At 48.1% G+C, this 68,848-nt stretch overlaps 4 protein-coding genes across 9 annotated transcripts in view; 1 reads left to right on the top strand and 3 right to left on the bottom strand.

Annotated features, from left to right (window-relative positions):
* Positions 1–4,927, top strand: part of ODF4 (outer dense fiber of sperm tails 4) — a 6,614-nt gene extending 1,687 nt beyond the window's left edge. For 2 of the 3 annotated variants that reach the window (XM_033181925.1, XM_033181927.1), the window contains 3 exons: positions 3,744–3,917; positions 4,220–4,354; positions 4,540–4,927. In XM_033181925.1, coding sequence (XP_033037816.1) covers positions 3,744–3,917; positions 4,220–4,354; positions 4,540–4,724 — 494 coding nt within the window. In that variant the 3' untranslated portion in view covers positions 4,725–4,927. The remainder of the gene's footprint in view (positions 1–3,743; positions 3,918–4,219; positions 4,355–4,539) is intronic. The other variant, XM_033181926.1, reaches the window with a different exon arrangement.
* A 19,560-nt stretch (positions 4,928–24,487) lies between these two features.
* On the bottom strand, positions 24,488–33,362 carry KRBA2 (KRAB-A domain containing 2). 3 transcript variants are annotated; one of them, XM_033184605.1, is made up of 4 exons: positions 32,307–33,360; positions 31,912–32,116; positions 27,976–28,156; positions 25,348–26,747 (listed from the first exon to the last, which is right to left on the bottom strand). In XM_033184605.1, the coding sequence occupies exons 3-4, from the start codon at positions 28,007–28,009 to the stop codon at positions 25,495–25,497; spliced, it is 1,287 nt and encodes a 428-aa protein (XP_033040496.1). In that variant the 5' UTR covers positions 28,010–28,156; positions 31,912–32,116; positions 32,307–33,360; the 3' UTR covers positions 25,348–25,494. The 3 variants fall into 3 exon arrangements, with proteins under 3 accessions (XP_033040497.1, XP_033040496.1, XP_033040495.1); XM_033184604.1 differs by having other exon boundaries at positions 31,912–33,360; XM_033184606.1 differs by lacking the exon at positions 27,976–28,156 and having other exon boundaries at positions 24,488–26,747; positions 31,912–33,362.
* Positions 33,363–33,863: 501 nt separating this feature from the next.
* Positions 33,864–42,514, bottom strand: RPL26 (ribosomal protein L26). 2 transcript variants are annotated; one of them, XM_033184607.1, is made up of 4 exons: positions 42,397–42,514; positions 41,378–41,550; positions 38,093–38,233; positions 33,864–34,035 (listed from the first exon to the last, which is right to left on the bottom strand). In XM_033184607.1, the coding sequence occupies exons 2-4, from the start codon at positions 41,543–41,545 to the stop codon at positions 33,907–33,909; spliced, it is 438 nt and encodes a 145-aa protein (XP_033040498.1). In that variant the 5' UTR covers positions 41,546–41,550; positions 42,397–42,514; the 3' UTR covers positions 33,864–33,906. The 2 variants fall into 2 exon arrangements, with proteins under 2 accessions (XP_033040498.1, XP_033040499.1); XM_033184608.1 differs by having other exon boundaries at positions 42,016–42,404.
* Positions 42,515–50,099: 7,585 nt separating this feature from the next.
* On the bottom strand, positions 50,100–57,074 carry RNF222 (ring finger protein 222). Its single transcript, XM_033184603.1, has 3 exons — positions 56,973–57,074; positions 53,490–53,627; positions 50,100–52,864 (listed from the first exon to the last, which is right to left on the bottom strand). The coding sequence occupies exon 3, from the start codon at positions 52,837–52,839 to the stop codon at positions 52,177–52,179; it is 663 nt and encodes a 220-aa protein (XP_033040494.1). The 5' UTR covers positions 52,840–52,864; positions 53,490–53,627; positions 56,973–57,074; the 3' UTR covers positions 50,100–52,176.
* Positions 57,075–68,848: the final 11,774 nt, after the last annotated feature.

The following is a 68,848-nucleotide window of genomic DNA, read 5'->3' as shown; positions in this document are numbered from 1 at the left end:
AGGTCTCACTCTGTCACCCAGGCTGGAGTGCAGTGGTACAATCATAGCTCACTGCAGCTTCGAACTTCTGGGCTCAAGGCATCCTCCTGCTTTAACTTCCTGAGAATCTCAGACTACAGGCCCTGGCCACCAAACCTGGATCTTATTCTTGTTAGTCTCTGCTTATGCTGTTCCCTCACCCCTCAGGAATTTGGAGTTCTTTCTCAGCTGCTGGGGATAACCAGAGCTTTTGACCCTTATTTCAATTTTTTCACTTTCCTTAGCATGACAAAAATCACACAGCTATTATTTTCTGAAACTATTATGTCCTTATTATATGAATATGAAAGTATTCATATAATAAATTATGCAAGTATTATGTTCTTATTATAATAAATTTGGGGAAACAAAAGCTATCCTTTATTGTACACTTCCTCCATTTGTTTGATTTAGTCCTCAGTCAACCCTAAGGGATAGAGATAATTATGCCTATTTTAGAGATGAGAAAATTGGGACTCAGAGAGATTAAGTACCTTGCTCAGGGTCATAAAGCTGTTAGATTGAACCAAGTGACATGATAATATTTGACTGCTTTTTCACCTACAAAAGGAGCCATTTCATATGGATCAACCTAATAATGGCAGGTTTGGAATTGCAACTCAGGTGTGTCTGGCTCTGAAACTCATGTAGGCGCCTTGCTCTATGGAGCTACTCAAAGACAGCCAGGCTTTTTATTTTTATTTATTTATTAATTTAATTTAATTTTTTTTTTTTTTTTTGAGACAGAATCTTGCTCTGTTGCCCAGGCTGGAATGCAGTGGTGGTCTCAGGTCACTGCAACTTCTGCCTCCCAGGTTTAAGTGATTCTCCTGCCTCAGCCTCTCAAGTAGCTGGGATTACAGGCGCCCGCCACCATGTCCAGCTAATTTTTGTATTTTTAGTAGAGACGGGGTTTCACCATGTTGACCAGGCTGGTCTTGAACTCCTGACCTCAGGTGGTTCGCCTGCCTCGGCCTCCCAAAGTGCTGGGATTACAGGTGTGAGCCCCCGCATCCAGCCAAACATCACTGATTTTTAAAATTTATTTAATTAGGATTAGGTAGTGTATAAACAGTGAATATTCAAAGAATACAAAGGATTGTATAGTGAAGTGAGTCTGTTATCTCTTGGTTTCCAGTCTCCCTCCCCAGTTTCTTCTGTTTCTTTCCAGAGACATTCTATTCAGAGACAAGCATCTATTTTTATTTTTATTTTGAGACCGTGTCTCACTCTGTCACCCAGGATGGAATGCAGTGGTGTGATTGTAGTTTATTGCACTGCAGCCTCGAATTCCTGGGCCCAAGTGATCCTCCCACTTCAAAGCTCCCGGGTAGCTGGAACCACAGGTACATGCCACCATGCCTGGCTACTTTTTTTTTTTGTTTAATTTGTAGAGACCAGGGTCTCCCAATGCTGCCCAGGCTGGTCTCCAACTCCTGGGCTCAAGTGATCCTCCTGCCTCCACCTCCCAAAGTGTTGGAATTACTGGTGTGAGCCATTGTGCCTAGTCTATCACCTATCACCATTTTAAATGAACATACAATAACCCAATTTATGGGTATAGTATAATTTATTTTACAAATCTCTTGTAAATCAAGGAGCTTATTGGACTTATTTATTTATTTATTTTTTTGAGACAGAGTCTCACTCTGTTGCTCAGGTTGGAGTGCAGTGGCGTGATCTTGGTTCACTGCAACCCCTGCCTCCTGGGCTCAAGCGATCCGCCCACCTCAGCCTCCCCAGTAGCTGAGACTACAGACAGGTGCCACCACACCTGGCTAATTTTTGTATTTTTAGTAGAGACAGGGTTTTTACCATGTTGGCCAGGCTAGTTTCAAACTCCTGACGTCAAGTGATCCTCCCACTTCAGCCTCTCAAAGTACTGGGATTACAGGCATGAGCCAGCATGCTTGGCCGACATATTAATACCTCTGCAAAGAAGATTCTTGTACCCAGATTTTGCTGCAGATATCTGATTATTCCTTAACATAAATTCCAAGAAGAAGCATTGTATGGTAAAAGAATGTAGATTTTCTGGATCTTGTATGCCAGATCATTCACCACAAATGCTGCCCACCAGAGTGTGCGAGAGGACCTCTTTTCTCTATATACTCTCCTATACTAGGTGTTATCAATCTTATTTTGATCTTTGCTAATTTGACAGTTTATATATATATATGTATGTAGAGACGGGGTTTCACCATGTTGGCCAGGATGGTCTTGATCTCCTGACCTTGTGATCCGCCCACCTTGGCTTCCCAAAATGCTGGCACTACAGGTGTGAGCCACTGTGCCCAGCCAAATGTGTGTGTGTGTGTGTGTGTATTTATATATTCTTTTTTATTTTTTTGTGATGGAATCTTGCTCTGTCCCCCAGGCTGGGGTGCAGTGGTACGATCTCAGCTCACTGCAAACTTGGCCCCCCCGGATCAACCAATTCTCCTGTCTCAGCCTCCCAGTAGCTGGGATTACAGGCGCGTGCCACCATGCCCCGCTCATTTTTGTATTTTTAGTACAGATGGGGTTTCACCATGTTGGCCGGGCTGGTCTTGAACTCCTGATCTCAAGTGACCCGCCCACCTCAGCCTCCCAAAGGGCTAGGATTACAGGCATGAGCCTCCATACCCAGCCCCAGTTGTATATTTTCAAAGAGACAGGGCCTCCCTATGTTGTCCAGGCTGGTCTCAAACCCTTAGGCTCAAGAGATCCTCCCACCTCAGCTTCCCAAAGTGCTGGGATTACGGGTGTGAGCCACCGTGCTCGGCCTCGATGGTTTTTCACAAATCACATTTAATTAGCAATTCTTTGTGTTGAGCTTCATATGTTGATCAGACATTTGTACTCCTTCTTTGGAGAACTGCAGTTTAAGTCCTCTGTCCATTTTTTTTTCTGTTGAGGTATTCATTTGCATGCGGTTGGGATTATCAATCAATCTCCATGTCAAGGAGCCTGGTTTATTCGTGAAGTGAAAGCTGCTGGGTGCGGTGGCTCACGCCTGTAATCCCAGCACTTTGGGAGGCCGAGGCAGGCGGAACACGAGGTCAGGAGATCGAGACCATCCTGGCTAACATGGTGAAATCCCGTCTCTACTAAAAAAAATACTAAAAATTAGCCGGGCGTGGTGGCCGGCGCCTGTAGTCCCAGCTACTCAGGAGGCTGAGGCAGGAGAATGGCGTGAACCTGGGAGGTGGAGCTTGCAGTGAGCCGAGATCGCGCCATGCACTCCTGCCTGGGCGACAGAGCGAGACTCCGTCTCAAAAAAAAAAAAAAAAAAAGAAGTGAAAGCAATATTTCATTTTTACTTCAAATGTGCATTTCTCTGGTTATTAATGGACCTGTACATTTTCTTTCTGTCTTTTTTTGTTTGTTTTTGTAGGCGGAGTCTTGCTCTGTTGACCAGGCTGGAGTGCAGTGGCACACTGCAATCTCCGCCTCCCAGGTTCAAGCGATTCTCCTGCCTCAGCCTCCTGAGTAGCTGGGACTACAGGCACACACCACCATGCCCAGCTAATTTTTGTATTTTTAGTAGACACGGGGTTTCACTATGTCGGCCAGGCTGGTCTTGAACTCCTGGCCTTGTGATCCACCTGCCTCGGCCTCCCAATGTTCTGGGATTACAGGCCTGAGTCGCTGTGCCTGGCGGTATGTTTTCTTGTATTTGTTCTTTTTTATGTTTTGTCTTTTGTAAATCCTTAGTTGATCTTTTTGTTTGTCATTTTCCCCAGACAGTTTTAAGCTGTGGACAAATCAGCCCATGTTTAAGGTGGCTAAGTTAAGCTTCAACCTGACCCTGGGGTTAGGCCTCGTCCTCACCATCTGGTTGCACCTGCCCTACCTGCCCGCTGTTCAGAAATTACCCTTTGTCGGCTTGGTCGGGACCATCTTGAGCTTCTGTGAAGGTGCCTCTTAGCTCTGGAAAAGGTCCTTTGTTTTCCTAACCCACATCTTTCTAGGCACTTCTCCCTCTTCTTTGGGGGTGGTGTGGGGGTTTTGTGGGTGGTGGGAGAACAGAGCCGAGAATCGAGTTACATCATGTCCTGGTCACAGGAGAGGTAGAAATGGAGGGGTTGACTCCTGGACCCTCAGGGGCCAGTCCCTCTGTGCATGGTGATGTGGTTTGTGGCTGTAGCCCAGCAGATGAGGAAGACCCTCCTGTGGGACTCTTGCATGACAACGAGACCCTCTGCTTCCTGTCTCCTAGTGACCTTCATCTTTTCCACCCTCATGCTGTTCCCCATTAACATCTGGATCTTTGAGGTGGAGAGGAATGTATCCATCCCCATCGGATGGAGCTATTTCATTGGTTGGCTGGTGCTTATCCTATATGTCAGCTGCGGTAAGTGGCCAGAGGGCCCTGGGGGAAGGAAGGGACATGGGAAAGTTAGGTCAGGGAAAGTGTGGAGGGAAGAGGCTAGCGATCCCCAGGGTTAGATTTTTTAGGGTCTTATCTTCCCTTTGGCCTCACCCTGCTTGTCACTTTACCTCCCAGTCACAACTTTCCTCTCCCCTATCCTTTCCCAGCGATCCTTTGCTACTTCAACCATAGAAGTTTCTGGAGTCCGATTCTGAGCCACCCCAGTGGCACCGTGTCCTGCAGCAGCAGTTTCGGCTCAGTAGAAGAATCTCTAAGGGCACAGATGATCACAGACACCCCCATCACTCAGGAGGGAGTCCTGGCTCCTGAGCGGAAGGATACACACCTGTAACCTTTTCTGAACTCCTGGCACCAAGTTCTGTCCATTCCTCTGACCCCGTCTCCTCCTCCTCCCCCCAGCCCTAAAGGTTGGTCCTCATCATTGCAAGGAATGAGAAAGGGAGGATGCTGGACCAGCTTTGCACTCCTCTGCTTTCTCCCCAACTTGATTGAGCTTGAGTGATGTGGAATAAATTGTCCGTCTCTTCTTTCTCATATCTGGCTGTTGTTGAGGGAAGCTAGAGGAGGAGGGAGAGGAAGGGAGAAAGAACAAGTTTGTTTTCCAGTTCTTGCTGCCCAGGAGCCTTTTGGCACCTGCTAGTCCCTAAACCTGCCCAACCTCTACCAGAGCATACTTGTACATGGGCAAATACCTCTGGAGAGCTACGCCTCTTTTTCTTTGTTATCTCTGACCCAACATTTGCTAGTTAGTGGGTGGAGGAGGTAGCGCTGATTAGGAGAGAGATATCACCTACCATCTTGTTGGCTTAAGCATAGTGAAGGATTCAAAAGCCAAAAGACTCAAAGATAAGAGGCAGGTTGAACAATGAGCACCACAGCACAGGTGGTTCGCCCAGATGTGTGTCCTGGGCAGCAGTCCCACCCTCTGTGTCCAGCTCCGATGACAGAATGCATAGGGCCTGTGCCCTGGAAACCACCATCCACCCTGGCTGCTATAGCTTTCCACCCAAGCCTCCTACACCCTCCGCTATGTAACAGCAGGAATAAAACATGGCAACAAAGGAAAGCATTCGGGTTAGGTCCAAAAGGTAAGTTGCACATTTGGGTTTTAAAACTAGCTTGGGGAGTGCTGGCAATGCCCATCAGGCTTTGGACATGTTGCTCAGAGAGGCCAGCCTCCCAAGAGAGCATCCATAGCTGATCTGGGTCATGTCTATCCCTCCAGATGAAACCACGATACCAGGCAGCTACACGAGTGCAGGGACATGCCTGTAGTCCTAGTTACTCGGGAGGCTGAGGCAGGAGAATGGTGTGAACCTGGGAGGCGGAGCTTGCAGTGAGCTGAGATCACGCCTCTGCACTCCAGCCTGGGCAACAGAGCAAGACTCTGTCTCAAAAAAAAAAAAAAAAAGTGTTTTTGGAGATGGTGGAGGGGGGTCTCATCATGTTGCCCAGGCTGGTCTCGAACTCCCAGCATCAAGTGATCCTCCTGCCTCAGCCTCCCAAAGCACTGGGATTACAGGCATGAACCACTGTACCCAGCCTAAAATGTATTTTAATTGAATGTCTTGGTCCATCTGCGCTCTCTAACAAAGTACCTAAGACTGGATAATTTATAAAGAACAGAAATTTATTTTTCACAATTCTAGAATCTGGGAACTTTAAGACCAAGGCACCAGCAGATTCCATGCCTAGTGAGGGCTTGCTGTCTGTTTCCAAGATGGTGCCTTCTTGTTGTGTTTTCACATGGTGGAAGAGAGGGAAGGGCCAAGCAATTATTTGAAGCCTTATTTAAAAAAATTAGGGCCATGCGTGGTGGCTCACGCCTGTAATCCCAGCCCTTTGGGAGGCCAAGGCGGGCGGATCACCTGACGTCAGGAGTTCGAGAGCAGCCTGGCCAACCTGGTGAAACCCCGTCTCTACTCCAACCCAGGCTGGAGTGCGATGGCATGATCTTGGCTCACTGCAACCTCTGCCTCCTGGGTTCAAGCGATTCTCCTGCCTCAGCCTCCTGGGTAGCTGGGATTTATAGGCATGCGCCACCACGTCCAGCTAATTTTGTATTTTTAGTAGAGACAGGGTTTCTCCATGTTGGTCAGGCTGGTCTTGAACTCCCGACCCCAGGTGATCTGCCCACCTTGGCCTCCCAAAGTGCTGGGATTATAGATGTGAGCCACCGCGCCCCGCCTAGGATTGGTATTCTTTCTTCCTTACCTATTTGGTGTATTGTGTCAGCTTAGCTAAACTGCAACTATTTTTCAGAAGTCTCTTTCCTGCAGTGTTTCAGGTTAGCTTGAGCCACAGAGACATTTTGTAGGAGATTTGGAAGTGGACGTGGAACATTTAATTACTAGTGTTAATTCCCTCTGCCACAGTATCAACATTCAAAGTGGTGGCTGATCTGTCACCCTGGGTGCTGGAATGAGGAGACATGGAGCAGAGCCCACAGCAGATGCTTGATGGATAGGTAGTGCTATGGACTACATTGTTTCTCCCTGAAATTCATATGTTGAAGCCCTTACTCCCAATGTAACTATATTTGGAGGTGAGGCTTTTTAGGAGGTAATTGGGGTTAAATCACGTCATAAGGGTGGGCGCCCTATCCAATAGGATTAGTGGTTCTTTATAAGAGACACCAAAACTCTGTCTCTTTCTCTCTGCAAACATGCACTGAAGAAAGGCCGTGTGAGGCCGGGCGCGGTGGCTCAAACCTGTAATCCCAGCACTTTGGGAGGCCGAGACAGGCGGATCACGAGGTCAGGAGATGGAGACCATCCTGGCTAACACGGTGAAACCCTGTCTCTACTAAAAATACAAAAAACTGGCCGGGCGAGGTGGCGGCGCCTGTAGTCCCAGCTACTCGGGAGGCTGAGGCAGGAGAATGGCGGGAACCGGGAGGCGGAGCTTGCAGTGAGCTGAGATCACGCCACTGCACTCCAGTCTGGGCGACACAGCGAGACTCTGCTCTTAAAAAAAAAAAAAAAAAAAAAAAAAAAAGGCCGTGTGAGGACATAGCTAGATGGCAGCTGCCTTTGAACTAGGAAGGAAGCCCTCCCCAGAAACGGAATGAGCCAGAACACCTGGATCTTGAATTTATTGCCTCCAGAATTGTGAGAAAAATAATTCTGCTATTTAAGGCACCCAGTCTACGGACTTTTGCAATGGCAGCCTGAGCAGACCAAGACACATGGTGTGAGTGAGAATTTAATATTTTTGTTGTCAGCATCTAGGATTTCAGGTTGTTTATTACCTTAGCATAACTGAGACTGTGCTGATGGACACAACTTCTTTGGCTAAAGGGAGGATTAAAACAGACTGAAACTAAAATTGTTCTGCTTTACAAAGACAACTCCAATACTTACATGGCTAGGATTTGCAGACATTAATTTGAATCAGAATCAGACAGCAAGGCTTGAAGAGGCTGGTAATATTCCACCAGAGAGAACAATAAATGTATGAAGTCTGAGTAATGAAGGAAACATTTACAAATAAACTTGACAGAAGAAGGGAGGCAGGGTCGTCGTGGCTCATGCCTCGAAGCCCAGCACTTTGGGAATCCAAGACAGGCAGATTAGTTGAGCCCAGGAGTTTGAGATCAGCCTCGGGAACATGGCGAAACTCCGACTCTACAAAAAATACCAAAATTAGCCGGGCATGGTAGCACAGGCCTGTAGTCCCAGCTACAAGGGAGACTGAGGTGGGAGGATTGCCTGAGCCCAGGAGGTCAAAGCTGCAGTGAGCCGAGATCGCACCACCGCACTCCAGCCTGGGTGTCAGAGTAAGACCCTATCTGAAAAACAAATAAACAAACAAACAAACAAGAAAAAGAATGGAGAGATTTTAAGTTACAGCACAGGTATGCTTTTGATGATCGTGTCTTCGTTCCCCAATACAGATTAGAATTACAGTAGTTCCCTCACTACTGGTAGTTCCTTATTATCAGTAGTTCTCTCATTATCAAGAAATCCAAGATCAAGGTATCTGGTGGTTTTGCTTCGCTTTCCATGATGTCAGTTACCCGTGGTCAACTGGGGTCCAAAATTATTAAGCATGGCCAGGCGCGGTGGCTTACACCGATAATCCCAGCACTTGGGAGGCCGAGACAGGCGGATCACGAGGTCAGGAGATGGAGACCATCCTGGCTAACACGGTGAAACCCTGTCTCTACTAAAAATACAAAAAACTGGCCGGGCGAGGTGGCGGCGCCTGTAGTCCCAGCTACTCGGGAGGCTGAGGCAGGAGAATGGCGGGAACCCGGGAGGCGGAGCTTGCAGTGAGCTGAGATCACGCCACTGCACTCCAGTCTGGGCGACACAGCGAGACTCTGCTCTTAAAAAAAAAAAAAAAAAAAAAAAAAAAGGCCGTGTGAGGACATAGCTAGATGGCAGCTGCCTTTGAACTAGGAAGGAAGCCCTCCCCAGAAACGGAATGAGCCAGAACACCTGGATCTTGAATTTATTGCCTCCAGAATTGTGAGAAAAATAATTCTGCTATTTAAGGCACCCAGTCTACGGACTTTTGCAATGGCAGCCTGAGCAGACCAAGACACATGGTGTGAGTGAGAATTTAATATTTTTGTTGTCAGCATCTAGGATTTCAGGTTGTTTATTACCTTAGCATAACTGAGACTGTGCTGATGGACACAACTTCTTTGGCTAAAGGGAGGATTAAAACAGACTGAAACTAAAATTGTTCTGCTTTACAAAGACAACTCCAATACTTACATGGCTAGGATTTGCAGACATTAATTTGAATCAGAATCAGACAGCAAGGCTTGAAGAGGCTGGTAATATTCCACCAGAGAGAACAATAATGTATGAAGTCTGAGTAATGAAGGAAACATTTACAAATAAACTTGACAGAAGAAGGGAGGCAGGGTCGTCGTGGCTCATGCCTCGAAGCCCAGCACTTTGGGAATCCAAGACAGGCAGATTAGTTGAGCCCAGGAGTTTGAGATCAGCCTCGGGAACATGGCGAAACTCCGACTCTACAAAAAATACCAAAATTAGCCGGGCATGGTAGCACAGGCCTGTAGTCCCAGCTACAAGGGAGACTGAGGTGGGAGGATTGCCTGAGCCCAGGAGGTCAAAGCTGCAGTGAGCCGAGATCGCACCACCGCACTCCAGCCTGGGTGTCAGAGTAAGACCCTATCTGAAAAACAAATAAACAAACAAACAAACAAGAAAAAGAATGGAGAGATTTTAAGTTACAGCACAGGTATGCTTTTGATGATCGTGTCTTCGTTCCCCAATACAGATTAGAATTTACAGTAGTTCCCTCACTACTGGTAGTTCCTTATTATCAGTAGTTCTCTCATTATCAAGAAATCCAAGATCAAGGTATCTGGTGGTTTTGCTTCGCTTTCCATGATGTCAGTTACCCGTGGTCAACTGGGGTCCAAAATTATTAAGCATGGCCAGGCGCGGTGGCTTACACCGATAATCCCAGCACTTTGGGAGGCCCAGGTAAGTGGATCACTTGAGGTCAGGAGTTCAAGATCAGCCTGGCCAACATGGTGAAACCCCGTTTCTACTAAAAATACAAAAATTAGCTGGGTGTGGTGGCACATGCCTGTAGTCCCAGCTACTTGGGAGGCTGAGGCAGGAGAATCACTTGAACCAGGGAGGTGGAGGTTGCAGTGAGCTGAGATTGTGCCACTGCACTCCAGCCTGGGCAACAAAGCAAGACTCTGTCTCAAAAAAGAAAAAAAAAAAGTGGAAAATTTCAGAAATAAACAATTCATAAGTTTTTTTTTTTTTTTGAGACGGAGTCTTGCTCTGTCACCCAGGCTGGAGTGCAGTGGCCGGATCTCAGCTCACTGCAAGCTCCACCTCCCGAGTTCACGCCATTCTCCCGCCTCAGCCTCCGGAGTAGCTGGGACTACAGGCGCCCGCCACCTCGCCCGGCTAGTTTTTTGTATTTTTAGTAGAGACGGGGTTTCACCGTGTTAGCCAGGATGGTCTCGATCTCCTGATCTCGTGATCCATCCGTCTCGGCCTCCCAAAGTGCTGGGATTACAGGCTTGAGCCACCGCGCCCGGCCAAGTTTTAAATTACATATCATTCTGAGCATTATAATTTGTCTATTTTATTATTAGTTACTGTTAATCTCTTACTGTGCCTAATTTGTAAATTAAACTTTATCATGGATATGTATGTGGAAAAAACACAGTATATATAGGGTTTGGTGCTATCCACGGTTTCAAGCAACCACTGGGGCTCTTGGACTGTATCTCCTGTGGATAAGCGGGGGGCTACCATATATTCTTTATATCTTTGATCTAATGTCTGTTTTTGTTTGTTTGTTTTGTTTTGTTTTTTTTGAGACTGAGTCTTACTCCATCACCCAGCCTGGCAGTCGCGCAATCTCAGCTCACTGCAACCTCTGCCTCCCAGGGATTCAAGAGATTCTCATGCCTCAGCCTGCAGAGTAGCTGGAATTACAGGAGTGTGTCACCACACCCGGCTAATTTTTTTGTATTTTTAGTAGAGACAGGGTTTCACCATGTTGGCCATGAACTCCTGTCCTCAAGTGATCCACCCGCCTCAGCCTCCCAAAGTGCTGGGATTACAGGCGTGAACCACTGTGCTCGGCCTGATCTAATGTCTTTTTTTTTTTTTAATTTTTAGAAAATTTAAAATTTTTTCTCATGTCTTAAAAGAACACTCTTGGCTGGGTGCGGTGGCTCACTCCTGTAATCCCAGCACTTTGGGAGGCAGAGGTGTGTGGATTATGAGCTCAGGATATTGAGACCAGCCCGGCCAACATGGCGAAACCCTGTCTCTACTAAAAATACAAAAATTAGCTGGGTGTGGTGGTGGGCATCTGAAATCCCAGCTACTTGGGAGGCTGAGGCAGGAGAATCGCTTGAACCCAGGAGGCGGAGGTTGCAGTGAGCTGAGATTGCACCACTGCACTCCAGCCTGGGTGACAGAGCAAGACTCTGTCTCACAAAAAACCAAAAAAAACCAAAAAACACTCTTAGGTTTTATTAGTTTCCTAAAGTGACTGAGTGCTAAGCATCTTGATTTTGATTTTCACAGCACTGGAGTAAGTAAACTTTTATCTTGAAAACAGCTTTTTTTTTTTTTTTCTTTTAAAAATCTCTATCATTGTTACTTCAAGTTTGTAGTCTCTGGCTCCGGCCAAGATTAGCCAGCCAGCTCTGAAACAGAGAAATAGAAATAGGGTAAATAAAAACCAAGTGTTGGGCCAAGCCCAGCCATGGGGTAGGCTGAGGATGGAGGATTACTTGTGGCCAGTAGTTCAAGACCAGCCTGGACAACATTAAGTGTCTCAAGAGTATGAAAAGACAAAGCACTCACTGGGAGAAAAGATTTGTAAAAGACATATCTGAGGCCGGGCGCGGTGGCTCAAGCCTGTAATCCCAGCACTTTGAGAGGCCGAGATGGGCAGATCACGAGGTCAGGAGATCGAGACCATCCTGGCTAACATGGTGAAACCCCGTCTCTACTAAAAAATACAAAAAACTAGCCGGGCGAGGTGGCGGGCGCCTGTAGTCCCAGCTACTCGGGAGGCTGAGGCAGGAGAATGGCGTGAACCCGGGAGGTGGAGCTTGCAGTGAGCTGAGATCCGGCCACTGCACTCCAGCCTGGGCGACAGAGCGATACTCTGTCTCAAAAAAAAAAAAAAAGACATATCTGACGAAGAACTGTTTTCCACAGCAGGCAAATAATTCTTAAAACTCAACTAACCAAATACAAAATATGCAAAAGATTTAAAAATATGCAAAAGATCTACAGACATCTCACCAAAGATGATATACATATGGCAAATAAGCATATGAAAAGATGTTCAACATAGTATGTTTTCAAGGGAATTGCAAATTAAAACAATGAGATACCACTGCACCTATTAAAATAGTTAAAATCCAAAATACAACACCAAAAGCTAGCAATGATGTGGAACAACAAGAATGCTCATTCATTGTTGGTGGGAAGGCAAAATGGCCAGCGACATTGGAAGACAGTTTGGCAATTTCTTTTCTTTTCTTTCTTTTTTTTTTTTTTCTTTGGACAGTGTCTCGCTTTGTTGCCCAGGCTGGAGTGCAGTGGTGCCAGGCAATTCTCCCACCTTGGCCTCCTGAGTAGCTGGGATTACAGGGGTGTACCACCACACCCGGCTACTTTTTTTGCATTTTTAGTAGAGACGAAGTTTCACCATGTTGGCCTGGCTGGTCTCGAACTTCTGACCTCGGCCTCCCAAAGTGTTGAGATTACAGGAGTGGGCCACCACACCCGGCCTGGTTTGGCAATTTCTTAAAAAACTAAACATACTCTTAACATATGATCTCGCGATCATTGTGCTCCTGTTTATCCAAATGAACCAAAATCTGATGCTCACCCAAAAACCACACACAAATGTTTATAGCAGCTTTATTCATAATTGCCAAAAATTAGGAGCAAGCAGGATATCCTTCAGCAGGTGAATGTATAAACTGTGGTATATCCAGACAATGGAATATTACTCAGTGCAGAAAACGAAATGAACTATGAAGCCACAAAAGGCATGGAGGAATCTTAAATACACATTGCGAAGTATAAGAAGGCAGGCCGGGCGCGGTGGCTCAAGCCTGTAATCCCAGCACTTTGGGAGGCCGAGACGGGCGGATCACGAGGTCAGGAGATCGAGACCATCCTGGCTAATACGGTGAAACCCCGTCTCTACTAAAAAATACAAAAAACTAGCCGGGCGACGAGGCGGGCGCCTGTAGTCCCAGCTACTCGGGAGGCTGAGACAGGAGAATGGTGTGAACCCGGGAGGCGGAGCTTGCAGTGAGCTGAGAGCCGGCCACTGCACTCCAGCCTGGGTGGCAGAGCAAGACTCCGTCTCAAAAAAAAAAAAAAAAAAAAAAAAAAAAAAGAAGGCAGTCTGAGAAAGGAACATACTATATCATTCCAACTATATAACATTTTGGAAAAGGCAAAACTTTAGACAGTAAAAAGATCGGTGGTCTCCAGGAGTTTGGGGAGTAGGAAGGGAGGGATGAATAGCTAGCTAGAGCACAGGTGACTTTTAGGGCAGTGCAACTATTCTGTATGATACTTTAATGGTAGCTACATGTAATTTTACATTTGTCAAAACCCATAGAATGAGCCGGGCATGGTGGCACATGCTGTAGTCCCAGTTACTTGGCAGGCTGAGGTGGAAGGATCGCTTAGGCTCAGGAGCTTGAGGCTGAAGTGGACCGTGACTGCGCCACTGTACTCTGGCCTGGGCAATAGAGCGAGACCCTGTCTCTAAACAAACAAACAAACACATACACACAATAGAATGCATAGCACAAAGAGTGGACCCTAATGTAAACTACAGACTTGCAGAGGCAGGAGAATCGCTTGAACCTGGGAGGTGGAGGTCGCAGTGAGCCAAGATTGCGCCATTCCACTCCAACCTGGGCAAGAAGAGTGAAACTCTGTCTTAAAAATAAAAATAAAATAGGCCGGGCGCGGTGGCTCAAGCCTGTAATCCCAGCACTTTGGGAGGCCGAGAGGCGGATCACGAGGTCAGGAGATCGAGACCATCCTGGCTAACATGGTGAAACCCCGTCTCTACTAAAAAATACAAAAAACTAGCCGGGCGAGGTGGCGGGCGCCTGTAGTCCCAGCTACTCGGAGGCTGAGGCAGGAGAATGGCGGAAACCCGGGAGGCGGAGCTTGCAGTGAGCTGAGATCCGCCACTGCACTCCAGCCTGGGCGACAGAGCGAGACTCCGTCTCAAAAAAAAAAAAAAAAAAAAAAAAAAAAAAAAAAAAAATAAAAATAAAAATAAAAATAAAGTCCATTATTAAACAATAAAAAGCACCCCAAAAACCAAGGGCCAAGAAAGAGGGAATATTATTTATTTTTTCTTTTCTTTTTTTTTAATGGCAACAGAGTCTCGCTCTGTTGCCCAGGCTGGAGTGTAGTGGCACAATCTCTGCCTCCCAGGTTGAAGCGATTCTCTTGCCTCAGCCTCCTGAGTAGCTGGGGTTATAGATGTCCGCCACCTCACCTGGCTAAGTTTTGTATTTTTAGCAGAGACAGAGTTTCAGCATGTTGGCCAGGCTGGTCTTGAACTCCTGACCTCAAGTGATCCACTCACCTCGGCCTCCCAAAGTGCTGGGATTACGGGCATGAGCCGCCGCACCTGGCCTAATTTTCTATAATGGAGAAAACACAAGACTTTTCATTTTCTGCTTCCATAGAGCATTTGGCAGAAATAGGCCAGGAATCCCTATTTTGTAGCCAGGGGAAAGGAATAATTGTTCTCAGTAGGGGACCACTGTCTAGGGTGAAGCCTGGTCAGTGCGATAGAAACTGTCCTCGGTATCTCTGAGAATTCTGGTTCCATGCCTGGTTAGCTGAGAAACTTGTCAGACACCATATTCTAGTGAGTGCCTGGAAGATACCTGTGAGCAGAAGGGGAAAGAACACAAGGCCTGGGGGCTTTCAGGCAGCTTTTGGGATCTGCTACAAAAAATGCCAGGACTTGAAGACAAGTGACTCTCACTCACATGAATACCGCCTTTGCAGACCAAAGAACAAACTGCCAAGTTACTGTCCTGTATTTCCGTGTTCAAAGCTGTCTCTCCTCTTTGGTGGGACCTTGTCAACTCTTCTAATGTTTTTTGGATGTAATTGTAGACTTACAGAAAAGTTGCAAGAATAGTACAAAGAATTCCCACTCTTCACCCAGATTCCCCACAAGTGTTAACATTTTACTGCATTTTTTTTTTTTTTTTTTTTTTGAGAAGCAGTCTCGTGCTGTTGCCAGGCTGGAGTGCAGTGGCACGATCTCGGCTCACTGCAACCTCCACCTCCTGGGTTCAAGCAATTCTCCTGCCTCAGCTTCCTGAGTAGCTGGGATTACAGGCGTGTGCCACCATGCCCTGCTAATTTTTGTATTTTTAGTAGAGACGGGGTTTCACCATGTTGGTCAGGCTGGTCTCGAACTTCTGACCTCGTGATCTGCCCACCTCGGCTTCCCAAAGTGCTAGGATTACAGCCATGAGCCATCGCATCCAGCTGCATTTGTTTTATATCTCTCTGTCCTTCCCTTCTCTCTCCACACACACACCACACACACACACACACACACACGTTTTCCTGTACTATTTGATAAGAAGTCGCCGACATAATGCTCTTTATTTCAAGATATTTCAACATCTATTTCCTAAAAACAAGGACATTCTCTTACATAACCACAGTACCATCCTCAAGATCAGGAAATTAACTTTGATACAATATTATAATCTTCAGGCCGGGGGCGGTGGCTCAAGCCTGTAATCCCAGCACTTTGGGAGGCCGAGACGGGCGGATCACGAGGTCAGGAGATCGAGTCCATCCTGGCTAACACGGTGAAACCCCGTCTCTACTAAAAAATACAAAAAACTAGCCGGGCGAGGTGGCGGGCGCCTGTAGTCCCAGCTACTCGGGAGGCTGAGGCAGGAGAATGGCGTGAACCCAGGAGGCGGAGCTTGCAGTGAGCTGAGATCCGGCCACTGCACTCCAGCCTGGGCGACAGAGCGAGACTCCGTCTCAAAAAAAAAAAAAAAAAATTATAATCTTCAGACAATATTCACATTTTGCCAACTGTCCCAATGATGCTCATTGTAATAAAAGAATATCCTGGATCATGCACTGTGTTTGGTTCCCATGTCTCCAGCCTATTTTAACTGGAATAGCCCCTCAGTCTTCCTTTGTCTTTCTCAACATTGCCATTTTTTAAAGAGTACAGGGCAATTATTTTGCAGAATGCCCCTCAATCTGGGTTTGTCTCTTGTCTCTTCATAATTAGATGCAAGTAGTGTATCTGTGGTAGAAATGTCACAGAAATGTTCTCAGTGCGTCCTGTCGGGGCAGCAGCAGTTGCACGTATACTGACTGGGGAGGTTACCTTTCATCACCGGGTTAAGGTGGTGTCTGCCAGGTCTCTGAGTGAGGATCCTGCTGACCATACTTCCCCTGCAAGAAGTCCTCTAATACAAAGTAGGCAGGATGGAGAATGTTCAGCAGTGATCTGCAAATGGTCCTTCGAAACTTAGCTCGGCCGGGCGTGGTGGCTCACACCTGCAATCCCAGCACTTTGGGAGGCCGAGGCGGACGGATCACGAGGGCAGGAGATCGAGGCTATCCTGGCTAACACGGTGAAACCCCGTCTCTACTGAAAATACAAAAAATTAACCGGGTGTGGTGGTGGGCGCCTGTAGTCCCAGCTATTCGGGAGGCTGAGGCAGGAGAATGGCGTGAACCCGGGAGGTGGAGCTTGCAGTGAGCCAAGATCGCACCACTGCACTCCAGCCTGGGCGACACAGCGACTCCGTCTCAAAAAAAAAAAAGAAGGAAACTTAGCTTGTGTGACTTCTCACTGAGCACTCCTTTACAGACTTACAAGTCTTTACTCTGTGCCCATTTTTCTGCATTTAGCAGTCTCTTTACCTGTTGGTACCTCCAAAGGCTAGCAGGATGCCTGGTACATACTTAGTGCTTATAAATGTCCAATGAATGAGTGAAACTGACAGGCTAGAGAAGGGTTAGGTAAGGAGAGCTGGTCAAGGAAAAGCCCAGAATGACAGTGGATTTCAGAGAGGCTCTCTTCCTGATACAGAGAGCCCCTGCATCTGGAGATGAAGAAGGGTGGCAGTTTCAGGTGTCTGGACTGGTTCTCTGCACCCCTCTCAGGGCAGAAAGGCAGGGTTTCAGGACTGGGAGGCAGCTGTGTTATTACAGGTGACCTGGGTTCTGTATTGAGCGAGATCCTGATGGTCCCTACATTTAAGGCAGCCATTTCCAGCATTCTAGCCATCGCATCAGGAGAAAGAGAGGCAAAAACAGAGGGGATGTCATTCAAAGAACAGTACACTGAATTGTGGGGGTAGAGTGGGGAGGAGGAAAGAGGCAAACATCTGGCCACTGAATGACTCACCAAAGTTAGGAGTGAGCCATCTGTGTGAAACCCAGAGGAAAGGCTCACAAGCACTCATCTGCTACGTACTCACCCTGTAATGTCGCGGGAAATGCATAAAAGTGAAGAGAACTCCTACGCCAAAGTTCCAGGTGTGGAAAAGTTATTCTGAGCAAGGAGCTAGTCAACAGAAAGGATGTAGCAATTCAAATTAAATAGAACAATAAGATTGAACAAATTGAGATGTGGGGAAGCAAAAACCAAAATATCAGGACCAAATTTTAAATGGAAAAGGGAAACTCTGACTAGATCTAAACCAAATAATAATAATAATAATCAATTATACCTAAGAAAAGTAAACATATGAAAAATATGATTCTAAAAGGCAAAGTCTTATATGAAAACGGAAAAGCAATTTGCGCAGGAAGCTCACGTTTCCTGCCTACTTTGTTTGCTTGGAAAACACAGTAGAGTGGACCATCTGGGGTAATTAATTCTAGGGTAAAAATGTCAGAACCTGGGTAAACAAAGATTAGCACCATGATAAAAATAAGGCAGAACCAGGAACTAAAAGAGAAACCAAATTCACTAAGTTCAAAGGGACAGAATTCTGAAGAAAATTCTGAAGATTCCAGGGACAAACTTGTTTTGCCATCAGTCAACGTTTCGAATGAAAGTCCTGGGATAACTCTTGCTCTTTTATATTTCAAAGTATCTCAGGTTTCAGATCAATTTCTGTAAAGCTTTCACAAAACAAATGGAAGGAAGAACTGTAAATCACAAACTAAAACAAACAAAACAAAACAAAAAACTTTTCCCCCTTACAATTCAACAACCCAAAGTCACCAAATTGAAGAAGGTTAAAGTAACTGCAGAGGTAACGGGCTCATGCCGTGATTGAACCTAACCTTGGCAAACCATACTTCAATGGTCTGTTGTACTGATGTCCAGAAAGCATGCAAAATAATTTGGAAGCAAGAATGTAAGTCTGAGCTTCTCGGTTGCCTCCCCGACTGCCCTTCCTTCTCAGTGCTAATGACATTCCAATGCTTAGTCTCAAAAAACCATTGGTAATAGGGATCTCAGAAATATCAGAAGAAAATGTTCCTTCTACCCCTAGAGCTGCAGACAAACAGATTCTATTCCACAATATAAGGCCAAAGCTAGTTCTGAAAAAGTGGGTAAAGAGAGAACATTCACAGAAAGCATTCATCTCTAAGTCTCCCATCTTCTCTCCATCTCGGAAGTGGGGACACGCCCCCTGGCAGGAAGCTCAGGCTGGAGTTCTAGAAGAGGTAGGAAGTAAAAAAGTACAAGATGACAGTTTTCACACTACACAGGGCAGAACTGGAAGAGAACTTTAATACGAGTTGGTTCAATTGTCACTCACCTTAGATGAAGAAGCCAAATTCTGGAAAGAATAAGTGACTCTGGCAGTGTCTAGAGTAGCCGATGGCCTGAGTTTCTTCCTGCAACCCCACACAAAACAAGTGCAACCAGGAAATTCATGTGCCTAGACCTGATGCCTCAATTCCAAAGCCACAAAAGTAGGTGGGACCATATGATAGTCCAACTTGGATGCCAGGTTTAAGCTGTTATCCTGTGAGTAATGGGGAACCACTGCAGATTCTTTTTTTCTTTCCCCCTGAAGTGCTGTGGTGCAATTGTAGCTCACTGCAGCCTTAACCTCCTGGGCTCAAGAGATCCTTCCACCTCAGTCACCCAAGTAGCTGGGCCTACAGTGTGATTCACCATACCTGGCTAATTAATACCATGCCTCACTATGTTGCCCAGGCTGGTATCGAACCCTGTGGCTCAAGCAATCCTCCTGTCTCAGCCTCCCAAAGTGCTTGGACTACAGGCATGAGCCACCGCACCTGGCCCATTGGAGATTCTTTTTTTTTTTTTTTTGAGATGGAGTCTCGCTCTGTCGCTCAGGCTGGAGTGCAGAGGTGCGATCTTGGCTCACTGCAAGCTCTGCCTCCCAGGTTCACACCATTCTCCTGCCTCAGCCTCCCGAGTAGCTGGGACTACAGGCGCCCACCACCACATCCTGGCTAACTTTTTGTATTTTTAGTAGAGACGGGGTTTCACTGTGTTAGCCAGGATGGTCTTGATCTCCTGACTTCATGATCCGCCCGCCTCGGTCTCCCAAAGTGCTGGGATTACAGGTGTGAGCCACTGCGCCCGGCCGAGAGTCTGCTTTTAAGATGGCTCACTCATATGGTTGGCAGATTGGTTCTGTCTGTTGGCTAAGAGCTCAGCCAGGGCTGAGGGCCCAGGGCTTTGGCTCCTCTCGATGTGGCTTGGGCTTCCCCACAACATGGTGACGGGGTTTCAAGAGTAACCATTCCAAGAGAGTGAGGTAGTATTTTTATAGCAGCCTCAGAAGCCACATATTATTACTTTTTTGTACTAGACTGATCAAGGCAAGAACAAATTTCTGCCTAGGTTCAAGGAGGGATGACAAAAACTCCATCTCTTGATAGGGAAGTGCAAAGTTCTAGAAGAACACGTGTTACAGATATACTGTTGCGTTGACATTTGGAAAATATAATCTGCCACTGGTAGGGATGACATAATTTAGCAAATTAGCTAGGGGCAGTGAGGGAGAATGATACACTGATGTCTCTGGGTTGGGTGACCCCTGGTGCCATTAATAGAACTAGTAGAAAACAGAAGGAAGAATATGTTAGGGGAGATTATTGACTCTGAGAAGCCCATAGTAGTCAGAAGGCTGGAGCCTAGAAGAGGCATAAGGGAGTCTTACACAGAAAAGTCACAGCTAAAACAGACTAGAAGATATGGCCAAGGATGAGAAGGAAAATCATAACAGATTTTTAGAAAACAATTTTTTTTTTGAGAGGGAGTCTCCTCTGTTACCTAGGTTAGAGTGCAGTGGCACGATCTCAGTTCACTGCAACCTCTGCCTCCTAGATTTAAGCAATTCTCGTGCCTCAGCTTCCTGAGTAGCTAGGATTACAGGCACCTGCCACCATGCCTAATTTTTGTATTTTTAGCAGAGATGCGGTTTTGCCATTTGGGCCAGGTTGGTCTCGAACTCCTGACCTCAGGTGATCCACCCACCTTGGCCTCCTGAAGTGCTGGGATTACAGGCATGAGCCACTGCACCTAGCCTATTTTCTACTTTTTAAATGGCATTATTTTTCCATACCAGTATTTACTTTTATTAGCCAAATAATATTTTTCTCCAAGGTCACAAAATTATTTTTTCATATATATATATATATATTAGACAGATTCTCGCTCAGTTGCCCAGGCTGGAGTGCAATGGCGCAATTTTGGTTCTTCACTGCAACCTCTGCCTCCCGAGTTCAAGTGATTCTCCTGCCTCAGCCTCCCAAGTAGCTGGGATTACAGGCGCCTGCCACCACATCCAGCTAATTTTTGTATTTTTAGTAGAGATGGGGTTTCGCCAGGTTGGCCAGGCTGGTCTCAAACTCCTGACATCAGGTGATCCACCCACCTCGGCCTCCCAAAGTGCTTGGATTACAGGCATGAGTCACTGCGCCCGGCTCCCCAATATTTTTATCGTTATTTTTATATGTTTAATGTTTAGGGGTCAGACTTCATTTTTGTCAAATGGGCAGCCAATCGATCCAGCATCATTAACTGAATGATACATGCCTTCCCACTGATTGAAATGTCACTTCTATCCTAAGTTCCTAGAGATATACGGTTCTGTTGCTGGCCTTTTTTCTTTTTTTGGAAACAGGGTCTCTGTCACCCAGGCTGCAGTGCAGTGATACGATCACGGCTCACTTTAACTTTGGCCTCCCAGGTTCAAGTGATCCCCCCCACTTCAGCCTCCCAAGTAGCTGGGATTACAGGTGCATGGCACCACGCCCTGCACTGGCCTTTCTTTAGCATTGGGCCACAGAAATGCATGTGCATGTGAGTGGCTGAGGGTGGCCACCTGGAGAGTGCCACATGCACTGCGTCTCCTCATTTGCTGCCATACAGAAATTGTGGGCCCACTGTGGCCACATATGCCGAATTCTCAAGAGGTGCTAGACATCCAGGTTTTTTTTTTGTATTTTTAGTAGAGATGGGGTTTCACTGTGTTAGCCAGGAGGGTCTCGATCTCCTGACCTCGTGATCCACCCGCCTCGGCCTCCCAAAGTGCTGGGATTACAGGCTTGAGCCACCGCGCCCGGCCTGACATCCAGATTTTTATATGAACTCTCCAGTGTTTAAAGAGTTGGCTTAATAAAAAAAAAAAAATGTAAAAGGCTGGGCACCATGGCTCATGCCTGTAATCTCAGCACTTTGGGAGGCCAAGGTGGGTGGATCACCTGAGGTCAGGAGTTCGAGACCCGCCTGACCAAAATGACGAAACACCGTCTCTACTAAAAATAAAAAATTAGTCGGGCATGGTGGCGGGCGCCTGTAATCCCAGCTACTCGGGAGGCTGAGGCAGCAGAATCACTTGAACCCGGGAGATGGAGGTTGTAGTGAGCCGAGATGGCACCACTGCACTCCAGCCTGGGCGACAAGAGTGAAACTGTTTGAAAACAAACAAACAAACAAAAAATATTATGTGGACAAAATGTATTTGCAAGCTGAGACTAGCTTGTGGCACACCAGTTGGTGACCTCTATTCCAGATGCTAAAATAATGCAGGCCAGACTGGGTCCAGGAATCCACCTCTCACTCTTTCCTACTGCCAACATTAAGATGCAAAAGAGGAAGAGTGATGTGGCAGCTCCTGGAAACCTTGGTTATTTGCAGGCATCTCTGGGAAAGCAAGCAGTGTTATGGCTCATGTGTCACCTTTTACCCACGAGTTGATGATGTGGTTCCCGGTATGCCAAGTAACTAGGAGGGAGGAGGTCAGCATTGGGGAGGGGAAGGTAACATCCTCAGTCAAAGTTGGGCCTCCCAGACCTGTTGGGCTGAGTTACAAAGAAAGACAATGGGTTGGAAGGGGGATGGAAAGTAAGGTGCTGGCCAAGAACAGAGCAAGATTTTGGCCCCCCAAAACAAGCTGGGAAGTGATGTCACTTCCTATGTAATAATAATGCGGCTTCCCTGGATCCCTGCCAACTTCACACTGCTGAATCTGAGAAGAAATGGCAGTGAGCAGAGGTCTCCCACTCTCACGTGGAGGACAGGGTCTGCTTGCGGCAAAGATGAGTTGCATCGTAGAACTTCACCATTCAGAGAGAAAGCTCCTTCACATGCAGAATCTCGCTTGTCTCTCAGGACAATCCTGTGAGGTAGGCAGCACTGGCATGTTACTGCCCCTTACAGAAGAGGAAACTGGCATTAGTGACAATCAGGATGGGTCTTAGATGGCTCTGGGATATGCAGGAAGGACACCTGTATAAAGAATAAAAGACTGGCTGGGCACGGTGGCTCACACCTGTAATCCCAGCACTTTGGGAGGCTGAGGCAGGTGGATCATGAGGTCAGGCGTTCGAGACCAGCCTGGCCAACATAGTGAAACCCCGTGTCTACTAAAAATAAAAAAAATTAGCCGGGCGTGGTGGTGGGCGCCTGTAATCCCAGCTACTCGGGAGGCCGAGGCAGGAGAATCGCTTGAACCTGGAAGACGGAGGTTGCAGTGAGCCAAGATCGTGCTACTGCACTCCAGCCCAGGCGACAGTGCGAGACTCCATCTCAAAATAAAAATAAAATAAAAAGAATAAAAGACTGTAGGCCCTTTCTCCTTCCCTGTGCCCATTTTTGTAGAATCATTTATTCATTAAATTCACTGAACACCTTCCATGAGCTGGGCATGTGTCTTAGGCATAGGGAACGTAGGAGTACACAGGTCCTGAGCACTGTCTTCCCCTGTGGCTGGGTCAGTCATCCTTACTCTGAACCCTGACCCAGACTGGCCTTGCCCTACTCCTCTCTAGGTAGAGCAGTGATCTCAGGCCAACTCTTGCATTTTGTTCCAGAAACCTTGATTGTTTCCCTGACTATTGGTCACTTCCCGAAATGCACTGAACTGTGCCAGGAATAGGATATGTTTTTAAGTGCTTGAGACACAGACAAGTAGCAGACGCATACCCAAATTCCAGTCATATCTCACTTCTGACCAAATTTTAATATATGTTTCATGCAGTTACACAATTCTCTGTGCATAATGCTCTAAGGGATGGCACATACGGTTTCTCCTGAAGCGGGAAACAGCCCAGTTGGTAAGGTGGCCAGTCTCTATGGCATCTTAGATGAACCTCTGTTCTTCCCATTACTTTTCCTTCATCTACTTTTTTTCTGAGATGGAGCTGTGCTCTGTCACCCAGGCTGGAGTGCAGTGGCGTGATCTTGGCTCACTGCAACCTCTGCCTCCTGGGTTCAAGGGATCCTCTCACCTCAGCCTCCTGAGTAGTTAGGATTACAGGTGCATGCCACCGTGCCCGGCTAATATTTTGTTTTTTTGTAGAGACGGGGTTTCACCATGTTGGCCAGGCGCGTCTCGAACTCCTGACCTCAAGTGATCGGCTGCCTAAGCCTCCAAAGTGCTGGGATTACAGGCATAAGCCACCGTGCCTGGCCTTCCTTCATCTGCTTATTTTCCTGTGATGCCTCCATGTTTTAGGGTATGTGTCTGAGGGGCAGGAATATATATTAGATGTATCTAGGGCAGTCCCACCAGCTTTACATTCTTGAGACCCCATCAGTTCTTGTTTTGCAGACATATTCTTCTATTGACTATAATGAGAACTGTGTCTCTTAAAAAGGTAAGTCCAGCCGTGCACGATGGCTCACGTCTGTAATCCCAGCACTTTGGGAGGCTGAGTCGAGTGGATCACGAGGTCAGGAGTTTGAGACCAGCCTGGCCAATATGGTGAAACCCCGTCTCTACTAAAAAATACAAAAACTAGCTGGGTTTGTGGGGGTGCATGCCTGTAGTCCTGGCTACTTGGGAGGCTGAGGCAGGAGAATCGCTTGAACCTGTGAGGCGGAGGTCGCAGTGAGCCCAGATCATGCCACTGCACTACAGCCTGGGCAACAGAGTGAGACTGTCTCCAAAAAAAAAAAAAAATTAGCTGGGCATAGCAGTGCGCGCCTGTAGTCCCAGCTACTGAGGAGGCTGAGGCAGAATTGCTTAAACTGGGGAGGTGGAGGCTGCAGCGAGCCCAGATTGTGCCATTGCACTCCCGCCTGGGCAACAGAGTGAGACTCCATCTCAAAAAAAGAAAAAAAAAAAAAGTCCTGGCTGGTGTGGTGGCATGCACCTGTAATCTTAGCACTTTCGGAGGCCAATCCCTTGACCCCAGGAGTTTGAGACCAGCCTGGGCAATATAAGGAGACCCTGTCTCTAAAAAGATAAGTCCAAGTTCAAGTCCCTAGTACCTGTGAATGTCACCTTACTTGGAAAGAGTATTTGCTGATCTAATTAAGGTAAGGGTCTCGAGATGAGATCATCCTCATTAGAGTGGGCCCTAAATCCAGTGACATGGGTTTGGTGTCCAGTGATGTCTTTACAAGAGACAGGAGAGAATACACACAACACAGGGGAGAAGTCCACACGAAGATAGAAGCAGAGACTGGACTTACGCTGTCACAAGCCAGGGAATGCCAAGGATTGCCGATGGCCACTAGAGAAAGGAGAAAGGCATGGAATGGATTCTCCGCCAGAGCCTCCAGAAAGAACCTACCTTACTAACCACTTTAATTTCAGACTTTGGGCCTCCAGAACTGTGAGACTCAATTTCTGTTAAGTCACCCAGGTGGTGGTTTTTTTTTTTTGAGACAGAGTCTTGCTTTGTCACCCAGGCTGGAGTGCAGTGGCATGGTCTTGGCCCACTGCAACCTCTGCTTCCTGGGTTCAGGTGATTCTCCTGCCTCAGCCTCCCGTTTAGCTGGCATGACAGGCACACGCCTCCAAGCCTGGCTAATTTCTGTATTTCTAGTAGAGACAGGGTTTTACCATGTTGGCCAGGCTAGTCTTGAACTCCTGACCTCAAGTGATCTGCCCACCTCGGCCTCCCAAAGTGCTGCAATTACAGGCATGAGTCCTGGGCCCGGCCAGATTGTGGTAATTTTTTATGGTAAGAATAAATACACAGACCCAGACTTTTCCCTTTTTGAACAAGGACTACCATGTACAACTTGACCTGAGAGTGCAGACTTCAATCCATTCCCCCGGGGCCTCTGGCAACAGTTCTCAGATGACTATGCTGAGAGAGACACCTGTGACTGTCCACCCAGCAGCCATCTGTTCACCAGCAGCGGAGACCGGAAGCCCCTTGTGAGGTGCTGGGTTCTGTAGCTTCAGGAGTGGGATCCATGTCATCATCCATATCAGATCTGTCTGCTCCAATCTCAACTCTTTCTTCCTGCCTGATCCAAAGGCTGTTTTCTAGCTGTTCTTCAGCAATTTCTAGCTCTTCTTCTGTTTGTAAAGTAGCCACAGTTTCCCGGGGCAAGTTTGAGGAATATAGCCCAAATTTGGCTTTACAACCAAACATTGCCTCAAATGGACTTTGCTGCAAGGAAACGTCGAAAGCCTGATTCCTCACCATCTGCATGAATCGGAGGCCTCTGGCCCAGTGACATGAGTGGTTACTCTGCATCCAGGTACTTATCATGTTCTTCACATCACGGCTTGCTCCTTCCAGGGAGCCTTGGCTTTGGCCAGGGTGGTACTTACCAGACACAATCTTTAGGTCTGGCCACAGCTCATTGAGCTCCTGAACAACCTGGTCTGTGAACTCAACGCCACTGTCAGAGTCTAACACACTAGGTGTACCAAGAATTGTGAAAATATCTAACAAGACCCTGACCACCTCACGGGCCTGTTTGGTTCTTAATGGCCGTAAAATAATAAACTTGGTCAAGTGGTCCTGGTAGTATAAAACGAACTTGAACTCACCATCGGCACTTGACTGCATGTCAAGTATTTCAACTTGGCATGTGGAGTCAATGTCCTTAAAAGTCATGGGCTTGGGCGGAAGGCCTTTCTTGGGTACTGGGTTCTTCTGGTGGCACTGTTTACACAGAGTCAGATATAAGACAATAACTTCTTTGGTGACATTCCCATATTTTCCTTGCAGCTCCTTGAGCATGCGTGTCCGCCCACCATGTCCAATACTGAGATGTGTATCATGAAGAATATCAAACAACTCTTCTTTATGTACATAATACCGTATTCGATCACGTTCTCCATGAGTAGCCTCTATCAGTTTCTCTGTGCCCTGTACAGAGATCACGTCATATTTTGCTGCACGGCGATAATCACGTGATGACTTCTTCCCTTTTTCTTTAGCTTCTTTAACTTCCTTTATTGTTTGAAAGTACTTTTCTTTGGAAAATACCTTGCTGTTGTAACTTTTGCTTTCTACTAACTTTGTTACACTCATAAGAAACTTTTCTCTCATGTTACTTATCTCCATTTCCATTTCCTTCACATTTGAAACACCAGGTGGATCATTTCCAGCTCTCTGAGGCATCATGGAGAACTGTAAGAAGGATCCTAAGAAAGGAAAAAAAGAGAACAAAGTTAAATTCACTGACACTCCCACCTGGAAGACTTTCCCTCTAAAGTTCCTCATTAATTCTTTCATATAATTTTTGAAGATGATTATATGGAAGAATGATAATAGAGTAATAGTAAAAAGCAATTAGAAAGCCAACTGGCACCATCCAAAACCATAGCATAGCAATAGAATTTGACATCAGTTAAATCACAAATATGTAGAGGTTTTAGACTTTAGGCAAACAGAAAAAACAACGAAGCCATTAGCTTATAGCATGAAACCTAATCAACTGGTTTTCATTAACTGAACAGGACAGAGGATAAACAGAAGACTAAAATCTTACCGTCAGTACGCTTTAAAATAATATAAATGGGAGAACATCGCTAAAAGGTACCACATAATAACAGCAAACTCTTATATTGAAATTTGTACCAGGCATTGCTTCTGAGCCTTCCCATGATCAACAGAAACAAATTCTTGGCCAGGCGCAGTGGCTCAAGCCTGTAATCCCAGCACTCTGGGAGGCCGAGGTGGGTGGATCACTTGAGGTTAGGAGTCTGAGACCAGCCTGGCCAACATGGTGAAACCCCGTCTCTACTAAAAATACAAAAACTGGCCAGGTGTGGTGGCAGGCACCTGCAATCCCAGCTCCTCGGGAGGCTGAGGCAGGGAGAATTGCTTGAATCCGGAGGGCGGAGGCTGCAGTGAGCCGAGATTGCGCCACTGCACTCTAGCCTGGGCAACAAAGGGAGACTTTGTTCCAAAAAAAAAGAAAAAGAAAAAAATGTTTATGGTAGAAGAGTCTGTCCTAATTTTGCATGAATCAAGAAGAAAGCTGTGGGAATTTTTTTTTTTTTTTTTTGAGACGGAATCTTGCTCAGTCGCCCAGTACGGAGTGCAGTGGCGCCATCTCGGCTCACTGCAAGCTCCGCCTCCCGGGTTCCCGCCATTCTCCTGCCTCAGCCTCCCAAGTAGCTGGGACTACAGGCGCCCGCCACCACGCCCGGCTAATTTTTTGCATTTTTAGTAGAGACGGGGTTTCACCGTGTTAGCCAGGATGGTCTCCATCTCCTGACCTCATGATCCGCCCGCCTCAGCCTCCCAAAGTGCTGGAATTACAGGCGTGAGCCACCGCGCCCGGCCTACTGTGGGAATATTTTTAAATGACGGTTTCCTCTTGACAATTGTCCACAAGATTAATAAAGGAAGATTCTGAGTCCTTACCCTGTGGGACCGTGTTCTCATAACTGTCCAGCATTGTGTCTCTGTAGCAATCGAGAGGCTTCTAAATAATTCCAGTATTTGGTCATATCTTCAAATGCTGTTGCTTCCTGAGACAACACTGGCTGCTGCCACAGGGACCATACAGTCTTGGGGCCTGGGATAAGGAGCAGCCTCAGCAGGACTGCGGAAGAGACAAGAGAGGGCATCAGGAATGAAGGCATGTGGCATAGAGGACTCTGAAAGCGAGTCAGGTGAATAAATGGAAGAAATAAGAAATAGGTCTCATATCCAACAAGATGAGTACAGCTTCATGGGTGAGGGAAAGGAGTTTTGCTTTCCTGGGGGATCTGTTGGTCTGGCCAGTTTTGATGCTGCCAGAGCTGTAGCCCGTGTATTAATATTTCCAGAATAAAGCAGAGTCCAAGTGAACTTGAGCACAGGCTTGATGACTCCTAACAGGGATGGCAGGATCTGTTTCCAATGGAAATATTATGTCTGTGTACATGGAGATATGTCAGGAGATGATCCTGCAGAAAAGAGATACCCCAAATGGAGTCTACATGCCACTGTGATCAGGTAATTCCTTAAGGGGAGAACTTGATACTCAGTTGTCTAAACCGGGATTCCTTAGTTAGAACAGCCCTAAGACAGGATGGTGATGAGGCCAGGGGAGTTCATATGAGGACTGCAGGAATTCCAGCAAGCTTAGGAAAACAGGATCCCAAGATCCCAGCTGTCAGATGCGGGGCGGAGGGGCAGGGCAGAATCCTGAGAAGCAGACAAAGATGAAAATTTTTCAAAGCTGAGCAAGAGTCTCAGTTAAGCGGGGCGTACTTCCAGGTCCTGAAGGTCCTCCGCTAAAAGGGCTTCAAACTCCCTTCCTCAGCATTGCTGGTTAATCATGAATATTCCTGATTCTAAGACATTACTGACTGTAAAACCACTGACTCAATAACTTTGAGAGGAAAAAGTGTGTATTAAATGAATGTATTGATAAGACACATCCAAAATTTAAAATGTGAAAAATATGCATTTAGATTCTTTTTCTTTTTTTGTATTTTTTACAGAGATGGGGTTTTGCCATGTTGCAAAAAACCCAGGCTGGTCTCGAACTCCTGGGCTAAAGTGATTCACCTGCCTCAGCCTCCCAAAGTGCTAGGATTACAGGCCTTAGGCAGTGGGCCTGGCCAAAGCTATGCCTTGCAGAAATGAAGAAACTGCACATTTGCAAAGTGTTCTTTACTCTAAGCCTGTGTTCAAGATCTTCTGCAAACTGACATTTTAAAGGCTCTGAGGCAGAGCACAGTGGCTCACACCTGTAATCTCAGCACTTTTGGGAGGCTGAGGTGAGCAAATCACCTGAGGTCAGGAGTTCGAGACTAGCCTGGCCAACATGGTGAAACCCTGTCTCTACTAAAAATACAAAAATTAGTCAGGCATGGTGGTGCACACTTGTAGTCCTAGCTACTCAGGAAGCTGAGGCAGGAGAATCATTGGAACCCAGGAGGCAGAGGTTGCGGTGAGCCGAGATTGTGCCACTGCACTCCAGCCTGGGTGACAGAGTGACAGTCTGTTTCAAAAAACAAAAAAAGGCTCTGAGAAGTCCTGCAGTAAAGAAACCAGCTTCACTTTGTTTCATCCACCAGTACCATTCAATCATTGACATGGGACTGTTTCCCAAGGAATATCTATTACCATCCCACGGTCTTACTAGCTTTTTTTTTTTTAACACCGGGGTACACCACCACGCCTGGCTAATGTTTTGCATTTTTAGTAGAGATGAGGTTTTGCCATGTTGGCCAGGCTGGTCCTTGAACTTCTGGCCTCAAGTGATCTGCTTGTTTTGGCCTCCCAAAGTTGGAATTATAGGCATGTACAGCCAGCGCACCCGGCCGGTCCTACTAGTTCTAACAGACTTGAAACCACAAGGTATTCAATGGAGTCCAGAAAGAGCACCTTCCAGATTCCTTTCTGAAACCAGCATCTCTCAGAACTTGAGTGCTGTATTGGTTGCTGTTTGATTCCCTTCAGGGGACCGCAAAGAAAGGAAAAGTCTCATCTTCATTCTATAAAATAGCGAAGGCAACTGGGCACAGTGGCTCATGTCTGTAATCCTAACACTTTGGGAGGCCAAGGTGAGAGGACTGCTTGAGGCCAGGAGTTCAAGACTAACCTAGTCAACATAGTGAGACCCTGTCTCTAAAAATAAAAAAATTTTAAAAAAAGAAAGAAGAATGAAGGCAACAGCCTAGAAACAATTTATAACCAAAAGATGTAGAATCTCAGTCTTTTTTTTTTTTTTTTTTGAGACGGAGTCTTGCTCTTTCGCCGGGGCTGGAGTGCAGTGGCCGGATCTCAGCTCACTGCAAGCTCCGCCTCCCGGGTTTTACGCCATTCTCCTGCCTCAGCCTCCGGAGTAGCTGGGACTACAGGCGCCTGCCACCTCGCCCGGCTTTTTTTTTTTTTTGTATTTTTAGTAGAGACGGGGTTTCACCGTGTTAGCCAGGATGGTCTCGATCTCCTGACCTCGTGATCCGCCCGTCTCGGCCTCCCAAAGTGCTGGGATTACAGGCTTGAGCCACCGCGCCCGGCCGAATCTCAGTCTTTAGTAAGAGATCCAGTCCTTACTATACCATGAAATTCTACAGTAGAGTCCAAACTCCACAATTGTCTAATAGACCTATTTTGGTTGGTCCATCTAGTGATTTTTAAAAATCTGAATGATTTGTCCAGGTGTGGTGGCTCACACCTGTAATCCCAGCACTTTGGGAGGCCGAGGCGGATCACGAGGTCAGATCGAGACCATTCTGGCTAACACGGTGAAACCCCATCTCTGCTAAAAATACAAAATATTAGCTGGGTGTGGTGGCAGGAGCCTGTAGTCCCAGGAGGCTGAGGCAGGATAACGACGTGAACTCGAGAGGTGGAGCTCGCGGTGAGCTGAGATCGTGCCAATGCATGCACTCCAGCCTGGGCGACAGAGCCAGACTCCGTCTCAAAAAAAAAAAAAAAAGCAATGTTTCACCTATATTTACAGATTGGGAGATTTCACATAAAAATCTCGATTTCTGCCTTTTTTTTCCTTCGAGACAGAGTTTTGCTCTGTCGCCCAGGCTAGAGGGCAGAGGCTCGATCTCGGCTCACTGCAAGCTCCGCCTCCCGGGTTCACGCCATTCTCCTGCCTCAGCCTCCAGAGTAGCTGGGACTACAGGTGCCCGCCACCTCGCCCGGCTAGTTTTTTGTATTTTTAGTAGAGACGAGGTTTCACCGTGTTAGCCGGAATAGTCTCGGTCTCCTCACCTCGTGATCCACCCGCCTCGGCCTCCTAAAGTGCTGGGATTACAGGCGTGAGCCACCGCGCCCGGCCTCGATTTCTAGCTTTCTGGAAAAGGCGATGTTCTGGCTGCACTGGCGGCATTGCTGCCTCGCATTAACTGGCTGTAACAGGCGGCATCTTCCTTTGGATCAAGCTTGTCCAACCTGTGGCCTGTGGGCCGCATGCAGCCCAGGACGTCGGGACCTACTAACCTATTCATCTTGCCCACTCCTGCAGATTTCTAAGCTTTCAGTACCTTTTTTTTTTTTTTTTGAGAGGGGTCTCACTTCGTCACCCAGGCTGGAGTGCAGTGGCATGATCACGGCTCCCAGGCATCCTCCCACCTCGGCCTCCCGAGTAGCTGGGACTACAGGCATGCGTCACCAGGCCCGGCTAATTTTTTTCTCTTTTTTTTTTTTTTTGTAGAGACGGGGTCTCATTATGTTGCCTGAGGCTTCAGTATCTTTTCCAAAGCAACATGAAAGAAATGTGATCGTAAATCAATCAGCTTCCTGGTGTGATCTGTGCTGACGGCTAAGTGATAAACGGCTAAGTGATAAACGAGATGGTCAGAGAAAACTGGCAATATTTCCAAAGCCATGTTTACCCCCTTCACCCACCTGTGAGTCTTTGCCTCGGCTGTTTCCGACTTGGAATGTCCTCGCATTGATCTTCCCAATCCCAGCCAGCTGAAATCAGCCTCCTTCCCGACTTATTCAGTAACTTCAGCTGATTGCCATCTCGCCTTCATCTCAACAACCTGTACCACACTCACTGGAGCACTCTGATTTGCATCTGCAGTCGACCAGTTCAGATGTATGCAACCTAAAAAGTAGGGACGGAGCCCTCTGCCTGCCTGTACCCCCTCTGGAGGGCCCACGAATACAGAGCTGAGCACAAAAGGTGTTCAAAGGACATTGAGTCAAAAATGTCGCTTACAGGTAGACTGTCATTAGCAAGGCAGAGCAGCGGTATGGCCGAGTCTACGCTTGGGAACTCATTTTCTGACTCTTACCATTTACTGACTAAAGCAAAGTTACTGGAGCCTCAGTTTCCTCATCTACAATCCGGGGAGAGGACCAGTACCCATCACAATCGATTGCTATGAAGATTCAATGACAATGCAGATAAGGCACTTAGTACAGTGTCCCCGCACCGTCCACACCACCGGGCACGCCACTTATTCCTGACGACCGGGCTGGGGCGTCGTCTCCTTTGTGTTGCCTTCCTATCCTGACTTCGCAGACTGCTCCCACCGCTTGGATCCACGCCCGTCCGCCAGCCAGCTCAGGGCTGAACGGCTGAGGCGGGTGCGCCGTGGAGAAAAAAGCCGCAGGCTGTGGAAGGTCGGGAAAGAGAGATACACCAGACGCTGCGTCTGAATCCCCTCCACCCAGAAGCCGGCGAGCAGCAGCAGCGCCGCCCCACCTCCCGCCGGAAGCCGGTCAGAGCCAGCCGGAAGCCCCGCCCCCTCGAGGCGACGCGGATCGGAGGAGCCACCGCTCTTCACTCCAGGATTTGCCCGGCCACGACAGCACTGCGGGCACCCTGCAGCGCTATCCACCCAGATGACAGCTGCGACCTTGTCCAAGCCAGTGACTTAACTTGGGCCTGGAAAGTAAACTGGCTTCAGGTATCCTGTTTAGATCCTTAAAATGAGTAACGGCAGGAACACACACACTGCTGCCACCTCATACCTTTTCACTTCATCCTGACGAAGCTGCGGTTTCGTTCATATTTCAACCTAAAGATGTGTTAGGTTTTGGTCTGACGGCACTCACCCAGCACTTGTGCAGAAAACAAGGTAAAGGGGGCCCACGGGTCCCTCAGAGAACCTGAACCTGAGAGCTCTCAATCTAGACGAACAGCTTGAAGTGATCTAGATGCTATAGGAAGTCAAAGAAGCTTCTTATCCTATTGAAAGCAAGACTTCCTATCCAATGGCAATACAAACTTTTATATACAGTAAGTTAAAAAATATAGGCTGTCTATATAGCAACCTATCTATAGTAAGAAAGTTAAACAGGTTCAAGAGGAAGTATTTCCAACTAGCTTTTCTTATAGGCCTTCTTCTCAATGAGACCCCTCCAGCTACTGATATATCCTCAAATGCTGCTGCCCACTATATATATATATATATATATATATTTTTTTTTTTTTTGAGACGGAGTCTCGCTCTGCCACCCAGGCTGGAGTGCTGTGGCCAGATCTCAGCTCGCTGCAAGCTCCGCCTCCCGGGTTCACGCCATTCTCCTGTCTCAGCCTCCCGGGTAGCTGGGACTACAGGAGCCGCCACGTCGCCCGGCTAGTTTTTTGTAGTTTTTAGTAGAGACGGGGTTTCACCGTGTTAGCCAGGATGGTCTCGATCTCCTGACCTCGTGATCCGCCCGTCTCGGCCTCCCAAAGTGCTGGGATTACAGGCTTGAGCCACCGCGCCCGGCCGCTGCCCACTATAAAAAAAAATTTTTATCAGTCCTGATTTCAGAAAAATTTAGACTGACAAAACAGAGGTAAGAGACCAGTCCACTGAAAACTAGGGAGTGTCATAAATCACCACACACAAAACACAGGCTCTTTGTTTCAAGTTTTAATCAAAGCTTTTATATAAGATTACTTTATTCCTGCATCTTCTCAATAGTTTCTTCCTTGTATTTGCCCTTTTCCTTTCCTACTTGGCGAGACTTGGCTTTCCGTTCAAGGATCTTTTTGCGGTCTTTGTCCAGTTTTAGCCTAGTGATAACTACCTGCAGAAAAATAAGAAAAACACTCCCAAGCTTTAAATAATCACTAAAACACATGGGAAAGCCCAACATTCAATACCATTCTCATACCTGGGGTAGGTTGATGCCTAAATAAGATTTAACTTTTTTTTTTTTTTTTTTTTTTTTTTTTTTTTTTTGAGGCGGAGTCTCGCTCTGTCGCCCGGACTGGAGTGCAGTGGCGGATCTCAGCTCACTGCAAGCTCCACCTCCTGGGTTTACGCCATTCTCCTGCCTCAGCCTCCCGAGTAGCTGGGACTACAGGCGCCCGCCACCTCGCCCGGCTAGTTTTTTTTTGTATTTTTAGTAGAGACGGGGTTTCACCGTGTTAGCCAGGATGGTCTCGATCTCCTGACCTCGTGATCCGCCCGTCTCGGCCTCCCAAGTGCTGGGATTACAGGCTTGAGCCACCGCGCCGGCCATAAGATTTAACTTTTAAAAAATTCCAGAAATTACTCTTTAGCCATCAAACCTGGCTTATTTACTAATTTCCTACCAACAAAGGAGAAAAAGGCAAGATGGCATCAATAATTCTTATCATAGCCTCTTCTGTGCTTCATTATAAAATGTGTTTTTCATTGAGAAATAAGATTCTGCTCTTCTCACTCCAGTTTTACAAGCTGGCATATATACATTCGTTTCTAAAGTAACTTCAGGCTGGGTGCGGTGGCTCATGCCCCCAATCCCAGCACTTTGGGAAGCAGAGGCGGGTGGATCACCTGAGGTCAGGAGTTCGAGACCAGCCTGGCCAACATGGTGAAATCCCTTCTCTACTAAAAATACAAAAATTAGCTGGGCATGGTGGCACATTCCTGTAATCCCAGCTACCTGGGAGGCTGAGGCAGGAGAATCTCTGGAACCCGGGAGGCGGAGGCTGCAGTGAGCTGAGATCATCCCATTGCACTCCAGCCTGGGCGATTGAGTGAAACTCATCTCAAAAAACAAGCAAACAAAACAGTAGGTGTGGTGGCGGATGCCTGTAACCTAGCTACTCAGGAGGCTACAGCAGGAGAGTCGCTTGAACCCGGGAAGCACAGGATTGCAGTGAGCCGAGATCGCACCACTGCACCAGGTTGGGCGACAAGAGCAAAACTGTCGAAAACAAAACAAAACAAAAAAAACCCCACCCCAAAACAGAAAAATATAATAAAGTAACTTCAGAATTTTAATGTTAGAAATTAAAGGTATCCATACATAATTCCACCAGAAAAATCTTTAGTGAGAATATGACAATATAGATCTTATTCCAACAGTTCAAATCCTAAAAGACATCCAAATTATGATACACTTTAGTTTTGTGAAGGCAAGGAAAGGGTGAAGAGAGGTGCTGGAAATACAGCATGCTGACCGAACAATCTCCAGTTGCCGAGCTCATATTCTAGTACAGGGAGCCTGAAAACATGTACAAATGAATCGGCATCACTTTGACAGAGAAAGGCGGCAAGTGTGAGGAGGCCGAGGGGCTTCGAGTGATCAAGCAAGTCCTACTGATAAAGATAAAGCTACGTTTGAACAGAGACCTAAAGTGCTAAGCAATTTATCTATGGATAGTATCTGGAAGAGAACAGCAAGTTGAAAGGTTCAAAGGCAGGCAGTTACCAAGTTGCACAGGTGTGTTCCTCACATTTGAGTAAGAGTCAACTGGAGGGCTTATTAAAAACAGACACCTGGGTCAAAAGCCCTAACTTTGCCTCAGGAGGCCTGGGCTCCTAGAATTTCTAATTCTACCAAGTTGCTAGGAGGCGAGCAGACTAGAACATACAGAATGGAAAAGATGTCAGAAGGAAGGGAAGATCAGTAAGGTCTTTTTTTCCCCGAAATGGAAGTCTCGCTCTGTCACCCAGGCTGGAGTGCAATGGCACAACAGTGGCTCACTGCAACCTCCGCTTCCCAGGTTCAAGTGATTCTCCTGCCTCAACCTCCCAAGTAGCTGGGATTACAGGCGCCCGCCACCACACCTAGCTATTTTTTTTGTATTTTCAGTAGCGATGGGATTTCACCAGTTGATCAGGCTGGTCTTGAACTCCTGACCTCAGGTAATCTGCCTGCCTCCGCCTCCCAAAGTGTTGGGATTACAGGCGTGAGTCACTGCGCCCGGCCAAATCAGTTAAGGTCTTACAGGCCAATGTGATGGCAAAGGGCAGACAGAATTCTAGGTATTATAATGAGACAGATCGTATAGACTGATGTGAGGTATATAATAAATCAGTCAAAATGATATTTTTGGTTGGACAAGGCAGCTCACGACTATAATCCCAACACTTTGGGAGGCCTAGGTGGGAAGATAGCTTCTGGCTAGGAGTTCGAGACCAGTGCCTGGGTAACACTGCAAGAACCCGTATTAAAAAAAATGTTTAGGCCGGGCGCGGTGGCTCAAGCCTGTAATCCCAGCACTTTGGGAGGCCGAGACGGGCGGATCACGAGGTCAGGAGATCGAGACCATCCTGACTAACACGGTGAAACCCCGTCTCTACTAAAAAATACAAAAAAACTAGCCGGGCGAGGTGGTGGGCGCCTGTAGTCCCAGCTACTCGGGAGGCTGAGGCAGGAGAATGGCGGGAACCCGGGAGGCGGAGCTTGCAGTGAGCTGAGATCCGGCCACTGCACTCCAGCCTGGGTGACAGAGCGAGACTCCGTCTCAAAAAAAAAAAAAAAAAAAAAAATGTTTAATGACATTTTGGTCTGAGCAATTAGGAAGATAGAGAGCTGTCATACACTATGATGGTTTGAACATGCCAAGTTTGGGATACTCATTAGAAGATGATTACTGAGTTACTAAAAGATCGACTGTCACATGCTGCACTGACATGTGCAGTACAAAAAGACAATCTGCTACCAGATTGGTGACCTTTAAAACAACTTTTCTGGTGTTGGGAAGCGAAAAATATAACTGGAGTAGGTTAAGGAATGGGAAAGTCCTTGCTCTTGAGAGATACATACTGAAATAATTACAGGTAAGTGTCACGATATTTTTTTAGTAAATTCACTGGGGGCGGAGAAAATGGACATAGAATACGTGACAAAATTTTAATAGAGAATTCTAGGTCAGAAATATACAGGTGTTTTACTCTACCAGGCTTTTGACTTCTCTGAGGCTTAAAAATTACATTTATTGGCTGGGCGCGGTGGCTCATGCCTGTAATCCCAGCACTTTGGGAGGCAGAGGTGGGCGGATCACGAGGTCAGGAGATCAAAACCATCCTAGCTAAGGATAACATGGTGAAACTCCGTCTCTACTAAAAATACAAAGAATTAGCCGGGCATGGTGGCGGGCGCCTGTAGTCCCAGCTACTCCGGAGGCTGAAGCAGAATGGTGTGAACCCGGGAGGTGGAGCTTGCACGCCACTGCACTCCAGCCTGGGCCACAGAGCCAGACTCTGTCTCAAAAAAGAAAAACCAGGGCCAAAGTGCCATTTCATCTTACAAAAACCTACTTCCCAAATTTTAAGATCTATGAATTACTGATTGTTAATCAGCTTACTAATAGCCTTTGAAGAAAAAGCACATTTAATATACACGATGGGATGAGCATGGTGGCTCATGCCAATAATCCCAGCACTTTGGGAGGCTGAGGCAGGCAGATCACCTGAGGCCAGACCAGCCTTGCCAACACAGTGAAACCTTTGGCCAACATGGTGAAATTTTATAGTAAAAAGTACAAAAATTAGCCAGGTGTAGTGGTGCATGCCTGTAGTCACAGCTGCTCAGGAGGCTGAGGCAGGAGAATCACTTGCACTTGGGAGGCGGAGGCTGCAGTGAGCAGAGATTGTGCCACTGCACTCCAGCCTGGGTGACAGAGCAAGAACCTGTCTCAAAAACTAACAGAAACATAATGACCATTAAAGACACTTTGATTTCAGAAACATTTTAAATGTTACTAGAATTTTCAATAGAAGTGCAGTAGTATTTACTTCAAGATATGTTTTTTTCCAGCACATGTGAAAAAGCAAGGACTATTTCTATGGGCTTGCTCTGTAAACAATCACACGTCAACAATAATTGCCATAATTTCCTTCTCTCAAGCATTCTCAAAAACACCTACCTTGCTGGGGTGAATGCCTACGTGGACAGTTGTGCCATTAGCCTTTTCCCGCTGCACCCGTTCAATGTAGATAACGTATTTCTTCCTGTAAACCTGGACTACTTTGCCAATTTGCTGACCTTTATAGTGTCCTCGTACAACCTAAGTGCAAATTCAGAAGTAAATATTTGAAGAAAAGATGAACCTTATAAATCAAGTAAACGAACTCATGCATACACCATTCACCCTATCATTATATTAAAAGGTTAAAAAAAAGAGAGCTCACTTTGGTAACTTGTAGTTAAGTTGACGAGGAGTTTGTTACTCCATCTCAAAAGCAGCAACAGACCAAGAGTATTTAAATCTGAACCCATTAATGTGTTCAACCTAGTGCTAGTCAGAGGGCAGCAACAAATGCTTAAGGGAACAAACCAGTTCTTTCCCAAAGGTTAACGGACAGGAATCCTAGTGGTCCTCAGTTTGTCAGGACAAGTGTTTCTGAACAGATTCTTCTTCCCAGTTTATGACTTTCTTGCATTGATATGTATTGAAAACAGAGATGATTGTTTTCAAGGTCTACTGGCAAGTTTAGCACTACTACTATAGCAGGGACCAACAGCTGTTCTCAACCCACACTGTTCATTTGTGAACCCATTACATTTTATTTAAATAGCATGAAAAAACATTGATGATGTGTATGTAAATGGCTTTAGAGACTGCCTGAATTCTTTAATCACTAGCTGCACTACAGATTACACCTAAGGGTCATTTATAGAAACCTTCACCTAAGTAGATCCAACAAATTATTTACCTGTAAGCACAAACGATCACGTGAGACTACGCTTCATTACAGCTCCTGAATCTAGATTTGGAGCAATTCTGTTTACTGGTCCTCAACTGCCTCTTCAATGACCAAACACTGAAACCTCCTTTGCAAAAATTGCAACAGTGAGAAAATTACAGCAGTTAAAATCTGACCTAACTAACTCCATCTTGCTTCTAACCTCCAAGACGGCCTTGCTCATTCCTGGACATAGACTAAACTAACTCCTTTGGGAGGACCTTAGTCTACAGTTTAACTTTGAAACAAACCCCGTTCTTGCCTGGGAACCAGACTGCCTTTGTAGGACTAACAAATTGGCTGGAAGACTAGAAATTATGGTCTAGGCAGCTACAGGCCAAAAGATTCTAAATTTCCCCAACTGCTCCTAGGGATAACACATTGTAAAGCCTAAGATTTGCGTGGTATTTTTTTTTTTTTTTTTTTTTTTTTTTTTTTTTTGAGGCGGAGTCTCGCTCTGTTGCCCGGGCTGGAGTGCAGTGGCCGGATCTCAGCTCACTGCAAGCTCCTTTTTTTTTGCCTCCCGGGTTTACGCCATTCTCCTGCCTCAGCCTCCCGAGTAGCTGGGACTACAGGCGCCCGCCACCTCGCCCGGCTAGTTTTTGTATTTTTAGTAGAAACGGGGTTTCACCGTGTTAGGCAGGATGGTCTTGATCTCCTGACCTCGTGATCCGCCCGTCTCGGCCTCCCAAAGTGCTGGGATTACAGGCTTGAGCCACCGCGCCCGGCCTTTTTTTTTTTTTTTGAGACAGAGTCTTGCTCTGTCACCCAGGCTGGAGTGCAGTGGCCGGATCTCAGCTCACTGCAAGCTCCGCCTCCCGGGTTTACGCCATTCTCCTGCCTCAGCCTCCCGAGTAGCTGGGACTACAGGCGCCCGCCACCTCACCCGGCTAGTTTTTTTTTTGTATTTTTTTTTAGTAGAGACGGGGTTTCACTGTGTTAGCCAGGATGGTCTCGATCTCCTGACCTCGCGATCCGCCCATCTCGGCTTCCCAAAGTGCTGGGATTACAGGCTTGAGCCACCACGCCCGGCCCTGCGTGGTATTTTTTTCAGACCCTGCACTGATGGATCCGCTAGCAACCCAGATCACTAAACCAGCTCATCTGATCTTGTGGTCCCCATCCAGGAACCAACTCAGAGCAAGAAGACAGCTTCAACTCCCTATGCCTTCATCTCTGATGTGACCTATCAACACGCCCCACTCCCTGGCCCCCACCCGCCAAGTTATCCTTCAAAAAAACTCCAGTCTCCAAGTTTTCCGGGAGACTGATTTGAGTAATAAACTCTGGTCTCCCGTTCTGGCTCTGCATGAATTACCTCTTTCTTTTTTTTTTTTTTTTTTTTTGAGACGGAGTCTTGCTCTGCCACCCAGGCTGGAGTGCAGTGGCCGGATCTCAGCTCACTGCAAGCTCCGCCTCCCGGGTTTATGCCATTCTCCTGCCTCAGCCTCCTGAGTAGCTGGGACTACAGGCGCCCGCCTCGTCGCCCGGCTAGTTTTTGTATTTTTAAGTAGAGACAGGGTTTCACCGTATTAGCCAGGATGGTCTCGATCTCCTGACCTCGTGATCCGCCCGTCTCGGCCTCCCAAGTGCTGGGATTACAGGCTTGAGCCACCGCGCCCGGCCATGAATTACCTCTTTCTTTATTGCAATTCCTGTCTAGATAAATCAGCTCTATCTGGACAGCAGACAAAATGAGCCTGTTGGGTAGTCACAACGTATTGATAAAAGGATAATCCCAAGGCAATGTTCTGATTATATGTCACCTAATTATGGCCACATCATCTGACGTTTGGGAAAATTGATTTTCGGGCAGGATCCCCAGGAATTGGAGACAAACCTGGACAATAAAGTGAGACCCCACTCTACAAAAACAAAAAAGGTCCCACATGGGAGCATCACTTGAGCCCAAAAGTGAGCCATGACCATGCAACTGCACTCCAGTCTGGGTAAGAGACCCTGTCTCAGCTAGATGCGGTGGCTCACACCTGTAATCTCAGCACTTTGGGAGGCCGAGGTGGGCAGATCACGAGGTCAGGAGATCGAGACCATCCTGGCTAACACGGTGAAACCGTGTCTCTACTAAATATACAAAAAATTAGCCGGGCGTGGTGGCGGGCGCCTGTAGTCCCAGCTACTCAGGAGGCTGAGGTAGGAAAATGGGGTGAACCCAGGAGGTGGAGCTGGCAGTGAGCTGAGATCGCGCCACTGCACTCCAGCCTCCAGCCTGGGCGACAGAGCAAGACTCTGTCTCCAAAAAAAAAAAAGAAAAGAAAACAGAGATTTTTACCTAAGAATACAATTAAAAGCTGAACAGCGGCTTATTGTTTTTCGGTCCCTGGCTCATCTCGCCACTCTTTAGGAGGAAGAGACTTAGAAGCATCTTTCTCAGGAATGCAATCCCTCTTCTAAGCTAAGTGCGTGAAATATCCATCAAGACCACGAGAACATGTAGGGATACACACCTGAACTTCATCATCCTTTCGGATGGGCATAGATCGCACGTTGTACTTCTGTCTCAGCTCTTTGGAAAGAGGAGAAGACATAATCTTCCTGCGAATGTGGGAAGGTGCATTGAAATGCCTTTTGCGATTCTTGCTTCGGTCGGAAGTCACAAAGGGATTAAATTTCATTTTGGCTACATAAAAAGTTAAAAAGACTCTTAAATGACCAAAATATCATCCAGTTTCCAAACAACCGCAATGATTTTATCTTGATAGTCTAGAATGATCACAGGAACTGTCATGTTCTCCAACTTTAATAAAAACTGCTTGATCAGAAGGGCCCATCAACCGAAGCTCAAAACTTTTTATGTTTTATTAGGGTGTTTTCCGTATATGTTTTCGGACTAAAGACTCTTGCATCAAAAACACGTGTCCCAGTTATAAGACCTTTTACATTCTTCCCAACTCCTCAAGTAGTGCCTGAGGGAATCAAGACTGGACTTACATCTCTGAATTAGGGCAGAGCAGACCGACAACACAATTCTCTCTTAACAATAACTTCACGTTTTAAAAAGTACAATCAACGTTCATATTCTACGGGCTTAAGAGTGAATACATATTTAGCTCCTCCAAAATGAGTAAGGCCCTCCATCCCGAACCTGGAAAAGCCTGCACACGTCTCGGGTCCTAAAAGTCTCCCAGTAGGGAAGTGTGGTCTGGAAGTTCCGTGAAGACTTTACCGAGAAGTTACTTAGAGACTATTCTCTAAGAAACGACATTGCCCAGACTCGAGTCTATTTCCACAGGCTCCCTTTCCTCAACTCGTTCTCCAGTCCCCAGATCCCCGGTCCCTCCATCCCTTTCCGGTCCGGCGGCCCTTGATTTAAGCGACCAACAGGTTAAAAAAAAAAACATCCCGGCCTCCCCTTCCTGGCTGCTACTCGGCCGACGGGAGACTCTCGGGACCCCCGCGATCAGAAGCCACCATGGCCAAGAACGGATGGCTGTGGATTACACTCGCTTGCCCGCCGAATCCTTACCCGCTCCCGCTTCGGTGATGGCCGGAAAAGGGAAAAGAACTACACGCTCCTTCCGGTTCCGTAAGTTTACGAAAGAGCTCGCGAGACCTTTGTCTCTTGGAGCGAGAGGGGCGCGGAGTTTGAGGGCGAGCAGTAAACTGGGAAATAAATTTATGGCTAGTGTCACCTACTGGCTAGGAGGGGAACTGCGAGGGATTGCAAAACTCCCTCTTCCAGGTCCTAGTGTCTGTCTGCCTTCCGAGACCCGGGTGCTGTCGCTGAATCCTCTGGGAAGGGTAGTCTCCGGGCGAGTGGCGAAGGCTGCTCAGGGTCCAACTGCCCCTGGGGGTGATGAAGGAACGAACGGCCCCAGGAGACCCCCTGGTACCTTCACTCCCAGGTGCCGGGGGGGCGGGGGGGACCGGCACCCCCTTACGTTGGGAAGTGCATGCCCTGCTTCTGGCCGCCAGGAGGCGCGGGGACGCCGGCTGGCTGGCCGGTCACCTGGGTCCCTGTACTCACCGTCCCCGCCCGCCCGTGGCGTGGGCGCGGCCAGCGTGCCGGTCCTTTAACGACCTCCATCGCGACGCCGGCCATCGCCCCTGCACTTCGGCGTCTGCTGACCGCACCGCGGGGCCCGCCAGAGATTCGGTTCTGGGTGGCGGGGGGCCTTGCGAGGACCGGGGCCACCGATCGCCCCCCGCGGAAATAGGTCCAAGGCCGCGTTTCTAAGGCGCCCCCAGTGCTGCGAGAGGTGTTGGTCCAGACCACGCTTCGAAGGAGCCAGGCGGGAGGGGAAACCTGCAAATGGTTTCTTCCTTTCCTTCCTTTCTTTCTTTCTTTCCTCTCTCTTTCTCTCTTTCTCTTTCTCTCTCTTTCTCTCTCTTTCTCTCTCTCTCTCTCTCTCTCTCTTTCTCTCTCTCTCTCTCTCTCTCCTCTCTCTCTCTCTCTCTCTCTCTCTCTTTTTTGTCTTTTTCTTCTCGCTCTTGTTGCCCAGGCTGGTGTGCAATGGCACTATCTCCGCTCAGCCCCCCTAGTAGCTGGGATTACAGGCGCCCGCCACCACGCCCGGCTAATTTTTGTATTTTTAGTAGAGACGACGTTTCACCATGTTGGCCAGGCTGGTCTCGAACTCCTGACCTTAAGTGATCCGCCCGCCTCGGTCTCCCAAAGTGCTGGGATTACAGGCGTGAGCCACCGCACCCGGCCCCTGCAAATGGTTTCTGAGGCAGCCGCAGTGCGGCAGGCACCGGTGCTGAATGGCTTCTGCTGAATGAATGACGCAGGTGTCACAGTGACAGAGGACACGCGTTTCACAACAATACCGAAGATGTAGTGAGCCTGCTGGGTGTGGGGACGCTCTTCTCTACACTTTACATCATGAATTCTTTTAATCCACAAAATGGCCCTGTTGTTGCTGGTATTACTGTCCCCATTTTACAGACTGGGCAACTCAGCCACAGAGAAATGAGAGGAACTCGGTGCAAGGTTATTCAGGACCCGCAAGTCACAGGGAACCCGTGCAGGCTGGCTCCCCGGCCTCTTCTGGGAACTGTATATATAGCCCCAATTGGTGGGGGACCTCATACCCAGGACTGCCCAGAGGATGGTCAGCACGAACATATGTTTTCATGATTTAAAAATAATTGTGTTCTTAAATATGTTCTGAAGGAAGTAGCCCTAGGTTCTATTCATAACTGAAAAATTCAGCAAGAATTCCTCTGTTGCGACTCTCTTCAACAAATATTTACGAGGCCTCTTTCGTGAGCCAGCCCTGAAACTGATTTGGGTCTGGCAGTCCTAGGGAGCTGCGGAAGGTACCGGCCTTCCTATCTTGCCTGCTCTTCTGGCCTTCACATTGTCACTTCTTCTCTTTCTTCCTACTGTCCTGACTAGTTTCCCAACTCTCCTCCTGTTCGGGTATCCCCATCGTCTTCCTCTCTTCCCACCAAGGCCCTCTCTGTTTCCTCAGCCTCGTATCCTCTGCTGACACCCTACCCTCCCAAGCCTTCCTTCCTTTCTCCCTCTGTTCAATATGAGTCTCAAAATGAAACCTTCAGGCCGGGCGTGGTGGCTCACACCTGTAATCCCAGCACTTTGGGAGGCCAAGGCAGGCAGACTTGAGGTCAGAAGTTTAAGTCAGAAGTTAAGGCCAGAAGTTTTAAGACCAGCCTGGCCAGCATGGCGAAACCCCATCTCTACTGAAAAAACAAAAATTAGCCGGGCATGGCAGTGTGCACCTGTAATCCCAGCTACTTGGGAGGCTGAGGCAGAAGAATCACACGAACCTGGGAGGCGGAGGTTGCAGTGGGCAGAGATCTCGCCGTTGCACTCCAGCCTGGGTGACAGAGCAACATTCTGTCTCAAAAAAAAAAAAAAAATAATAATAATAATAAAAAAACCTTCAGCCCACCGTCCGTACAGCATGATGCTTGATACAGTGTGAAGGTTTGCAGGGTACAAATTATCCACACATGCAAATGCAAATGACCAGTAGCCTAGTTAGAACATCCCTTTCTCTGTTTTTTTTTTTTTTTTTTTGAACCGGAGTCTCGCTCTGTCGCTCAGGCTGGAGTGCAGGTGGCACAATCTTGGCTCACTGCAAGCTCTGCCTCCCAGGTTCACGCCATTCTCCTGCCTCAGCCTCCCAAGTGACTGGGACTACAGGCGCCCGCCACCACACCCGGCTAATTTTTTTGTATTTTTAGTAGAGACGGGGTTTCACCATGTTAAACAGGATGGTCTTGATCTCCACCTCAGCCTCCTAAAGTGCTGGGATTACAGGCGTAAGCCACCACGCCCAGTTGGCTAATTTTGTATTTTGAGATAGGGTTTCACCATGTTGGCCAGGGTGGTCTCGAACTCCTGACCTCAAGTGTTCTGCCCACCTCGGCCTCCCAAAGTGCTGGGATTACAGGCATGAGCCACTGCGCCTGGCCGTCCCTTTCTCTTAACACGCGTCTGTTGGGTGCCTTGCCCTCACCCTGCAGCCTAGTCTGACTGCCCTCTCTCTCCCTCGCTGCCCACATTCCTCTTCCTGGATTTGAGAAAGGTCCCTTTAGGATCATTTTGAAGCTCCAGACACAGCAAAGCAGGGGTTATAGCTAGATTCCACACCTAGAGTTCCTTGGACTCAACTTTTTTCTTGACACCAAGCTGTCAGGTTTATTCATTCATTCACTCATTCTACAGATATTTCTCCAGCTCTTACTGTTTACTAAATTCAGGCACTGGAGATACTAAGATCTGTAAGATCTAGCCTCCCCTGAAGGAGCACTTTGTTGAGGGGGAGACAGATGTGACCAGATAAGCGTAAGGAAGTGTCAGGGATGGGACGCTTTGTGGGGGATGGAGAGGCAGCGTTGGAGCCGGCAGTTCCCCTGAGCAGGGAAGTGGGCACGTCTTCAGAAGTAACCCTGGAACTCTACTGTTTCTAAAGAGCTAGGTAGGAGTTTTCCAGGTAGATGGGGGTGGAGTGGGGGTTGGGGGTGGGGGGAATATGTTTCAGGCAGAGGGAGGCTTGTAAGCAAAGGCCCAGGCCTGCACGCCACTGCGTATTGGGAACTGCAAGTGGTTTGTGCTGAGAATGAGCTGCGGAGTGAATCTGTCCTGGTAGGAGGAGGATGAAGAAAAGTGAGGAGTTGTAAGGATGAGGCAAAGTTGTTTATTGTGTGTCCCTGAAAAATGACTTTTTTTTTGAGACAGTCTCGCTCTGTCGCCCAAGTTGAAGTGCAGTGGCACGATCTCGGCTTATTGTAACGTCCACCTCCTGGGTTCAAGCGATACTCCTGTCTCTGCCTCCTGAGTAGCTGGGATTACAGGTGCACGCCACCATGCCTGGCTAATTTTTGTATTTTTAATAGAGACGGGATTTCACCATGTTGGCCAGGCTAGTCTCGAACTTCTGACCTCGTGATCTGGTCGCCTTGGCCTCCCAAAGTGCTGGGATTACAGGCGTGAGCCACTGCACCTGGCCCCAAAAAGGACATGTATACTGACAAGGAGGTCAAAAGGAGATAGCAGCTGAGTGGTCTTGTGAGTCACACAGGGTTCAGTGAGGGGAGAGGTTACGGAACTGTTTCTGAGGGGCACAGAGGTCTCTAATATGCCCGCCCAGGATCCTGGCAACCCTCGTCAGGGTCCTGCTGGCAATGCTGTGGATCTTTAAGCTTGCCTGGTAGGCTCAGACTGTGTGAGTGTGTGTTACAGTTAAAGGTTATTGGTTATTATGATGATGGGAAGTGGCTCTGTGTGTGTGTGTGTCTGTGTGTGTGTGTGTCTGTGTGTGTGTGTGTGTCTGTGCGAGTGTGTGTGTGTCTGTATCTGTGTGTGTGTGTCTGTGTGTGTGTATCTGTGTGTGTGTGTGTTTCTGTGTCTGTGTGTGTGTCTGTATGTGTGTTGCAGGGGTTGGGGTGCCTCTGGACAAGGAAAGGAAGAGAAGAGCAACTAAGTTTAACCCTAGGCATCCATCCCTTTGTCTGTCTGTCTGTTTATCCATCCATCCATCCATCCATCCATCCATCCATCCATCTATGTAACGGTATTGTCCTGTAGTGCCCTGACCCCATGATGGTTGCTTAAAACGAAAGATTTTATTTGAAAACAAAGAGGAAAAGAAGAGAAAGGGGAATCAAAACAAGCGCATTCAATGACAGGGCCCAGAGAAATGCTCAGGAACTCAGGAACGCCGAGAACATTACCCTTTTAAACCTTACTCCTTGGGCACCTATTAGCATAAGATGTCACACCTCTAACCAGACAAACCAGCCCCACTAAGTCAGTAGCTGACGCTCGAACCACAGGACAGGTGATTTGGCAGCTCTTGAATGTTCTTGGGGCGATCTTACCTGGCAACAGGTGTATGCACTGAAGATATCTTTAGCTTCTAATAGTTTTTCAATTCAGTTTTTGAATGATACATTTACTTGGTTCAAACATCAAAAGGTATAAAAGGTAAAGTGAGGCCAGGCGCGGTGGCTCATGCCTGTAGTCCCAGTACTTTGGGAGGTCAAGGCGGATGGATCACGAGGTCAGGAGATCGAGACCATCCTGGCTAACACGGTGAAACCCCGTCTCTACTAAAAATACAAAAAATTAGCTGGGTGTGGCGGTGGGCACCTGTAGTCCCAGCCACTCGGGAGGCTGAGGCAGGGGAATGGCGGGAACCCTGAAGGTGGAGCTTGCAGTGAGCGGAGATCGCGCCACTGCACTCCAGCCTGGGCAACAGAACAAGACTCCGTCTCAAAAAAAAAAAAAAAAAGGTAAAGCGAAAACTCCCCTTCCCATTCCATCATTTTCTCATCCCTTTCCATGGCTAGTCAGAATTATTAGTTTTTTGTACATCTTCCTTCCCTCCCCCTCCCTCGTTTCCTTCCTTCCTTCCTTCCTTCCTTCCTTCCTTCCTTCCTTTCCTTCCTTCCTTCCTTCCTTCTTTCCTCCCTCCTGTCCACCCTTCTTGTCTTTCTCTTTTCTTTCTCTCATCAAGGTCTTACTCTGTTGCTTAGGCTGGAGTACATTGGTGCAATTGTAGCTCACTGTAGCTCACTGCAGCCTCAAGAGACCCTCCCACCTCAACTCCCTGAGTAGCTGGGGCTACAGAGGTGTGCCACCACACCCAGGTAATTAATTTTTTTTTTTTTTATAGAGATAGGGTCTCGCTATGTTGCCCAGGCTGGTTTTGAACTCCTGGCCTCAAGCGATCCTCCCACCTTGGCCTACCAAAGTGCTAGGATTATAGGTGTGAACCACCGTGCCCTGCATTTCCTCTTTTTTGATGCATAAGTAAGCAAATAGGAATGTAAATTCTTATTCCCCCACTTTCTTTCTTTTTCTTTTTCTTTTTTTTTTGAGACAGAGTCTCGCTCTGTCTCCCAGGCTGGAGTGCAGTGATGCCATCTCAGCTCACTACAACCTCCGCCTCCTGGGTTCAAGCAATTCTCCTGCCTCAGCCTCCCTAGTAGCTGGGATTACAGGCATGCACCACCATGCCCGGCTAATTTTTGTATTTTTCGTAGAGACCAGGTTTTACCATGTTGGCCAGGCTGGTCTCGAACTCCTGACCTCAGGTGATCCACCCGCTTTGGCCTCCCAGAGTGCTGGGATTACAGGCGTGAGACACTGTGCCTGGCCTATTTCTCGCTCTTTCTATACAAATTGTAGTATCCAATATCCAGTGTTCCACACCTTGCGTTTCCTCGTTTTCCATTGTACCCTGGAGACATTCCGTATAAGTTCATTGAGTCCTTTCTTGTTCTTTTCTCTTTTCTTTTTCTTTTTATACAGCTGCATGATATTCCCTGGATCTTAAGATAAATAACCAGTACCCTATTGATTAGCATTCAGGGTTTTTTCCAATCCTTTGTTTTTATAAACAGCACTGCAATTATATAGCATCATTTGTATGCTGCTGCCCATACATGCAAGTATATCTGTAGGATGTTTCTAGAACAGGAATTACTGGAGCAAGACAGAAATTTTGGTAGATAATGTCACATTGCTCTTGATAGGGATTTTAATAATATGCATTCCCACTAACCATTCCCCTGCCTCCCTCAGCTTCAGTAGCAGAGTGGGTTATGAGACTTCCAGGTTTTGACAAGCTCATAGGTGAAAAATGGCATGCCAGCAGAATTTTAATTTTCATTTAATGGCATGCCAGCAGAATTTTAATTTTCATTTGCAAGTGTGGTTGAATAGATGTGTAGGAGCCATTTGTATTTGTATTTCAAACTTTTTCTTTTTTTTTTTTTTGAGACGGAGTCTCGCTCTGTCACCCAGCTGGAGTGCAGTGGCGTGACCTCGGCTCACTGCAACATCCACCTCCCAGGTTCAAGCGATTCTCCTGCCTCAGCCTCCCGAGTAGCTGGGACTACAGGCACGCGCCACCATGCCTGGCTAATTTTTGTATTTTTTTTTTTTTTTTTTTTTTGAGACGGAATCTTGCTCTGTCGCCCGGGCTGGAGTGCAGTGGCCGGATGATCTCAGCTCACTGCAAGCTCCGCCTCCCGGGTTCACGCCATTCTCCTGCCTCAGCCTCCCGAGTAGCTGGGACTACAGGCGCCCGCCACCTCGCCCGGTTAGTTTTTTGTATTTTTAGTAGAGACGGGGTTTCACCGGGTTAGCCAGGATGGTCTTGATCTCCTGACCTCGTGATCCGCCCGTCTCGGCCTCCCAAAGTGCTGGGATTACAGCCTTGAGCCACCGCGCCCGGCCAATTTTTTTTTTTTTTTTTTTTTGAGGCGGAGTCTCGCTCTGTTGCCCGGGCTGGAGTGCAGTGGCCGGATCTCAGCTCACTGCAAGCTCCGCCTCCCGGATTTACGCCATTCTCCTGCCTCAGCCTCCCGAGTAGCTGGGACTACAGGCGCCCGCCACCTCGCCTGGCTAGTTTTTGTATTTTTTTTAGTAGAGACGAGGTTTCACCGTGTCAGCCAGGATGGTCTTGATCTCCTGACCTCGTGATCCGCCCGTCTCGGCCTCCCAAAGTGCTGGGATTACAGCCTTGAGCCACCGCGCCTGGCCAATTTTTTGTATTTCTAGTAGAGATGGGCTTTCACCATGCTGGCCAGGCTGGTCTCGAACTCCTGACCTCGTGATCCACCTGCCTCGGCCTCCCAAAGTGCTGGGATTACAGGAGTGAGACACCGCGTCAAACTTTTTCATCTAAAGTGAATTGTCCTTCAAGTCCAGGCTCGGAGCTTCCCACATACATTGCAAAGTCTCTGGAATCTTTGAGAAAATATATACCTTTATTTTAAAAATAGCTTTTGGCATTCTCTGAAAATAAAAGAAGTTGCAGCTACAGGTCACCACTGAACAATGTGAAAACACTGAGGGTATTTTGAAAGAAACTTTTGGCAAATACGACAGAATCTGAAAAGACTAGAACCAGGTTCCCAAAAATTCATGACACTGTTTAAAACAGCCTGGCTGAGGTTAAAAGAGACTCATTGGAGTGTTTGCAAATTTAACATATTTTTATTCCTATAATAAATATTTTCCCCATGGAATCCATCTGTATCCCTTCCCCCCAATAGCACCTGTGCTCTTCTGTATTTTTTTTTTTTTTTTGAGACGGAGTCTCGCTCTGTCACCCAGGCTGGAGTGCAGTGGCGCGATCTTGGCTCACTGCAACCTCTGCCTCCTGGGTTCAAGCGGATATTCTGCCTCTCTCAAGTAGCTGGGACTACAGGCATGTGTCACCACGCCTGGCTAATTTTTGTATTTTTAGTAAGACGGGGTTTCACCACATTGGCCAGGCTGATCTCGAACTCCTGACCTCGTGATCCACCCGCCTCGGCCTCCCAAAGTGCTGGGATTACAGGCGTGAGCCTCTGCACCCAGCCACTTCTGTAATCTTGAAATGAGCACAGAGAAGCCCACAAACGCTTTCAAAGCAGGCTTCGCTATGTCCCAAATATCCCCTGTAGTAGGGCCCAATTCCCCAGCGGTCCCCAGATGACTGCCACTGCAGGCATTTAGGAACTAGATAAAATGTAGACTGCTATTTCTTCCCCCACAGACAGCAAATTGCTGAGAAGGGTATAGGTTGGGGGAAGTTGGGAGAGCTCAACCGTGGGCACAGCTGGGTGCAGGCCACCACTTATTTGAGATAATTGCTGGAGGATTTTGTTGTTTTCCGTTGAAAGGCGTTGGTTGACTTACGGACCTCAATAAACAGCCAATAGCTATCCCCAAATGACTCACGCTAGACCCAACCTGAGGCTCTTCACAGTCCCACGTGGGGGCCCCAGGCAAAGAGACCTGGGGAGCAGCTGATGGCACCTGGGCCTCAGCATTCCTCAGTTGAGATGGCGGCGTCCCTGACAAGCATAGCTGTTTTCCTCCCCACCCTTCCTCACCCAGCCCAGTCTGGCAATCCACCTAGGAAACTGGCCCAGCTGGTGTGGCCTCTGAATGAGTGGCTGGGTCATGAGGAGGAGGACCAGCTAGGAGGGAGGTGGGAGCCCCCAGGGGTTCGTTTGCCCACATAGTTCTCAGCTGACTCAAGGCTCGCCTGTCAGGCTTCCCCTCCACTCCCTGCCACCCTTGAGAACCCTAGGACTCAAAGTTTGGATCCCTCCTTGGGCCTGGAGGGCTCAGGGAGACCCCTGGCTCCGTCCATGGGGCACTCTGCTAGGGTGGCGTCTATCAACAAACCCCTGTTTCTGGATCTGGCCTCAGCTCTCCGGGAAGAACGGTTTCTGTTCATTCTCCCAGAAATTCTGAGGCAGCCTCTGAGATCAGCTTCTCCTTCAGGGAAGCCCTTCTAAGCTGGCAGGCTGGGGACAGGGAGGGCTTGGGGATGGGGTACTGTGGTGGAGGTCAGGGGTGAGTGCTGAGATTCTGGGCACCCCTTCTGCCTGTTCCCGAGGGCAAGCCACAAATCCTGGGTGGGAATTCTGGCCTGGAGGATCCTGCCATCGACCAGCCCAGTAGGACATCTGCTGGCAGGGCTTCCTTGTCCCTGGAGGGGCCCACCTGGCTTTGGGCAGGACACCTGGCAGGTAAGGTCTGCCGCTCAGGGCTGGTGAGCCTGCAGGAGGGCAGTAACCACTCATCTTCCCAGCCTAGATGGAAGGGGAACGCATCTGCTGAGGATTCACCAGGGGAAACATGCTGCGCCCATGGAGTCAGCTCCAGCCTCCCTGCGGGGGTCGGGGAAGCCCAAGGCCCTCTCTGTGCCCAGGACCTCCCCTCTGCCTGCCCGCGTGCCCTTCGGAGCTTGGTGGCACCAGGGCTGCCGTGGGGCCTCCCGTCCCACCCCAGGCCACGGCCAGCCCGGCGGTCTCCCTGCTGTGTGCCTCATGCCTGCTTCCTCACCAGCAGCACCCAGGGCAGGATGGCAGCCACCATGGCCACCACAGCGATGAGCGTGATGAGCAGCAGGGCCCGCGATCGGCAGCAGAAGGCGCGGGCGGAGCGGGGCGCCCGGGAGGCCTCCGAGAGCTCTGCCAGGCTGCGGCGGGGCAGCACGCTGTCCTGCTCCCCCAGGGGCATCCCGTGGCGGCTGATGACAAAGATCTGCGACTCCCGGGGCAGGCTGGGCAGCAGGTCCTGGGGGAGCTGGGTGCTCTGGCCCGGGCTGCCCGGCGGCCTGGCTTGGCCCGGGGGTGGCCTCCAGGTGGAGGAGGAGGCGGCCAAGGGGTTTGTGTGACCCAGGCTGTCCAGTGGGGGCACGGAGGGCAGGGCCACAGGCACAGTCAGGGTCTGGGAGCTCTTGTCCAGCATGGAGGGCCAGCGGGAGCTCTTCTTGCTGAGGAACGTGACGTAGCGGCAGATGGGGCAGACCAGGGTCCTCTGGACCTGCCCATCTATACGGGTGCACAGCAGGTACTTGACCAGGCAGTCATGGCAGAACACATGGCCACAGCTCAGCGTCCGACTGGCGCCCTCCAGGTCCCGGAACTTCTCGTAGCACACGGGGCACTCGCTGCCCGAGCTGTCCTTGCTCTCCCCTTCTGACATGGCCACTGGGAGATGGCACACTCAGCTGTGGGCGGGAAGGGTCGTGAATATTGAGGCATTTCCCTCTTTCCCTCTCCCGTCCTAACTCCTACCTACACCTCTGCCTCCACTGCCTCTTATCCCCTCTCCCTGTCTTCTACCTCTCTCTTCCTCCTACTCTTGGCTCTTCTGCTGCTCCTCCTCTATGGCCCACCTGACTCAAACCTAGAGCCCAAGACCCTTAGGAGGAGAGGAGTAGATGCTTCTGGAAGCAAGAATTGGGAGACAGAGAACCAGAGAACCCAGTCACACTGGACCCCAGGAGGAGGTGTGTGGAGTTCCTGATGTCTCACCTCAATCACCATGTACACACATGGTGAGGTCACTGCCTCACGTCTTCCTGCTTCAGTGACGGAAGTGAAGAAAGGAAGTCCCTGTTACCAGGGGAAGCAGGTGGCTGAGAAGAGCATGCACAGACCTAGTCTAGTCTCCAATTTGGGCCTGCACCCAGAGTGGCCATTTTCCAGAAAAGCCTGTGCTAGTCTCAACCTCTGCCCTCACCTGGGGTTGGCGGGTCCACTGGATTTCCTCCAGCCATTGGATTGCATTCCTCTGTGCTAAGTGTTGCTATAAAGCAATGACTGTTTAAAAAAACAAAGCTCAGAACTTACACATTCAAATGCCTGCTGGCCTTCCACACAGTCACGTCAGGAAGTTTTGGGTTCATTCCCTCACCTGCCACAGCTCAGTCATTCTCCAGATTCTTCTTATGGGGCTGCCTGAGGCAGTGAGAGAAGCATCTGATCAACCTTGATGGAGACAGAATTTTATCCTTTGAGAATATGTCTGATATTTTGGGAGTAGCCAGAAGTCACTGGGAGCCAAGTCTGATAGGAAAGTAAATGAGTGATCAAGTGGCATGATATTGTTTGAAATCAAAGCTACGGAGTCACTATAAAGTAACAAGATGATTTCTTTTTTTTTTTTTTGAAAGGGAGTTTTGCTCTGTCACCCAGGCTGGTGTGTAGTGGCGCGACCTCAGCTCACTGCAACCTCTACTTCCTGGGTTCAAGAGATTCTCCTATCTCAGCTTCCCGAATAGCTGGCATTACAGGTGCGTGCCACCACCCCTGGCTAATTTTTGTATTTTTAGTGGAGACAGGGTTTCACCTTGTTGGCCAGGCTGGTCTTGAACTCCCGACCTCCAGTGATCTGCCTGCCTCAGCCTCCCAAAGTGCTGGGATTACAGATGTGAGCCACCGCGCCCAGCCACAAGATGGGTTTTAAACAGAATCTGGGAGCAGATTTGTTTGATTAAGTACATGGCTTCCCAAGTCAATGGCTTTGAAGGGAAACATCCACTGGGGTGTGTGGTGAGGTCCAAGTGTCCTCATTGAAAAGTTCTCAGTGTCACAACTGAGTCACCTAAACTTATCTAGAACGGTTTCTTTAAAAGGAACCATGATTCCTTGTTGTTGCTACTTTCTTCCATCCATGACAGAGACAAAAGACCCCTGGGTACACTGATAAAATAGAGCTGCATGGCAGCCCCCAGACCTGAGAGATGACATAATGAGAACAAAATCAATGTATATGAAGGACAACTGTTAAGATCACAAATCTTTCAGAATGTCTCCCTCTCTTGGCTTGGCTCCAAATCCATTTTGCCAAGTTGAAAATGTCCCATAGTCTAAGAAACAGCAAAAATATTTGGAGGTGGGATAAGGAATCTGGCATCCTGGAGGCAGCCCCCAAACCTCTTTGGGAGTTTCCAGGTTTGGTCTTTGAGGTGGTCAGTGTGGCCCCCAGGATGGGGCTGGGGGTTCAAATCTTTGATCTACCCATTACTGTCTGTATAAGCTTAGCCAAGTTGTTTAACCTCTCTGAGTCTCAGTTTCCTGTCCATAAGATGAAATTGATAATAATGGTACCATCTTCCTTGGAGAGTTGTTGGGGGAATTAAGTGAGCTAATGTGAGTCAAGAGTCTGGCTCAGAGTAAGTGCTCAGTAAATGGCAGTTGTCGTTATTAAGACAGGCCACGTCCTGTCACCTATTCTCCCAAAGGGGACTTGGAGACCCCTGTTACAGCTCTTGAGGCAGCCACAGCATTTGCCTTCCTTTCCTTCCCTGTCATCCCCAGATGTTCCTTAGTATGTGGATGATTAAAAAAATCGCACCCCCTTGACAGAGGGCAGCTCATTTCAAATTAGAATAACTGAACAAGATGACAATGGATAAGATAAATGATGGGCAATCGATAAGAGTTTAAATGGTTATTCCAATGTTTCTTAGTAGTTTTTTAACAACACGTTTGCAAATGTTTATACCAAACAGCCATTATAATCAGGATGGCCATGATTTTCTTAAGTCAATCAACTATTAATATGTTTCATTGCATTTCATAACTCCCCAAAGTCTATGACGGCAAGAGTTCCATCCTTCTATCCATCCATCCGTCTAATTATTCAACACATATTTATTGACCACCTGCTATATGCTAGGTACTGAGCTTACATATTAGGGGTAAGTAGTGGTCAAGGAAGTTCTTATAAAACTTTAGAGCCTAGTGGACATTTATAAATTTTCTCAAAAAAGATACTTTTTTGAAAGGAGAATTGATGATCAATGGTTTAAGTCGTTTGGAGAACTGAGAAGTAGAGATCAAGGCTGACAAGAGAAGACAAGCAAATAAGGAATCCTAGAGGGAATAAAGGACTTTAGAGATCACTTAGTTGAAGTTCCTAGTTTCAGAGATGAGCAGATCCATGTCTAGAGAGAGGGAAGTGACTCGCCTGAGGTCACTGGTGAAGGTGATGGAGGGGGAGTTAACAGAGACAGAGAAGATTCCGTAGATGGTAGAACATTGTGAGAATCAGCTGATAGATTGGGTGAATAGGTATTAGCCAAGTTAGGAAGCACCATCCTCCTTGAGACAAGCAGGGAAAGAGGAGGAGAGCCTATACTTTTCATCCGAGTTAGTGGAGAAGTAAAAAGGACCCCGGGAGTGCAGAAGACATCCCAGCCCCATTGATGGCCTCTCTGGGCAATCCTTCTCCCTTCCAACGATGGCCTCTCTGGGCAATCCTTCCCTCTTCCAAACATGGCCTCTCTGGGCAATCATTTCCCCTTCCAACGATGGCCTCTCTGGGCAATCCTTCCCTCTTCCAAACATGGCCTCTCTGGGCAGTCCTTCCCCCTTCCCGTGCTTCCAGAGAGCCACGCCATTCACACCTGGACAATGCTACCTCCTTCCCCACCTTCTTGCTTCCCTTTCTCAGTCTTTCCCTGACCCCTCCCTCTTTGCCTCTCTCCCTTTCTGAATCCCATTCCATTCTCCATCCTGTTTGGGTGCTGGGGTGAGGGAGAGGACAACAGAAGAAATGCAAGGAACATACTCTAGTTTGAGCACAAACAAGTTCGGGAACGATGCAGTAAGTGCCAAAAGCATCCCTATTGGTGCCTTAGGAAAATGAGGGGAGAGGAGGGCCAGAAGGTCTTCCTCGGTGAAGTGGGACCAGTATTGAGCTAATAATAAATAATTACAACAGCGACCATTTATTGAATCCTAATTGTGCGCTTGGCATTTTGCATCCCTTCCTCATCTGATCCTGACAACAACGCTGGGAGGTAGGGAGTGTCTCCATTTCATAGATAAGGGAACTGAGGCTCAGAGCTGAAGACTTTGTCTTCAGACTTTGGTCAAAGGAACAGAAGAAATAGCACTGACAGAGAAGTAACTACCAAAACTTCCTTCCTCAGAGTGACCCTAAACAAGGATGCCCCTCTGGCCACCTGGGAGGCAGGGGGAAGGCAATGGCTGGCCCAAGGGAGCTGACCTCGTGAAGCCCCAGTACTGAGACTCCCCCATAGCAGTAGCCCATTTCCAGGACAGGGTGACAGGGGCAGGTGTCCCCACCCCAGCACAGAGCCTGTGGGATAGAATGACACTTCCAGGCACCTGGGATTCCCTCCTGGAGCCCCAGTGCAAGGTCCTACAGCTTTAGCTGTGACTACTTCCTCACCCACAGCTATCTCTTCTCTCTCCCTCTCTTTCAATTTTTCTGTCCCTCATTCTCCTGCATCTTTCCAATGTTGGCAACCTTCCAACATTGCCAAGCTCCTTCCCCACCCCCAGCCAGGCCCCTAGACTCACTTTGGCTGGGACCAGAGAGAGCAGCATCCACCTTCCCTCCTGGGGCCTCCAGCAGATCTGAGCCACCCCGAGGTGCTGGGCAGCAGCACGATCTCCTCTTGTTGCTGTTCGTGTGACTGCCGCCGCCGAGGGATTCCTAATGACAGAGCAGGTCGGGAGGACAGCGTAAGGAAGTGAATGTCGCCCAACCCGTTTGAGGCCAGGAGGCTTTGGCGTTGCCCAGGGGGTTGGCAGCTGCTGGAGTCAGGTGATCTTGCTGAGGATGCCAGGAGAGGAACCCCTAGCCTGAGGAGGAGCCCAGGGGTGGGTGATCAGGAGAGTCAGAGGGTCTCACAGGGGAGGTAGTGACCCAGGACCCCTTTGACTGAGGCTTGCCAGGCATGGGTCTCCCTATCAATAGGAAAGTCACACACACCGTCCTTCCCACCCTCCTGGACCCATTTCAGTGATCCCCATCTTCCCTCCACACCCCCATCCCCACACCATGCACAGGGTGAAGGGGTCAGTAGTGGATCAGCCTCGGGAAGTCCATGACAGTCAGAGTCACGTATCTGTGGGATCTGCCTGTGTGCATTCGTCACTCATAGAACACCCAAAGGGGCTTAGAGCTCCAAAGACCCAGAGCCACTGACATAAAGAACGAGGCAGAGTAAGACCAGTGAAGCAGGAATGCACACAGATATGGAAGGAAGTCCCCGACATCACGATACATGGTAGCAAGTTTCAGAACAGCCTGTGTAATACCATTCTATTTATGGAGATAATAATACATGATCATACTCATAGAGGAAAATCTGGAAGAAGACACATCAAACTGTTCATAGCAGTTATCTCTGGAGAGACTTTCTAAGTTTTATATTTCTGTGATGTTTGCATTTTCACCCTGAAAGTTTGTTTCTTTTGTGATTAGAAAAAAAAAAAAATCATCTGCTGGGTGTGGTGGCTCATGCCTGTAATCCCAGCACTTTGGGAGGCTGAAGTGGGCAGATTGCTTGAGGCCAGAAGTTCAAGACCAGCCTTGCCAACATGGTGAAACCCTGTCGCTAATAAAAGTACAAAAATTAGCTGGGCATGGTGGTGCAAGCCTGTTGTCTCAGCTACTTGGGAGGCCGAGGCACAAGAATTACTTGAATCCAGGTGGTGGAGGTTGCAGTGAGCCAAGATTGCACCACTGCACTCCAGCCTGGGCGACAGAGTGAGACTCTGTCTCAAAGAAAAAGAAAAAAGTCATCAAGAATAATGGGGAATGAAGTTTGGGGAACTGGAAATCATTTTGGAGGATTCCCTCCCAGTCCTCTCAGGAGGTTACCAAGAAACCAGTTGTCTTCTGAAAAAAGTAAGTTACTGGGTCCATGGCACAGTCCAGTATGTGTGTGACCCTATAGGATTACACAGGATGACCCCTCTTCTGTCCAATCAATCACGGCCCTGGCTCAATGGACACCTTGAAGCTGGTGGGGAGGACAGTCAGGGCAGTGCACTCGGCCACTTCACCATGGACAGAGATCGGTGAGTGCAAGCTGTCGTCACGGTCTCTCTTGTTCTCTCCCTGAGAGTGTTAGATGGTCCTAGATTAGCAAATGAAAATGCAGTATGCCCAGGTAAATTAGAATTTCAGACAAACAACAAATTCTTTTTAGTATAAATATGTCCAGTACGATACAGTACAATATCTGGGATTTTTTTTTTTTTTTGAGACAGAGTCTCGATCTGTTGCCCAGGTTGGAGTGCAGTGGCCGCAATCTCGGCTCACTGCAACCTCCACCTCCTGGGTTCAAGTGATTCTCCTGCCTCAGCCTCTCAAGTAGCTGGGATTACAGGTGTGCACCACCACACCCCGCTAATTTTTTATATTTTTAAGTAGAGACGGGGTTGCGTCATGTTGGCAAGTTTGGTTTTGAACTCCTGATCTTAAGTGATCTACCTGCCTTGGGCTCCCGAAGTGCTGGGATTACAGGCGTGAGCCACCACACCCAGCCCTCTGGCACATATTTATACTAAAGAGTATTATTTTTCTATCTGAGACTCAAATTTAAGTGGGCATTCTGTATTTTCATCCAGCAAGTCTAATCCCAGAGGGCTCTCCAAATTTCTCTCCTTCCACTGGCACCTCCAAGAGGCACATTGCAAAGTTCTAAGTCCCTTCAACAAAGTGGCTCATGACTCTGCCTAGGGCTTTCTGGGGATTCCTGAAAAGGCACCCCAAATACCTCAGTATCACCCCCTTTGTCTTCCCCAGAGAGGAGACAGAGCCAGTCTCAGCCATCCTTAGATTTTTGGGATGTGATTTATGGGGTGATACAAAGTTCCTAAGGTACCAATATCTTTTCCACTGGCCCTGTCATGAAGCTTGACTATGAAGATTACCTTTAATATGTAAATATTTAGTATCACTGTCTGTTTTGGTTGTGTGTTCTAAAAAAAGAATTCTGGCCTGGCGCAGTGGCTCATGCCTTTAATCCCAGGACGTTGGGAGGCTGAGGAGGGCAGATCATGAGGTCAGGAGATCAAGACCATCTTGGCTAACACGGTGAAACCCCCGTCTCTACTAAAAATACAAAAAATTAGCCCGGTGTGGTGGCAGGCGCCTGTAGTCCCAGCTACTCGGGAGGCTGAGGCAGGAGAATCGCTTGAACTCGGGAGGCGGAGGTTGCAGTGAGCTGAGATGCCACCACTGCACTCCAGCCTGGATGACAGAGTGAAACTCTGTCTCAAAAAAAAAAAAAAAAAAAGAAAGAAAGAAAGAAAAAGAATTCCACTTAAAAAATTGCATATACTTATATATGTTGGCACGGACACACACATTTACCTGAGGAGGTAAATGCATCAGCCAGAGACACTTTAACTTGAATTTATCTTTCAGATTGGCTCTAGCCATCTAGCAAGTTTCTGGGAAAGTAGACTGTTGGATTTTGGCAGGAAGAAGTAATTAGTTATCAGTAAAGGTGAAAAGCACAGGTGTACTAGCCAGGAGGAACTACACTATAGGACTTGATGGTAGGGAGCTCTGGGAAACTAAAGACCAGCACATGAGTATTCATGAGTGCTCTATGTGTGTTTATGTGTGTTGGTGTAAAGAGAAATTGCCGTGTACCTTTGGGTAGGTTACTTAGTCCTTCCGTGCCTCAGTTGCTTTGTTTGTAGAAAATGGGGATAATAGTACCTACTCTGTAGGGTTCTTGTGACAATAAAATGAATGAATGCAAGTAATGTGCCTGCAACAACACCTGCTACGCAGGAGGGGCTCAGTCAGTGTTGATCTATTTATATGTCTGTCTATCTATCTATCAATTGATCAATTCATCTGTCTATCTGGTCTCTCCGTTGATCCATCTATCTCAATTGATCTATGTATCTATAGATCTATCTAATCTCTTTCTATCCTCTCCATCCATCCATCAATCAACCTATCCATTGATCCAGCCATCCATCTATCTGTTCATCTATCCATCTATCTATCTAATGTCTATCTATCTCTCCATTGATCCATCCATCTATGTAATCTATCCATCAATCAATCATCTGTCTATCTTTCAATTGATCTGTCTCTTCATTGATCGATCTATCTACCTAATCTCTCTACTGATCCATCTCTGTGTATCTACGTATCTATCTATCTCTCCATTGATCTATCTCTCTGTCAGTCTATCAGTTAATCTATCCATCCATCCATTCATCCATCCATCCTTCCATCCATTCATCCAATCTCTGTCTCCAATCTCTCCATAGATTGATCTATCTATCTATGTGTCTATCTATCTATCATCTATCCAATCTCTTCATCTGTCTAATATATATACATATTTCTTCATTTATCTCTCTCTATGGATTATCATGGAAATCATCCTTATTACCATTATGGCAAGAAGAGAAGGCTAAAGGTGGGTAAGGAGATGCAAACACTTTCTGACTCAAGGGGCCTGGTTAATCTTGTCCTGATTTAGTGAGTAAAGTGTCTGTTGCAAACACTGCCACGTCACTTTAGAGTGTTCTCCCCTTCTCAGCAGAAAGGACAAATGCACGCTGAACCATGGAAGAATAGTTCCAGCTTAGGAAGGGACGAGACCAGGAGTTCCTTCCCTGGGCAGGTCATGCTGTAGAGTTTTGTCTAGTTCTGGGGCCACATTGGAAGTGGTGTTGATGAGGCACCAAAGCGTGTCCTGGGGAAGAGGTTGGCCAGGATGGAGTTCAGTCTGGAGACCATTTTGGCCCCAGTGAGATAAGATCTTCCTTCGAGAGACATTTTTGTGAGGCTAAGGGGCTTTTAGACAAGGGAAGAATCCCACCCCCGCTGACCACTGACTAACTGCAGGTGTGGTTTCTGCATGGGATGAGTAGCTGGACCAGGACAGAAGTTCCCAAATGCCAGAATCATCTGGAGAACAGATTACAGAAACAGATTTCCAGGCTCCACTTGTGACTTGCAGGTCTTGGGAGAGGCCCAGGAAAGTACACTCTACTTATTTTTAATAGTTGGATAGATGGATGGCTAGATATATGATAACGTAAGAATAGTGCATGCTAATGGTGGAATCTCGGTGATGGATGTATGGATTCTTGTAAAATTCTTTTGTCTTTGTTGTATGTTTGAAAATTTTCATAACACCTGTTGGAAAAACAAAGTACCTTTTTGAATAAGTAATATATTCAGATGATTCAAAAGTTAGAAAGTGGCCGGGCGCGGTGGCTCACGCCTGTAATCCCAGCACTTTGGGAGGCCGAGGTGGGCGGATCATCTGAGGTCAGGAGTTCGAGACCACCCTGGCCAACATGGTGAAACCCCGTCTCTACTAAAAATTTTTTTTTTTTTTTTTTGTTGAGACGGAGTCTCGCTCTGTCGCCCAGGCTGAAGTGCAGTGGCCGGATCTCAGCTCACTGCAAGCTCCGCCTCCCGGGTTCACGCCATTCTCCTGCCTCAGCCTCCCGAGTAGCTGGGACTACAGGCACCCGCCACCTCGCCCGGCTAGTTTTTTGTATTTTTTAGTAGAGACGGGGTTTCACCGTGTTAGCCAGGATGGTCTCGATCTCCTGACCTCGTGATCCGCCCGTCTCGGCCTCCCAAAGTGCTGGGATTACAGGCTTGAGCCACCGCGCCCGGCCTCTACTAAAAATTTAAAAAATTAGCTGGATGCCTGTAATCCCAGCTACTTGGGAGGCTGAGGCAGGAGAATTGCTTGAACCTGGGAGGCAGAGGTTGCAGTGAGCCAAGATGGCGCCACTACACTCCAGCCTGGGCAATAGAGCAAGATTTGTCTCAAAAAAAAAAAAGAAAAAAAGTGAGAAAGCGTTAAATGACCTGCAGTGAATATTAATCTTCCTCCCTGTCCTTCATCTGTCCGTTTCCTGTGCATCCCTTCAGAAGGTAACCATCCCTTCAAAAGAATAAACAAAAACAAGACCAAAAACAAAACAAACAAACAAAAAAACCCCAAAAAACAAAAATAAAACAAAAAAACCACACCAGAAAATAACAGGAGTTGGTGAGGATACGAAGAAATTGGAACCCTTGTACCCTGCTGGTGGGAATGTAAAAGAGTGCACTTCTTTGGAAAACAGTACAGTGGTTCAAAAACTTAAATATAGAATTACTGTATGATCCATCAATTCCGCTTCTGGGTATATACCCCAAAGAATTTAAGCACGGACTCCAGTAGATCTTTGTATACCCATGTTCATAGCAGTGTTAGTCACAATCGCTAAAAGGTGGCAGCAATCCAAATGTCCATCAACAAGTAAGTGGATAAACACAGTGTGGTCCATCCACATGATGGAATATTTATTCAGCCTTAAAAGGAAGGAAACGGCCGGGCGCGGTGGCTCAAGCCTGTAATCCCAGCACTTTGGGAGGCCGAGACGGGCGGATCACGAGGTCAGGAGATCGAGACCATCCTGGCTAACAAGGTGAAACCCCGTCTCTACTAAAAATAAATATAAAAAACTAGCCGGGTGAGGTGGCGGGCGCCTGTAGTCCCAGCTACTTGGGAGGCTGAGGCAGGAGAATGGCGTGAATCCGGGAGGCGGAGCTTGCAGTGAGCTGAGATCTGGCCACTGCACTCTAGCCTGGGCGACAGAGCGAGACTCCGTCTCAAAAAAAAAAAAAGAAAAAAAAGGAAGGAAACTTTGCCACCTGCTACAACATGGATGAACCTTGAGGACATTAAGTGAAATAAGCCAGTTACAAAAGGGCAAATACTTTATGATTCCACTTCAATGAGGTTCCTAGAGCAGTCAAAATCGTAAAGACAGAAAGGGAAATGGTGGTTGCCAGGGGCCGACGGTCGGGGCTGAGGGCACAATGGGGAGTGAGTGTTTAACAGGGACAGAGTTTCTGTTTGGGAAGATGAGCACTCTGGATGGATGGTGGTGATGGTTGCTCACACTATAAGTGTACTTAATACTGCAGAACTGTACACTTAAAATGGTTAAGATGGGCTGGGTGTGGTGCCTCATGCCTGTAATCCCAGCACTTTGGGAGGCTAAGGCGGGTGGATTATTTGAGGTCAGGAGTTCAAGACCAGCCTGGCCACCATGGTGAAACCCCGTGTCTACTAAAAATACAAAAAGTAGCCGGATGTTGTGGTGCACACCTGTAATCCCAGCTACTCGGGGGGCTGAGGCAGGAGAATCGCTTGAACCTGGGAGGCAGAGGGTGCAGTGAGCTGAGATCACACCTTTGCATTCCAGTCTGGACGACAGAGTGAGACCTTGTCTCAAAAATAAATAAATAAATAAATAAGTAAAAAATAAACGTTAAGATGGTAAATTTTGTTGTATGTATTTTACCACAGTAAAAAAGGTAACTGCTATTATTAGCAGTTGGTTTTGTGCATGTTATTTATATTTATATATACACAAACAAATACAAATAGGGATTTGTATTCCCTGTTTTTTTTTTTTTTTTCTTTTGAGAGATAGGGTCTCACTCTGTTGCCCAGGCTGGAGTGCAGTGTTGCAGTCGCAGCTCACTGCAATCTCGACTTCCCATTCTCAAATGACTTCCCACCTCAGCTTCCTGAGTAGCTGGGACCATAGGCATGCCACCACACATGGATAATTTTTAAATTTTCAGTAGAGACAAGGTCTCGTTGTGTTGCCCAGGCTGGTCTTGAACTCCTGGACTCAAGCGATCCTCCCTCCTCGGCCTCCCAAAGTACTAGGATTATAGACATGAGTCACTGTGCCCACTCTTCCCCCTGTGGTTTTTTTTTTTTGCTTTTTTTTTTTTTTTTTGTGATGAAGTCTCATTCTGTTGCCTAGGTTGAAGTGCAGTGGCATGGTCCCGGCTCACTGCAACCTCCGCCTCCCGCATTCAAGCAGTTCTCCTGCCTCAGCCTCCCGAGCAGCTGGGATTACAGGCGCCCACCACCACTCCTGGCTCATTTTTGTAGTTTTAGCAGAGACGGCATTTTACCAGGTTGGTCAGGCTGGTCTCGAACTCCTGACCTCAAGTGATCCAACCGCCTTGGCCTCCCAAAGTGCTGGGATTACAGGATTACAGGTGGCTGTTAGCCACCATGCCCGGCCCTTCCCCCTGTTTTTAATCTAAAGGTGTGCACCACATGCATGCTGGTGCATCTTGCTTGTTTTACTGGACAGTACAGCTTGGAGCTTTCTCCCTTACGCACATGCACAGTTTGAGTTGTTGAATCTGAATTTTTAACAGCTTCCCCAGGTGATGTTAAGGGGCAGCCTATGTGGGAACCTCTGGCCTCAGAAATCACTGGGGTCCTGGGTAGCTTGGAGGTGTACTCCTTCCTCCAGGCTAGGGGAGGAGGACTGGAAGCTGTGCTGGCTCAGCTCAGATGGAGGCTCAAAGGGCCCCAGGAGCCTGCAGAGTAACCTGCTCTCTGTCCCAACCGTCTTCACTGTCCCCAGCTTTCCCTGCACAATATCTCCAGGGAATTGGGATCCCTGAAGCTCCTGGCTTTCTTGCTCCCTGGAGGGACACTGGATGTCCAGGCACAGGGGCATTCCGCAGCTGTCTGTGCCACCTTCCTGCCACTCCCTGTGGGGACAGGGTGGGTGCAGCAGGCAGGGGCAACCCTGATGGGATGGGGTCACTCAGGCTATTTGGAACGTTGTGCCAGGGCTGACATTTTAATAAGAGTAAATGTGAGTCACCCCAAATATCTAAGGCAGAGGGATTGGAGGCTGGGGAGCAAACATGGGGCCGGGAACTGCAGGCCCAGCCCAGATGCAGTGGAGAGAGGTGGGAGAGGGGATAGGAGAGAGGGAGAATGTGAATTTACAGGTTAAAGACAACTTTCGGCAGGGCAGAGACTCTTGGTCTTTTTACGTCACTGCTGTCCATGAAAAGACACCTGGTAATGATCTTGTGGGTAGGCCTAGATTACCGACCAGGGCCTGGATCGGGGACACTGAAGGTTGTGTGCTGTTTGGAGGCAGCACGGTTGCCCTGAGTGCTCATAGTTGGCCACGTGGGGCCAGCTCCAGTTCTGGCTCCAAAGGAGCATGGGCTCATGCAAGGGAGGCAGGACAAGGCAAGCTGGCTGCCCCACGTGTGCTCAGCATGAAGACAGTGAGGCGATGCACAAGGGCAGGAGGTGGGAGCACCTCCCAGCCATGAGTGTGTGTGTGTGCACAGGACCCTTGACCCTCCTCCCGCCGGGCCTTGGCTTCTCAGCATCCTGCTTGACCTGGTGACTGTGGGCAGATGGGAGGGCCTAACCAGAGAGGGCAAAGGACCCCAAAAGTATGCAGTGAAGTACAGCCGTGTCCCTAGGAAAGCCTACACAGAGGCCAGGGGACGAGATCTGCTGCTTCAGTGACCCCACGGGATGCCACTGGGGCATCCCAGGTGAGGCTGCAGTTTCCACGGTGAGACTAGGGGAGAACCCTGGGTTGGTGCAGCTCTGAGGGTCTCCCCACCCATTTGCAGCTGTCAGCTCTGGCCTGGCTTGCTCCAGCCAGCTCAAGGGTTTGATTTGCCCCAAGGTTCCCCATTGTTTCACCCTCGTGGGCTCTGCCCCATTATTACATAGCCCGGGGCTGTTGGTAGCACCGGGGACATCTTGGGCCTCTGAACGGAACACAAAGAGGCCCCTCCCTCTAGGAAGTAAATTGGAAAAAGGCCCTCCTTCTTCTCAGGCTGTGTCAGGGCATATGGCTTAGGAAGCAGAATAGGAACTGATTTCATTCCCAATTCACCTGCCTCGGTTCCCAAGCCCCCCAGCCCAACAGTAGGCAGTGACCACAGGTCTCACCCCATCCCGTCCCTTCCCTTTGAAGACTTCCTTGGCTCCCCATTGCCCTGAGGCAAAGCCCATACTCAGGGAGCCCATGAAGCCCTCCATGCTTTCTAGAGACTTGCTCCAGCCAGCCCCTCCCCTGGGCTATCTTTTGTGACACAGTGTGGTCACAGCTCTGGCTTCCAGCTCAGGTCTTGAAGACCCTGGGCTTGTGAGCTTCTGTGATCTTTTTTTTCATGCTGTTTTTGGGGTTGTTTCCTGGCTGGAATGCCTTTCTACCTCATGACATCTCTCCTGGCATCTCCTCTACATCTTTTTTGTTTTGTTTTGTTTTTTGAAACAGGAGTTTTTGCTGTTGCCCAGCTGGAGTGCAGTGGCGCCATCTCAGCTCAGTGCAACCGCTGCTCCCCCCAGGTTCAAGCGATTCTCCTGCCTCAGCCTCCAGAGTAGCTGGGATTATAGGTGTGCGCCACCACGCCTGGCTAATTTTTGTGTTTTTAGTAGAGACAGGGTTCCATCATGTTGGCCAGGCTAGTCTCGAACTCCTGACCTCAAGTGATCTGCCTGCCTCGGCCTCCCAAAGTGCTGAGATTACAGGGGTGAGCCACTGCCCCTGGCCTTCCTCTACATCTTTTAAGACCTTGAAGGAGGGGGATCCTATTTCACACAGCTCTGTAGACCCTGCACAAAGATCCAGTATTATTAGAGCTCAATACATGTTTAAGAAAAAAAAAAAGGCTGCCTTCTCAAGCCTAACTCGTGTGTTGGGCCAGAAGTGGGGTGAAGGGGGTGTTTGAGCAACACCGTCATTTTACTTTCTATTTTTTTTTTTTTTTTTTGAGACAGAGTCTCACTCTGTCGCCCAGGCTGGAGTGCAGTGGCAAAATCTCGGCTCACTGCAACCTCCGCCCACTCCAGGTTCAAGCCATTCTCCTGCCTCAGCCTCCCAAGTAGCTGGGATTACAGGGACCTGCCACCAGGGCCAGCTAATTCTTTTGTATTTTTTGGTAGAGATGGAGTTTCACCATGTTGGCCAGGGTGGTCTCGAACTCCTGACCTCAAGTGATCTGCCCACCTCTGCCTCCCACAGTGCTAGGAGTACAGGCATGAGCCACTGCGCCCAGCAAAAACATCAATTTCTTAAAAATATCTTAAACATGGCCTGGCCCGGTGCCGTGGCTCATACTCATAATCCTGGCACTTTGGGGGGCTAAGGTGAGTGGATTGCTTGAGCTCAGGAGTTCGAGACCAGCCTGGGCACCATGGTGAAACCCCATCTCTACTAAAATACAAAAATTAGCCAGATGTGGCAGAGCAGGTCTGTAATCCCAGATACTCAGGAGGCTGAGACACGAGAATTTTGTTTGAACCTGGGAGGAAGAGGTTGCAGAGACTGCGCCACTGCAGTCCAGCCTGGGAAAAAATACAAAACAAAACACAACCCTTAAACATAAGCATTCATAACTTTAACAGCCTCAAATATAAGTATCTGTACCTTAAAAATATAATTAGGGGCTGGGCGTAGTGGCTCACGGCTCTAATCCCAGCACCTTGGGAGGCCGAGGCGGGCGGATCACGAGGTCAGGAAATCGAGACCATCCTGGCCAACATAGTGAAATACAAAAAATGCTAAAATGCAAAAAATACTAAAATACAAAAAATTAGCCGGGCATGGTGGTGGCACACGCCTGTAGTCCCAGCTATTCGGGAGGCTGAGGTAGGAGAATCTCTTGAACTCGAGAGGCAGAGGTTGCAGTGAGCTGAGATTGAGCCACTGCATTCCAGCCTGTTGACAGAGCGAGAGTCTGTCTCAAAAAAAAAAAAAAAAAAAAAAAAAAAAAATATATATATATATGTAATATAATGAAACCTGAAATCTCAATTCCTGAAATGGTACAAACTTTAATAAATTAATACAAACTTCTAAGTACAAAAAGTTCACTTGTGTACCATCTGAAGTGTCACACATGTACACTCTGGCACGAGTGGGTGAGGGCTGGCGCTCTGGCACGAGTGGCTGGCACCCACGCAGGGGACAGAAACTTGGGGTCCCAGAGCTAGAAATAGGCGACTCTAGGACTTTCCGTGACTGGGCCCAAGGTCCGGGTGAGATGCTTGACCCAAGAGCCCTTTGGATGGGAAACCACTGAAGTGGATCAAACAAAAGAATCCAGAGAAAAGTAGCTGGGACTCTTTCAACAGGATGAAACTAGCAAGGAAGGATAGTGACCCGAGGGTGCGGGCCAGGGAGGAAGCGGAGACAGCAGGGCGGGACGCCGGGTGAGCAGGAAGGGGCTGAGTCATGGCCCAAGCTTGTGCCAGCCCGGGCAGCGCGGGGCTGCGCTCCTGGCACCCACCACACGGATTCCCTCTCGCTGTCGTCAAGTGACCCACTCCCGGGGCAGAGACGCTTCAGGACAGGCAGGGGAGGGAAGTCACCAAGACAGCGGGGAGGTTTGTTCTCAGGGACACGGTAGGTGGAAGGGAAACCTCTCTCCACTCCCGGGGTGGTGGCAGCATTTGGAGAAACAGTGCTTGATGTGAGCTGGCCGCCTTGGAGGATTTTCTGAGTTGGCAGTCTTCATCCCAGGGCTTTAATCCTTCCTGACAGCTGACAGGCCTCAATTCTTGAGACAGGTAAGGCTAGGGTCAGGGACAGAGTTCAGA

The sequence above is a fragment of the Trachypithecus francoisi genome, unplaced genomic scaffold (assembly GCF_009764315.1).
Source record: "Trachypithecus francoisi isolate TF-2019V2 unplaced genomic scaffold, Tfra_2.0 Lachesis_group20, whole genome shotgun sequence".
Classification (NCBI taxonomy): Eukaryota; Metazoa; Chordata; class Mammalia; order Primates; family Cercopithecidae; genus Trachypithecus; species Trachypithecus francoisi.
Note: the sequence above shows the minus strand (reverse complement) of the source record. Positions and strands in the feature narration are given on the sequence as shown.

What these genes read in the sequence shown, in the direction of transcription:
- KRBA2 (XM_033184604.1), bottom strand. Translation starts at nt 28,009, where the DNA reads ATGCTGGACAGTTATGAGAACACGGTCCCACAGG. An exon ending in TGAGAACACGGTCCCACAGG is followed by an intron (nt 26,748 to 27,975) that starts GTAAGGACTCAG and finishes TTCCTTTCTTAG; the next exon opens with GATCCTTCTTACAGTTCTCC.
- RPL26 (XM_033184607.1), bottom strand. Translation starts at nt 41,545, where the DNA reads ATGAAATTTAATCCCTTTGTGACTTCCGACCGAAGCAAGAATCGCAAA. An exon ending in GAAAGGATGATGAAGTTCAG is followed by an intron (nt 38,234 to 41,377) that starts GTGTGTATCCCT and finishes ATTTGCACTTAG; the next exon opens with GTTGTACGAGGACACTATAA. An exon ending in TAGGCATTCACCCCAGCAAG is followed by an intron (nt 34,036 to 38,092) that starts GTAGGTGTTTTT and finishes ATTTTTCTGCAG; the next exon opens with GTAGTTATCACTAGGCTAAA.
- RNF222 (XM_033184603.1), bottom strand. Translation starts at nt 52,839, where the DNA reads ATGTCAGAAGGGGAGAGCAAGGACAGCTCGGGCAGCGAGTGCCCCGTG.